At 19.4% G+C, this 72,089-nt stretch overlaps 1 protein-coding gene across 1 annotated transcript; it reads left to right on the top strand.

Annotated features, from left to right (window-relative positions):
* Positions 1–37,926: 37,926 nt before the first annotated feature.
* LOC113219362 lies at positions 37,927–40,631 on the top strand. Its single transcript, XM_026445982.1, has 7 exons — positions 37,927–38,043; positions 38,171–38,288; positions 39,179–39,254; positions 39,620–39,736; positions 39,904–39,994; positions 40,060–40,202; positions 40,280–40,631. Exons 1-7 carry the CDS (start codon positions 37,927–37,929, stop codon positions 40,578–40,580), a joined length of 963 nt encoding a protein of 320 aa, XP_026301767.1. The 3' UTR covers positions 40,581–40,631.
* Positions 40,632–72,089: the final 31,458 nt, after the last annotated feature.

Raw genomic sequence — 72,089 nt, 5'->3', positions numbered from 1 at the left:
CTAATAATTATAAAACAATATTAAAAAAAATTATTTTATTTTTTATTTCAAATATAAATTTTGTTGTTTTGCTATATTTTATTTCACGACAATCTTAAAGAATTTTAGATCTTATAATAATCTATATAATATATCTGTTGTATGATGAGCAATCTTCTTTTAATATGATATTACATAAAATAATTTATATTAGAAATAAAAAATATGAAAAGCTGTTTGATATAACTCATTCTTATCAACTTTTTATTTTTAACATAATTTTATCGTTTTTATTTTTGAAATAAATCAAATTATATAAGAATATAATAAGCGATTAAATTTAATTAAATAATTTTGAAAATATATATATATGAATTATTCTTTACAATGATGAAATTTTGCAAAGAAATAAAAATTTGTCACATTCATACACATTATATAATAGCATAACTATCATATGTGAAAATATATTTAAAATTTTAATTTATAAAAAAATAAAATCTACTGGATTTTTAAAATTCTTTTATTTCTTCTGAATTTATCCATACAAATATTTTTATCATACAAATATATAATAATTTTAATGGTGAAAATTAATTATGACTAAAAAAAACTAATTTAATGATATTCCTATCATATCTTTATAAAATTAAATCTCAAGAAATTTTATATAAAATTTTTCCATATATAGAAATTATATATATATCGAGTTATTCCTGTAATCAGTAATGATTCTTATAATTTTCTTGATAATTTTTCAATATATCGTACTTGTATATAGTATATAGTATTTGTTTGTAATATAGCTAGGCAATGATTAATTCAATATTAAAATATTAGTTAAGTTCAATATTAAAATATTCTTTAGTAAGAACTGAAGAAATATTCTTTAGTATTTGTTAAAGAATAGTTCTTGATTAACTTTTTAGATATACATATAATTCGTACATATAATATATAAACAGATTTTTATATAGATTTATATAGATTTATATGAAAAATAACCAATAATCAATCTTTATGTAAGAATATGATTCAAAAATTCTTTTATAATAATAATACAATAAAGCTTATATTTAAAATAAAAAAAAAATATTCGTTATATTTCATAATTATTGAAACTATTAATTAAAATTTCGCGCGGAATAGTAAATTTAAAAAAAAAGATTATAAATTTTCTGTTTAAATTTCTTTTTTCTAATTTTCTAATTATATAAATAATTGATAAAATTTTTACTAAACAATAGTTTTATTTAGTAAATGAATTAAATTTTGTTTCTGGTATTTCTTACTGATTTGCCATCATGAAAATGAATCGATTCGCTCGAAGTCCTGTTGATTCCTTAAATTCGTCTTCTATTTTGTAATATGCTTAATATATCATGCTAAAGAATAATTATTAAATGCTTTATCAATCACACGAAATATATATCACACGATATTAATATATTTTGACATTATTCTAAACAATTTAATTGAATTGAATATTAAATGTTACATACTACAGAATACTAAAGCTTTCGAAAGATAAACACGGAACGTTGAACACAGCAAAATAAACAAAGTTATAGTAGTAAGAAATAATCTGAACAGTATTTTATAACATTCGAATGATTTGTTTACATTCTTCTGGAATATAAGGTCAATTGAACAACACAATTATTACACAGTTACATTCATTGGTTTAAAGATTAGTACAAGAAATAAAGAATGAATATTTTCCATCATTATAAAAGTAGAGAAAAGATTAATTATATTGATTACGTTTGATATTAATATTTTTATATCATGTTTCGCTAATATTATCGATAATAAGTAAATTAAATCTTTGACTTAAAATTTTAAAGTAAATGAAAAAAATAACTAAATGATTATTATATAATTTTATTCGAAATATAAACATTATGCAAATAAAATAAAAAAAAAACAGTAATAAAATTTTCTTTCTGTTATTTATTTTTTACAAGAATAGATTATTTGTAATTCGTAAATTTAAAACTTTTTATCTTTGTGATCAGTAAAATATAATAATAATAAAAAAATTTGATTTTAAAATTCAAAGTAATAATTTTTATCAATGATGCAAAAGTGCAAAATATTAATGATAATCAAATCTTTCTTTTTATTTTATACATCAATACAAATATTTTTGTAAACTCTTATTACAAGAATAGGCGGAAAAGTAATGAAGTTTTTTTTGTATCTTCGAAATGAAATAAGATATAGTTTTGAATATTTTACTTATAAATGTATTTCTCTTTTATAAACATATTAAATATAAATTTCCTGCATATAATTGTCAATATTATTTCGAATGAAATTCGAAAGTGATATCGTAAATAATATTCGATTAAACACAACTCTTGATGTTCTTATGAATTCGAAATTTGAGATTGTTCCCCACTAGCTTCAGGTTTGATTTTGTCAGATTTTTATATTTTTTAAATCGAAGAAAATATTCAAAAGCATTTATTTTAATCAGATAAAATTTAGATAGCATTTTCAAAAACATTAAGAAGAGGTCAATAAAATTTTTCATTAATAGAAAATTTATCAAACCTTAGAAAAAATATATTATAAGTTAATAATATATTATAATATATTATAATTATAAGTTAAATATATTATAATATAAATCAATAGCAATCTCGTTTCGAATGATAAGAAATAAAAAATATTACGAAAAATAATTAAATGATTAATTATTATAAATAAGTTTTATGTATAGATTAAGTGATGATTATTGAAAAAAATAAAAAAATAGATAACCGTGAAAGACGACAATTATTATCCCGCTTGAGCATTATTAAATATTCTGAATGAAAATATTCAAATTTGGAGAAAAGATAAAAAAAGACAAGAAAAATATAAAAAAAAGTAATAGAAACATAATTTTCAAAATAATTAGTAAAAAAAGATATTCCAATACAAAATCAATTTGATATTTGATGTATAAATACTAACAGATAAAACATGAGTAATAAATATAAATAATCAAGAATTTCTTTTAATCTATTACAAAGATTATTATCTATTACAAAGATGCTTTCCGTTATATTTATTAATGCAGATATTATCATGCATCTCTTAAAGATATTTAATAAAATAATCAATAATTAATTCAAAAATTTAAAAATAATGAAAATCTAAACTAAATCATTCGGAAACGTATAGAAATATAATAAAAAATGGAAATTCAAATTATTACATATTCCAATATAGAAATGTTGGATTATATGATCTACAGAAATTATAAAAATTAGAATTAGAATTAGAATCATTTAATCACAAATATAGTATAATCTAATAAATAAAAATAATCTAATTAATAAAAAATTTTTCAAATCACTATTAACTATTTTTCGTAAAATTCTCACTAGTATCAATATCAAATAATAAGGAAATTTCTCAAACGATAAATGTTCAAACATTAAATAAATGATGTGACGAACAGAGATACACAAAATGATGCGTTTTGAAAGAAGAATTTGAACGACTCTTCACTTTGTATATTTAGAAATAATTCGGTGGCTGGATCAATATGATCCTGAAGCCTGAGATAATACTTCTAACTATATCATGGCATAAATTAGCATCATTCTACCTAAGAAGAATTATTGTAAACAGACGTGCGGAACAGCTTCCTGGAAAATCAACGGAGTGGTATAGTCCCTCAGATTTATTTTAGGAATTTTCTTTAGATTGAAAATATCGCTCAATCAGAGGATTGGTCGACAATTATTGGACACTTGTATATTCCATTGAAGACTCGCGAAATGAGGGATATCTAAGCTTTGGAAGATACTAGCGTTTTGGGAAAACACTCAGAACTTTTAGAACCATCAGAACTTTCAGAACATTAGAACTATTAGAAATTTTAGAATTACCAAAACTTTCAAAACACTAGAATCTGAATTTTTAGAATAATTTTTTAATTTTCAAAAACTTTTCGAACTTTGAACTTGTAACTACGAACTTTAGTGATAACCTTCATCAGCATTGTAATCGATTATAATCGATATATATAATCAATCATTTTATTATCGAATTTATTAGCAAATTTTATAATAAATTAGTTTATTGCTATATACCATAACTTCAGGAATGGATTGGAACTAATAATAAAATTGTATAACCTATATATATATATACACATTATATATATTATAGATACTATTAATAGTATCTATAATTACTAATATAAAATTATATAAAATATTATTTATATAAAATTTATATAAAATATACTATTTATATAAATAAAGTTTTTCAAAATGATGAGCAACAATATTTTACAATAATTTAAATGCTAAAATATATTATATATACAACTATAGTAATAGAGATTATAAATATTTATTAAATGTATTTAATACAATTTAATTATACATAAATTGTATACAAATATATTGAATACAATGTATTCATACGATTTCAAAATTTGTTTTCGCTTGCAGCAACAGAATTCAAAAACTCATTTATATCAAATTGTGTTAAAGCATATCCAATAACAATATGAAGTTATTAGAATAATCAATATGAAGTTTAAACAAATTTCGATATGTCACAGGAATTAAAATATAATTAAAACAAAAATCTATCTAAGTTTTACACATAAAATTGATATATTTTACACAATAAATTGTGTAACACTATAACAAATATGAAAATCTTATGACAGAATTAACATAAATAAAATATTAAAATAAAAAAATTGATATCAAATTATTATGTTGAATTATATTGAAAAATAATGCGATTATATTGAAAAATAAATATGGTATTTTTTAAAAATCATATTTTTATTTTTATTTCATTTCATTTCCATAACTTTTTGTTATACAAATTCATTTTCAATCAGCTCTCCATTTGTATAGATTAAAATTCGTTATTAATTTGTTATTAATTATTTAACTTTGTTAAGTTTTAGTTTAAATAAATTTTATATGTTTATTAATAGTAACAAATTTATTTTAAAAATCTTAAATGTTTCGAGAAATTACTTTCACTAATTTCAAGAATTCATTCAAGACTCCAATCAAGTTTTTTTGAAATGGTAAATTATTAGATTGACTATATATGTTATAAAAACTTGAGTGGATTTACAATATACATATTATTTAGTAAATCTAAATTATTTCTGATTTATAATCTGGATTTTTTAGTTTTTAGAATTAAATCCATTAAAATTTTCGTTGCTGATATATCCTAAATTAAACTATCCTAAGTTAATTTATTAATAGCTATTTTGAAATTGTTGATGTCTTGAGTTTTTCCAAAAAAAATAGAACTCATAGAAAATCCTTCATTCTCCATTTTAAAAACTAAACATTCAAAGCGAATATCAATTATTTCTTCGGATAAGAATTTTTTTTCCATCAATTAAAATTTTGATTAACGAGGAAAACAAAGAAATCAAGAAATATAGAAGAACAAAATTTAAATCAAGTCTCACCAGAGAAACAAATTTTCAATATATCTCAAAATTCATTTTGCTCATATATTAAATAAAATTTAAAAATAAAATTTGAATTTTTTAGCAAATAAGAATTTCATTTTTCTTACATATTTCCTATATATTAGTACATATATTGGATTTGCACTTTTAATACTTAAGGAAAGTAAAAATAGCTCTGTCCTTACAAAAAAAATCTTTTGTATTTCAAATAATTAACCATTTTATAATCATTGAAATATAAAGAAAAAAATTAGATAATTTATTAAAATTATTAAAGATTTATTAAAGTTTCTAGGAAAATAATTTGTATTATTTTATGCAGAGTTATAATACATATATAAGTATACAATTATACAATTCCGTAATATTCAATTTCAATTTTCACAAAAAAAAACAAATAACAAAAATTTTATTCTATATTTTTTGTTTATTTTCATATACAGAATAATCATAATGTATTTGAATCAAGAATTTGTAAAAGCAGGATAAAAAATGTTCAAATTTGAATTACTGCAAAACAAAGTTACAAATAAAAAAATTTATTCCACAGTTTTCATTTATTTTTTTCATATAAAATTATTCCTTTCATGGTTATATTAATATCTATAAGATATTTTGTATATTATATACAAAACGTTAATATATTTATATCCATAATAATTATTTCAAAAATGAATTCTAAAAGCAAAAATAAATACAAAAGTTGTACATAAATGTATAAAAATTTTGATTAAAATTTATTAAATTATAATCAATTGAAGTTTGTGTTAAATGTAATGATACGAAAAGAAAATAAGATCGATTTGTTTCAGGTTACTGTTCCATTTATTATTTTATTTAATTTAAATTGTTTATATTTTAATAAATAAATCTTGATATTTTTATATTAAATATTATATTATTTTTATATTTTTATATATTTTTATATAATTTTTTTATTTATTTTGAATTCTAAAAAAATTCCCTAAAAGTACTCTATAAATATATTAATATTTTCATTATATGTATTATAAACTCTACATATAATGTATAAAAACATTATATACTATATTAAGTATCATATTGAGGATATTTATATAAATATGAAATACTTTTAAAAAATAGATTCGAAACATCAAAACAAATTACAATGCTCGTCGCATTGATAGAGTAAAAATGTTTAGCAATAATGCATATATCATAGTTACTTGTGTAGCGGAAAAAATTATAAATATATTTTTGAATGAAGACTTATATCGAAACTGTAAGCATGAAATTATAGCATAATATAATATATAACATACATATTGTATAATTTCTATATTTATTGTTTAATAAAATTATTGTTTAAAACTTATTTTGAATGACGAATTCCAGTAATTTTAGCATTATTTAGTATTATATAATATTTTATTATTAATATTTAAATCTATAAGTGAACCATTATATGAATCAATTATCTATTTTCTGAAATCTATAGAAGCAGAACAAGATTTCAAATTAAAAGAATTGAATATATTTTTTAATAAATTTGCTTTTTTAATTATTTGCACATGTATTACGAAAATCTAATAATATTTAAATCAGAATATTAATTTTAAAAAAAAGCTTTATTATTTATTTACTTACGATAAATGCTTTCTATTCTGATATAAGATTACTAAACCGAAAATAAATATTTAAAATTCAATATCTACTTCAATATCTACAATATCTACTATCAAATTTTTATTATATCATATTAAAACATATCTTATGTGTATATCCTGTGTTAAAAATTCGTATAAGAATAATACTTTTCGTTTTTATGTTATTATATGTTATTATAATATTACATTATTATAATATTTTTATTTATTAATTTTTTCGAATAAATTATTTTGACGATCAATTATTATTCATTTCTTTTTTTATAAAGATTTCTTTTTTTTTACTCAATTAAAACTTCATTTTAAACGTGTATTCAAAATTATTTTATATATATTTTTATATATATTATTTTATCAGAGTGATCTGAACTAGAGTTCATACAATTCAATGTGTTATTGAAATATATACATAATATATATTATTACTATTGAACCAATTGAATGATAATCGATAAAAAATAAATGTAAATAAAAAGAAAAAATATAATAATACGCAAAATTCAATCTTATATTTATGTTAGATATAACAATGCAAAAAGTTTATTCAATCTTTTTAATTATCAAAACAGCGTTGTTTTATCTTTATCTAAATTTGTTTGGATATGTATCAAAAATAAAAATGCAAAAAAAAAAATTAATAGATTTATAATGTGCATTATTTATAAAAAAAACAATTGTAATGTATGTTTCTAATATCAAAATATTGCTTCATTTTATTAGAATATATAGTATTGACTACTTTTTTCTTCGATTAAATAATATATATATATAATAAAATAATACTGAATGAAATAAAGATTCATCAATTGATTCATTAACTTATTCAATGATTCATAGATTTATATTTATATATATATCAATTCAATGATTTATAGAATTCAAATTGATTAAAATATCTATGATTTTTTTTAGATGTATGAAAATAATTTAAAATAAGCAAATTTATATTAAAAATATTTTTTAAATATAATTCAGCAAAATCATTAATTGCAGTAGAATAACGTTTTATTTATCATAATAATGTTTCAATGTTTTATAAAATTTTAAATAATCTTTAAGAAAAGCATATAATATTGAAAGAAAATTTAAAGAAATTAATTAAATAAATAAATATTTTATAAATTTTAATTTACGTATATAGTTTATTCTTTATATTATTATTACATTTATTTCTTTATTCATATTTTCAATTTATTTCAATTCTATTATAAGTTACGTTGTATATAAAAATATTTAAATAAGTAATAATTTTTATATATTATATTTTATTATCAGAAATATAAAAATCATTCTTACATTTGAAAATATTAATATTAAACCATGAATATAATAATAACAAATATATTTGATTTATTTGTAAATAAGATACAAATTAAATTACTTTATTCACAAATAACTAAGTAAATTAAATTTGATATTATTATTTTATTCATAATAATAACATTGTGTATTAGATGAGTTAAATTGATAATTAAATACATTACATATTTTACATATTTTTAAATATACATTCTTGATACAATAGTTAAAAAAAATATATATATTATTCGTGATTTATAGAAGTTTTTTGAAAAGAAAATACAGATCTGATTTCGATAATATATACATAAAAATAGAAACATATATTAGTTAAAAATGTCACATTTATAAATAAGACTACATAATACCATGTATCATTAAAAAAAAAAAAAGGAGAAAGAGATAAACAAAACTCTTCTTATTTCTATGCCACAAAAAATTACTCATCAATAACAAACGAAAACATTTATTGGACATTTACTGAAGTAAGTAATATTTATTAAATTATTTAAATATACATATAAAAAAAAGATACAAATAAATAAAATAAGAAATATGGTAATATAAGAAAAAGAAATGATTTTTAATACTAAAAAATTAAATAAACAAGAAATAAAAATCAAAAAAAAAAAAAAAATTTCACAGAAGAAATTAGTAAAAATTCTGATATCATTTACTTATCACATAAAAAATGAATTATAATTTCAAAATATAAAAAAAGACTAACTAATCTTATGAGAATAATTGACTCCTAATATTATTATAAAAACTTATAAATTTTTATTTTAAGAGCATTATCATGAAGTATATTTGATTTTTAATATAATCAAATCAATTTAATAATCAGTTATATTACTCCAGTTTATAAAATAAAATTATAAAATAAATTCTAAAAGTCTGAAAGCAATAAGAAATTTTAAATAAAAACAAGAAGAATCACGTGTAAAACTTATTTATTGATTTATTTATAAATAAATTTATTGAACACACTTATTAATGAACAAATATACTGAAACAAAAACAAGAATGAAATCTTAAATATCTACAATATTCAAAATCATCTTTAAAAAAGAAATTTTGGCTATATTACAATATAGCATATTATTATTTATTTAGCTTTATTTATTTAGCTATATTTAGCTTTGATTGAACTACTAAGTTTGCTTTAAACAAATTTTATGTATCATATTTATTAACTTATTCTTACCTAATAATAGTTCTCAATAAGAATTATATCGATAACAATTGTTTTTATAATTACAAAAAATTCTTTAATTAATCTAAAAATAAGATTATTTTCATATTTTTGAATAATAATATATAATAAAAACATATCATATTTAAATATTTTATATAAAATAAGATAATTTCAGAATTCAGATTAATAACACAATAAATTATTAATTTTTGAAATGATAATAAGACAAATAAATTTTTAATTATTTTAAATTTCATGATTAAAATATTAAAAGTTTTTAATTTAAGAATTTTAGAAAAAAATATTTTTTCAAGTGATTATTATATATATTATTATTATTATATATTTCTTGAAATTTATTAAAATTTGGAAAAAATAATAATAATTAAATATAAATAATATAATCATATGGATAAATCAATATTATACATATATGTACATTTCCAAGAATGATAATTTAAATTAAATTGCATGTTTTTATAAAATTTTTTGATAATTTTTGTGATTATAAAAATTAAAAAAATAAATGAAAAGATAAATTAGTATCATTTATTATGGTTCTCATTGCAAACATAAATATAATGGGATATTTATAATTGAATAAGTATCATTGAAAATAAAGTTTTTATCTTTGTAAATAATTACATTATAAAAGCATCTATTATAAAAGCATTTTTAATTAATCCAAAAATTATAATTTTCTTCTATTTTATAATATTATTATAAATGAAATATTGTATATAAAATATATATACTATAAACAGAATATTTTGCAAGAAAAAACTAAACTTTTTGCAAATTTTAATTCTTATATTAAAATATAAAAGTAGTATTATAATTGATCAATAATTTTAAAGTACTTTTATAATTTCTTTTACAATAAAGGATAGAATAATACGATATCATTATTAATTTGAATAATTAAAAAAATTAAGATATTGCATATATACATATTTGTGCGTATAGTAATAATTATAATAATAATATTAGCAAATTAGATAATAACTCGAAATAGATATTTACGTGTATTTTTATGTGTATTAGAAAAAATAAGATTTTAAACAACTTTTTTTTCTTTGGATGTATTGCCAGTCGACTTTGTTTTTAAACATTTGCAAAAGAAAAATTAGTAATATTTTATAGGAATTTTTGTTATATGTTTGGCATAATATGGGATCACTTACCTATATTTTTAAATACATCGTAGCAGATTATGTAAATATAACGAAAATGGATCAAAAAATATTTTTCTTTATGAATTATGATGATTAAATACAGAGAGGCAAAATATTAACAGTTAAAGTTAAGAATTCAGATTAAGATTCATTAATTTATTATTCAAAATATCAAATAATATAATCATTTGTTATGTTCCCTCCCAAATCATTCCGAATAATTATTGTAAATTAAATTAATTAGTACATGATATAAAAAGTTTAAATCAAAAAATAATAATTTTTTGTTTCTTAAAAAAAATTTTTATTTTAATCTCTACTACAAGCAATTATATTATATATAAAAAAAATAAATGAATATTTAATATAAATAATATTTACATACATTATTATTATTGCAATAAATCGATTAACTAATAATCATATCAGTTTATACTTATGTATGTTTGATTTATCATACAATATGTTATTATTAATAACAAACATTTAATAAAATTATAGATTAATAATTTTTAATAATTTTATATTGATATTGATATGATTATATTTTATATTGATCACGCGAAGATTAAAATTAAAATTCATTAACAGATAATATTAAACTATTAAACTAAACTAGATTAAACTTTATTATTATATCTATGGTTAAAAAGCATTTATTTTGCGATATTTTTTAAAAATCTTTTAAACTGTTTGATTTTCAATGAAAATCGTATTGAATTTTTGTTTTTCTGTATGTTTTTCTTTAGATTTGGTTTACAAAATGGGAAATTGAACAATTGATAATTTGAAATAATAACTAGAAATAATGAATATGAAAATATATGAATAAAATAACTAATTATTTATTTGACAATGATAAACATATTTTCTATTTTGCTCATACTCTCTATTTAATAAAAAGTACTACAAAAAACACAAAATTCAGTAAATTTTCTAAAAAGAAAAGATAAGTTTTAGTGATGAATTAGAAAAATAATAAAAGTTATAAAAAAAATATGAAAATTAATGAAAATTAGATAAAAAAAAAATTTATATTAGATGAAGTAAACTTATTAATAATTGATTATTTTTAATAGCTAAAATAATTTTTACATGTTTCCAAAGATTTAGTTTAATATTTAATATATATTAATAATTTCTAAAACTTTATAATAATATATTACTAAATAAAATATTACTATCAATCTGAAATTTCAACAATGTAAATTGAATTAGAGAATTTTATTAAAATTCTCTATTATTGAATTATTTAATTAAAAAAAATAATGAATATATTAAATTATGAATATATATATATACATATTAAAAGATACAATCATCAATAAGAATACAAATATCATTAATAAAATATTTGAAATAAAGTTAAAATAAATCAAAATCAAAATGTAGAGGATTTATTAGAAGTTTTAATAAAAAAAAAAGAGAATCAAAAAAACAGAAAATATTAATTTGTTTTAACAATATTATTGGATCTAAATTCAAAGTAGTTCTTTTTATAAATCTTTTAGTAAGTATATTTGTCAAAAATTATTATACAAAAAAAATTTAAACAAAATATATCAAAAATTTGAAACTCTTTTTGAATTTTTTGAGCCTATAGTAACAAGATTTTAATTTTGAACCTGATTTCTTGAAAAAAATTAATAGATTTATGAAATCATCATAATAATTTTGTTAAAAAATTCGTAAGTAAACAAATATAATTTTCAATTCATTAATTAAGCATAGTAATAAAATAATTATTAAATTATCATAAAATTTAATAAAATATATCAAATTATTTATCAGTAGTTTATTTAAAAGTAGTAGATATATACTTTATGATTGCTTTTTTTTATTAGAAAATATTTTTTTTTTCATATTTTAAATAAAAATCTATTTGAATTGTTGAAGAAATTAAATCATTTTGTATATATTTTGTATGTATATTGTATATTTTATTATATATATATTGTATATTTTATTGTATATATATTGTATATTATATATATTTTGTTTTTTCTGTGGTCATATGAATGCCAGTTGAAAAATTATTTTTAAAAACACGATTAGCAATGAATATTGATTATAATGATACATTATAATGAATTAATAAAAAAATCAGAAATAATTTTAAATACATTAGCTGATGAATATTATAAAAATATAAATAAAGATAAATAATAAATATTAAGTAATTTTTAAAATAAAAATTTATATATAAATATTATTTATTTTTTTTTTGAAAACAATATGATATCAATAATAAACATATTTAACTACTAATATATCAATGAATATTAATATCAATGAATAATAATATACCATTGATAATAATAAATTGATATTAACTATATATAAGTTTATGAAATTTAATATATTAAGTTGTAAGTTGTAAGTTAAGTTTTTGAAACATACCCCTTTTTTGTATTGGTTTTGAGTCTCATATAACAGGATTTCATACAATATTTTCTAAAAATCTATCTATTGTATTATGAAAGAGTTATTTCCACTACTTGAATTATTATCTGTTAATTATCTTTATTGTAATTAAAAAAAATCAACACTAAGTCACAAATGTCAATAAGAATTATAATCACAGAAAAAGTAATAATATGCAATGCAATGCAATGTTCTGATTTTTATAAAACTTTTTTTTTTATAAATTTTAAGAAATCATTTCTTTATAGAGATAATATATTTTTTATAGAGATAATTCTTTTTGATTATAAACATACATAATACAATTTCAAAATGATTTTTCTTCTAATACTAAAAAATTGATTTAAAGAGAAATTTTTTAATATACATGAATTTAGAATTTAAAACTAAACATTATATGATGAAACGAAATTCGATAGATAAGAAATATGAGTTATATATGCATACATATATTATTACATATATATTGATGCACGTATATATTCATTATTTATTTAATATATGTTATTACTTTTAGCCTTTAATTATCTGATTACTTTCATTATAATAATAAAAATTCAAAGATAGTACTTTGGCAAAAACATTATTATTATTGGCAGATATAAAGTTTTTAAATAAAGAAAGAATGGAAAAATAGATAAAAATATTCTTTTACATGGTTATTTTGTTATGAATATAATATTTTTTAAGAAGAAAGAATATAAGAATTAGATAAAAAATAAGAATAGAAGTCAGAAATAGAAGATAATGCAACGGATTATACAACAATAAAATTGTGTAATAACAACAATAAAATTGATAGATTTTTGTATTAAAATTAAAAAAAAATAAAAATGAAAATCATATCAAGAATATTTTTTAATTAAAGTCATATTTGTTAACTTTATAAGCTTATTATTATTGTGTGCTATTTTTAGAAATTATAAAATAGTTAAAGAGAAAGTGGATGAAGAAAGGTCAGTGATTTTTTTTTAAATTTATGATTTTCGAGAATTGAAAATCAGATTATATAAAATGGATTTATTATTAACTTTTTAAATCTATTATATTTTAAAAACGAAGAGATTATTATTATAATTTTAACTATTTAAAAAAAAATAGGATATAACTAGGAACTATTATTTAACTAGGAATTATTATTTTTAAAAAATTATAATTAACTCTAATATAGAAATAGTAAATGATTTTTTTTTAAATTAAATACAATAGAATTTCATTATTTAAATATTCTAATATTTAAATATTTTGCTAATTGAACATTTCATTATTCGAAATACACAATCTCTATAATAATTTAAATAGATAGCTTTTCTTATCAAAAAAAAAAATTTAATTTGAAATTAATATTGGGCATATGATATTTGCATAATATATAATATGTTAACTAAATTTATTTAATTAAAATTAGAAATAATTAAAAATTAGAAAAAAATTAGAATACTATAAAAATTGATAAAAATATATAATATTGAGAAATAATATAAAAAATTAAAAAAATATAAAGATGATATGGAAAATTATTTAATACATAATACATAAAATACACATTCCTTTAATTAAAATTAATATACATATTAAAAAGTTTGTGCAATTTGGCAATTAAAAGACTGAGATCCCTAATTTTATAATAAGTATTTTTTTTAATACTATTATTTCTAATGTATTATTTTTTTAATACTATTATTTTTAAAAAAAAAACATATAATTTTCAAAATATGAAAAAATTCATATAAGAATTTCATTATCCGAAAATTTCTTTATCGGAATGATCTCTCTATTAATTATAGTCTCTATATTAATATATTTAAATAATGAAAGCTCTACTGTATATAACAAATTGAAATTTTTTTTTAGAAATCAGAAAATAATTATAAAATACCAAAAGTTTGCAATAATGTACTTCGATATAATTTTTTTATAAAAACAATCTTATCTTTCCTTTTTCAAGATAAAAGTCCTTCAAATATAATGTTATTCATTTTAGTAATGTAACATAATTTTGGATATTTTTCTATTTTCTAATCATTCAATTATTTCTTTATCACATTCAATAAGTTATCAACTATTACATGTCAACTATTGTTTTTATTTAGATCTATTTATATTCATTATATATAAATTAAGTCTCCATAATAAACTATTTAATGATAAGTATTATTAATTGTTTATAAAGAATTAATTGTTAGGATAGGGCTTGTGAAGCGGTCGAGAAATTTGATCTGTGTTTTCAATAGTTTAAGTACTGTCAATAGCCTAACAATAATTTATGAGCGAGCATGGTTTTCCTAATTTCTCAGATCTTCAATTTAAACAAAGCCATCATAGCACAACCACTTCACAAGCCACAACGTGGGAGCAACGTGATCTCGCAAAGACTCATCTTTCGAGGCCGCCTTCCAGCACGACTATTAATCTCTTCAATTCTCTCTCTATTTGCATTTTTCCCAAAAAGCAAGGATTGGAGGAAAAATCAAGGATTGTGACATTTTGTAATAGAGTTGATACAGAAATAGAAAGAAGGACAGATAGAATTCGACGACGATGTACAATTCAAAATATAGTTAGAATCAGACAGTTAGCTGCAGAGTCAAAACATTATCATTCGTTCACTTAGAGTTCATAATATAAAAAATATATAGTTCTACGATAGTATATGGTCCTTCAAGCAGTAACATTAGTTTAGGTATGCTATTTGTGCAATATTCATCGTTCATCAGTTTTCGACTTTAATATTAATGATTCATTTAATAAAAAAAAATACAAATGAAATAAATAAATAAAGAAATATTAGAATTTAAAGAAATAAATTTTATTTTAAATTGCTATCAATATTATATTAAGGATGGTAACCATATTTAAAATAGAATAATTGTAACTATATTTAATAGTAATAATAGTATTAAAAAATTTAATATTAATTTAATAATTATAGATAATTTATAACTCGCATAAAATTACATGAAAATATTATATAATATATATTATATATATAACTTTTCTTTGAATTTCGTATATTTGTTTATGACTTTTTAATAAAACAATATATATTCATATAACATTTTGTTTTTATTTAATCTATAAAATATATAGATAAATTTAGTACTTTAAACTTAAATCTTGTAGAATATAATTAAAAAAAATTAATTAAAAAATTAAAAAAAAAAAAATCTAAAAAAAATCATTTTAGAAAAAGAATTATTTTTTCATAAAATTTTTTAATTAGATTAATTTCAAAAATCTTAAAAAAAACGATATTTTTATATATTTTATCATTTATAAATTGTAAAAATTTAAATAAACTGTATGATTCAAGTAAATAAATTGATTTTTCTTTTATAATCTTTTATAATCTTTTATCATCTTAAAAAATGAATAAATTACATAATATTAACTTCATACAAATGTTTATCTATGTATGCTTATCTAAAAATTATCTTTATCTTTGACCTTTTAGATAGAACTAACATTTGTGTCAAATTTCATAAAATTGAACTATTTTAATTACCGATGTTTCTTTATTGTATAATATATATATTATAAAAAATAAATATTTATTTTTTAATCCCATGTAAACAACTTAATTTTTATTAAAAATATAAATATATATATAATATAAAATAAAAAAAAAACAAAAAAATATTATTTTCATTTGCGATTTTAATTTAATAAATTTCTTCCTCATCATTGCTCTGTATCAATCAAAGAATGTTTTTTTCGGTTGAAAGATATTATCTTCATTTTCAAAATCTTTTCTTTGTTTAGATTTTTTGCACTTTCTATTCTCTTTAAAAATCTGTAGTTTTGGTTTGTTTCAAAATTTTCAATTAAGTTTAGATTTTCTTGTAATTTTTTTAATATTAAATTATTAACTTCATAATCTTCATCAATGCTATTGTCCTTAGATTTGATTTACAGCTTTAGATTCTATTTCCATCAAATCCGCTTCATCAATTTTTTCTTCCACTAATAAATTCTGAACATTCTCAATAGCCATATCCACAAAACCTTCGCTTCCGATTGATTTAGTAAGTTATGTCAATTTCATTTTCTGACGATTCAAACATGTTTTCTATTTCAATTGAAGATGACTATATCTTCTTTCAACATTTAATGTTGATGTTTTTAGTTCTTTCAGCGATAAAGATGTCCATGTAATGCTTGAAAATTGAAAATTGCTTCCAAGCTTCTATTACATTAATTGATTTCAAATCAATTACGTCTAAAATCTACTGTAATGCTCTTGTGTAATAAGTTTTAAAGATATAAATAATATTTTAATCCAATGGTTGGAACAACGAAGTAATTAAGTAGTAAGAACGAAATTTTGATGTTGAGATGATTCAAGTTTTGTAGATGATGAGTATTATCTAATAGTAATAGCATCTTGAAGCTCAAATTTTTCTGCATTAAATAACTTTCAACATTTGGCACAAAACAATTTAAAAACCAATCTTTAAATAAATTTCTCAGTTACCCAAGCTCTTGGATTTACTTTCCAATATACAAGTAGATATTTTTATTTACATTCTTTAAGTGCTTGAGGATTTAAAGATCTATAAACTAGCAAGAGTTAATTATTTTATCATAAAATCCCCCGATCCATTACAGCATTTAGCGTTATACGTACTTTAGACATCCGGGTGTAGTTTTTCTTTTTTTCGATATAAAGGTTCTATTAGACATTTTTTTCCATCAAAACCCAGTTTTATCAGTATTAAAAACTTGATCTGCTCTTTCATATCTTTGCTTTTCTATAATGTTTTGAATTTTTTCTGAATACGTTTTGGTAGCTTCATGATCAGCCAATTCTTCTTGAATTATGTTATGAATTATTTATGAATATCTCTGTTTTTTTATCTTTATCAGGTATGAGTGAAAATTAATTTTCGAAAAATTAATCTTAAAGACGGAAAAGTCATTCTTTAACACATCGTGGCTTGACGCAGACTGCTGACTAGCTTGAGATTTTTATCTCCAGGCCACAGAAATAAAAAAATACAAAAAAAGACTTTCCATCCGCGGGCTCTCGGCAGCAATTCCATTTTACAACAAATCAATAGGATAAGACACTATTGCATTGCACTTTATTTTTTTACGGTAGCAACACTCTATTTCTGAAACGGCAAACCTCGCCGCGGATGGCATGTAAATTATGCATGATGCTTTCCACTATGACGAAATAAAGTTATAAATGAATAAATTATAATTTATTTATATATTTTTATATAAAGCCACTGTAGTTTATTCCTTTCCCATCATTGTTTTAAGATAATTTAGTTTTTTATTACAAAGCTTTTCACAATTTATTTTCGAATTAGAACGAAATCGTGTTATTGCAGTATTATTTAGGGGTAATTTATTTAATTTAATTAATCCCGTAATTATTCTAGATTTCGCAATTTTTTTATCGTATTAGTACGAAACCATATTATAATATGTTGTGCTATAAAAAGATTATCTATATATGATATTTTCGTCATTTTAATGTTTCATCAATTAAAATATTTATTCATTACACTTGAAATACTAGTTGAAATTTATATTCATTAATGAATTTATTATATTTTAAAATTTATATATATATATATTTATACATTTAAAAATTCATATGTTGATTTTTCTACTTCTTTATTTAAAAAATTTTTTTCAATTATGAAAATCAATTCAATAGTATAAAAATAGTATAAAAATTATTATTATAATAATATTATTATAATATATAAAGTAATATATAATTAATACTATAAAAATCTTGAAACATATAATTACAATGAAGAAACATTTACAAATATTGAATTAAAAAATTATAAAATTATAAAATTAAAAAAGATTGAATTAAATAATTATAAAAATTTATTTAATTCAAATAATTATAAATTTAATTGAGCAATATATATAAACATGTGTGTACATAACAAGAATTAATATTTGGCAACAAAATAAACGAATTCATTTTATCCATTTTTGTTGAAAATGAAAAAAGATTTGAAATAAATTTCTATAATACCATAAAAATATTATACATTGGAAGACTTCTTATCGAAGACTCCTAGTTTATCGAATAATATTGACAATAATAATGTTAAAAACGTAGATTTAAAGTATAAAGAAAAAATCATCTACTGAAAAAAATAGAAAAAAAGAGATTTTCGAAAACTGTTCAGAGAAAGTTTAATAAGTTTAATAAGTTAAATTTTATTTTATTTTAATTGAGAAAAGTAAATAAATAAAGAAACTCGTTTTGATAAGTTCGGATTCGTTCGGACAATTTCAGAAAAAACAATATAAAACATATAAAAATTTATTTAAAATTTAAAAATGTATACATATATACATATATTTAATATTAATTATTAGAAGGAATAAAAGATAATTATTTATAATATATTAAGATACAAAATGGTAAGTCGTAATCGAAGAATAAATTTAAAAAATTTTCATATATTAAACATATTTACAACATATTAGTAAGAAAAATAAAATTTCTTATTCTGCACCATACTAATAACTTAGTTCAAAATTTTGTATCAATATTTATTTATAATAGAAAAAATAATACTAATATTTTATATTAATGATCAAAATGATTTCTAATTGGAAATACATGTTGATAGAATATTATCATGCAAAAATGAAAAAAAAATTAGTATTCCTTACTTTAATTATATAATTTATTTATTATTATTATTTATAAATATCTACAATTATACAATTTAATTCATATTCAATTTCAATAAATCATCCATTATTTTTATTACTTTTTTTTGTTTTTAAAAGAAGCGAATAGTTGAATGTTCAATAAAATATATTTGTATGCACATATAGAAATTACAAAACTTAGAAGAAAAAATTAATGAAAATTATTTAGAACATAGCCATCAACTTTTTTCCAATGTTTCTAATAAGGTAATCTTATTATTATTTAATTAATATAACTAATATAATAATAATAATATACAGTCAAAAGATTATATAAAGACAAACAATTAATATTAATATATTAAAATAAAATAATAATATTATAAAATATTAACAAAATATACAATGCTATTTATTTAATTAATTAATTAATAAATTATACAATGTTCTTGATATATATCTTCATTTGAAAATATTTTGCTCGCCAATTATCAGATCTAATCATTAAATATTATGATTTATACATTAATATTATTTTTAAATATTATAATTAAATATATTGATTTATATTCGAGAAATAATATGATTAAAATGAAATTATTAATATAACCAATTGTTAATAATAATCATTAATAATAATAATGTTTGTTAATTTTTATTAATATTAATAATAATTATTATATAAAATGTGTCATTATATTCATCATTTATGAATAATCAAAAAAAATATAGAATTCTGTTTCATAAATTTGCTATAAATTTAATCCTTTGATATATTCATTGTATTTTTTTTTTCATATATTTTTAAATGTTCTTGATTTAAAAAATAATTATATTTTATAAATTTTTTTTGTAAATTTTCACTAATACAAACATTATATACATTATTATTGATAAAATCTACAATGTTGATAAAACTCAAAAATGTATGTTTTTTTATGAAAATTTTGTATGATGTAGTTTTTATGAAGATATTTTATTAACAAACTTCAAATTCATGTAATGTCCTTCTAAGTAATGCCCTCCATGATAAATTTTGGGGATTTATTGCGTGGCATGTTATAATTAATCAGTCTTCTGATGATAAACGTTTGAAGAAGAGTTCCTCAAATTAGACAGGACAAGTATTGAAGACACAGTGCTTATTCGCATGCATTTATCATAAATTTCGGTAAAGATAGAGTTATGTTAATAATTGTTGAAGTTGACGTGGAATATATCTTCATATTACTCTAAATAGAAATAAAAAATATTTAATTTCAAATATTACCTAAATTCATAAAAACAATATAATATTCTAGACCTTGAATTTTGATTTTGAATATCCTAGACCAACGAAACTAATTTTTCGTTGTATTGAGTTTAATAGAAACTGATAATAGGGAAAGATTTCTATAAAATAGATAAGTCATAAATTTTGCAATCATATCATCAATCATATCATATTGTTCGTAAATACTTTGAATTTTGATTTTGGAAAGTTTTATTTAAAAAATATTAAAATGATTTCAATTTTTTATTCGAATTATCATTGCAATTCGACTAGTTTATTAAAGTTTTTACAAACGAAAATATTACTTGAAAGTATCTTAAGAATCTCTAGTTAATGATTATGATATATATTGATCATATTTGAAATTCTTTCATTTCATGTTTCTTATTTATAAATATATAAAAATCATGAAAAAAATTAATTATAATTGTAATTGTATTTACTTTAATTTTCGAAATAGACATTATTTAATATAATGTTCAAAATATTCCTAAAAAATTATTTTCGATTCCTTTGAAAGTTGGATTGTTCATGGCAAATTAATAATGTTCTGATCTTCTATTACTCGACTATTATTTATGGAAGAAATTTTTTATCACATCAAATTAGTTATTTATTTAAAAAATTATAAGTTTCGATCAATTAAAAAAAAGAATCAATTTAATTGTTTAAAACTTAAGTAAAACAATTAGAAAATCTTCATAAAAATTTAGTTTGTAAATCATAATTGTATATATTTGATAGAATGAATAACATTTTTGTAATAAATTTCTGTATAATAAAACAATAAAATTTATCGTGAATTAATATTCTGTTTTATTTTTAATTAGTATGTAACTAACTATTCTTTTTTATTTTTAACTAGTATAATAGATATAAATGTCAAGAGAGTAGGGTAAAACAAGATACATTATATCAAGACAGTAAAATGCAAATCTTACATATAATAATTTTATTTTATATTTTATTTATAATTTTATTTATATTTTCAATTTATTTTTTTAATTAAAATCACTCTCTTTCCAATATCATTAGTTATCGATCACATTATATTTATATAACATTTTTCATACCTAGAAGAAAATAATTGATTGTAGATTAATGATTTGCATTTTTATACAATATTTATATAATATTATTTTGTATAAATAAATCAATATTATTATTTACATTAATTGTTAAATCTTTTTTGCAAAGTTTATTTGTAGAACTCATAGAAATTTAATGATTATATCAATGATTATGCTTTTTGATTATTTTTAAAAATTCTAACTTTTTTTTTAAATTGCATTCTTTATCAATTTTTCTTCCAAATCATTTCAATCAAAATCGGAAGAAATAAAAAAATTTAAAAATAAAAAATTTAAATTTAAGTTTTAATTTTGTTTTAGAAAGAAATATATTTATACTATACTTAACTAATCATTTCCTTAATAATTTTTTATTTAATTTTCTCAATTTGGATAATGAAATTTTCAAAGTTCCAATGATGAAATTAAGAAAATTTTATTTTAATTCTTGTTTCTTTTAATATATTAAAGAGACAAGAAAGCAATTTGTTTGCTGATCATCTGTTAATGAATTATATTAATGTATTATTATTAATGTTAATTCATAATTATTGCACATATTTCTCGCCATCTTCTACGACAAACATTTATAAATTTTAAAAATATATAATACTCATCAAAAATATCCAATCAATATAGATCATATAATAAATTCTTCCAACATAAAATCGATTTTTATTATTATTAACATTCGATATTGAAATAAATTTTTTTGTATTACATTGAATATAAAAAAAAAGATTGATTTAGAACAATATTAATAATTCAAAATTTTCAATTACCACTAATATTAATAAAGATTATTCGCGATATATGCGAATAAATTAAAAACTTAAATTATTAAAATCATACATAAAATATATATTTATTATTTTCACATTCGATAATAATAATAAACAAATGTAAATTGACAGAAATCCGAGAATATCGCTCTCCATATTTAATATTAAATGAATATTTCATTTGTGTATATAAAGTGATAACAATTTTGCAATAAAAAAATTTTTGACAAATTTCTTGTAGTAAATACAATTAAACTTCTTAATTAACTTCTTAATTAAGAAACATTACTCGGAATTTATATTTTTCTCTAATTTTGTCTGGATGTTTTCACTCCGGTTTCTGCGACAATATATCCCAAGTATCTTATTTCTTTTAAAGAAAATACATTTTTTCAAAATTATGAGTGGATTCTTTGTTTGGCATAAGCAAAAGAATTTTTTTCAATCCTTTTTCATTATTTCTTCTTCAAAGATAATTAATAGATTTTTCAAAGATGAGATTTGCCAACACATTATATATCATTATTTTATTTGCCATAATCCAATTTTTATATAAAAAACAATTTTTCTCTTTATTTTTTTAGATTTGGCAATAATTATTTTAGAGATTAATGATAGAAAACTGGATAAAATCAAATAAGCATCAGGAATTGTTTTTAATTTAGACAAAAGAAGATGAATAAAATTCCTTTTTAATAATTCTATCAATAATCAACGAAATCTTGTACTATATACTTTTTTTTAATAAATTATCGGAGAAGATCAAGAATAATTTGCTTTTTCTATTGCTTCAATATCTTCCTTAAAAGTTCATTATTTTCTTGCGATGATTAAATAACAATTATCATGATACTTTTCAACCATGATTTCATATGTGTTTTTCAATCATGATTTTATATGACTATAACGATATCGTATTTTGCAATTTTTTTTGAGTTTTTTTCGGAACTCAAATTTCAAAATTCAATTTTTTATATTTTATCAATTTTTTTACACATCGATTATAAATTTTAAACATTTAAAAACTTTTTCTTTATTCTAATTTTTTTTCTTTTTTGAAAAATAATGTTTTTTTCATCAAAAAACATTTAAGAAAAATAATATTTTCTTAAAAAAAAATTGATTAAAAAATCAATTAATGAACATTTATATTTCTTAAGAAAATTAATGTTTCAAGAAACATAAAGAAAAAGATAAGATCTTTTACGTATAAAAATAGAGCTGCAATTAGTGAACAATAATTATTAATGATAATCTTATTCATTAAATCCATAACAATATAGAGATAGTACAGATGCGGTCTGTATGATCTAGGTTACAAAAACTAGTTACTTGCGGTGATTAATTACGAATAGAATCATAAGTATAGAAACTACTTTATTGGTCCTCAAAAGTTTTTTATAGTAACAAGTTTTCAACAAGCATCATAACTTAAATAATTTAAGAGAATTTAATTAAATAATTTAATTTATAAGATAATTAAATTCATATTTTCGTTTTTACCGTCTTTATTCTTTATATATAAAGTAAAAAGACACGGCTATTCTTGGAAAAAAATCATGCGAAAGGAATGTGTTTTGATTAGAGTAAAAAGGAAATGCTTATTTTCACACACATTTTTCTTTCTGATGTATTTTTGTTAATAGGCACACATATAATTATATTAATGATATAATCCGATTATATAACAGAGGAGGATAAATGACGAGATGCCTTTTATATGATTTTATATAATGTGCCTTTTATGATCATTGAATATCTAATTAAAATTATATTTCATTTATACAATAGAATCTTTTTACTTATGATTATTTAAAATTATAACATGTGATATCACGAGATTAAACACGTAGAAATAGAAATTAGAAAAAAAAACTTTTCCTAATTTTATTGCCCATGAGATATCTTTTTAATAAACAATACTGTTTTATAGTTTGTAAATATAACATTTATATTTCTTATTGTAATTTTATATATATTATTCGAGAAAGCCATACTTCTTCCTAGACTTAATTTTATAACTATGACTAAGTCTGTTCTAATGACATTGATAATACTAATAATAAATAATTATTATTAATAATATAATTATTGATTATAAATAAATATTATTATAATATTATTATATATATATATATATGTTATTAATTATAATAATATAATTATAATTATTAATAATATTAGAGAATATTTTAAGATTAGTTCCAACTCTTCATATTATCGATATTCTTTGAGACGACAGCATTTTTAAATATTATTACATATTATATGCTAATCGGTATTACATATTATATGCTATTCTTATGGTACCTTAACATATCTTGTATATTTGTCTTAATTATAAAAAGTTTTTTTATCAATCTCGGTTTCTCTATAGTTGGATCAATATTTTTAAATTGTTCAGAGTTATTTTGGATTTTAAAATTCAAAAGTGATTATATCTCTATTATTTTAATTATATTTTATGCCATAATAATCATTTTTCAAATTTTTTATGTAATTTAAGAAAAATATGTCTGATTTTCATACTTCGGACATTCTGAATTTCATTATTCCATATTTTATTTATTATTTGTTTATAAAAGATTAAATAATCATATTCCTTTGGTATTTCTCTATTGAAATAACATCTAGTTATTTTTGATCTATATTTATATTATATTTATTAATTAATAAAAATTATAATTAATAATATAAATTTAATTTATCATTAGTTTGGATAGTTTTTTAATCAAACTTTTGTCTGATAATTATACTAGAAATCATCTTCTTTTTCTTTCTTTTTTGGCATCATTAGTTTTCAATCTTGCCTTTAAATTGATAGAAGCAATTAATGAAAAATTTTGAAAAAAATAAAATATGGAAATTCTAGTTTCGAAATTAAGTAATGTTAACATTATTTTCAATCGCTGGATTTTCAAAATATATATATATATATATATATATATATATATATATATATATATATATATATATATATATATATATAAAATAGATGAGACAATTTGTAAATACAAGATCAGATTTGTCATAAGAGACTATGCATAGATATTGACTACAAAAAAATGTTTTCGGTCGTGAAATATGATAGTTAGATTGATGTTATCGATCGCTACTGTGGATCTGAAATTAATACAATTCGACGTAAGATTGCATTTTTGTATGGTAATAGTATATGATTTAAAATTAAAACAGACTATTTATATAGAACAACTAATTGATTTCGATTGTGTATTATAAAGCAATTTATATGAATTAAAATAAGCATGGATAACCAATGGAATAAAAAAATTAATAAACTTATATATGAGTATGATACAATCTAAAATTGATATATATTATTTGATTATTTGATTTGATAAGAAACTTTAATTATGTATGTTAATATTATATATTGATAATAGTATAATTATATTATATATATATATATATATATATATATATATATATATATATATATATATATATATAGAAAATAGAAAAAAATAAAGAATTGCGAATTCTAAAAGTGTTCAAAAGTGCAAAAAAAAGTATTAAATTTAATTATACAGACTGTTTTCCGATTATAAGGCCTGTAGATTTCAATTAAATTTATTAAAATTATTGATACAAATGAAAAAAATATTGAACCATTTCCTAGGAAAAAGCTATCGATTAAAAGCTATTCATTAATATTTTTAATAATAACATGATTTATTGTAAGTGTGTTAAGTCAATTTTCAGAAAAATCAAATAAAAATTATTGAAATAGAATTAAACAAATATTTAAATATATAAAAGATATGATAGTTTATGGTTTAGTTTATGATTATTGATAAGCGTCAAAAGATTCAATTTTAATTGTATATTAATTGTATATTATATTATATATATAACTCTGCTTGAACAGGCGATATAAATAACAGAAAGAACACTTGATGGATTTGTCATTTAAACAATGATTCTATAGCATGATTGTTATATAAATAATTAATGATTGTAATTTCAGAAATTGAGAAAGAATTTATAGTCTTATGTTCAGTAAAAAATAGTATGGTTGAGACGAATTTTTGCAAAATTTATTATTTTTAAAATTTGTCAATAATTTATTGTGATACTCAGACTATAATTATTTTAATAATCATGAGTCTTGTAAAAGATTTAAATATACATATAGATACATAATATTATTTTCATTACAAAAAATTTAGAATAATAAAAGTAGATATAAACATGTCAAAATTAATAGAATTAAGTTGTAATCTGTTTACAAAAATATTATCGAAGCAAAAATTTCAAAATTTGTTATGTCAGAATAATTAAAGAGATGTAAATATGACTTGTCCGACAGAAATGTAAAATTTTAAAATATTCGTCGAGTGAAAATGAGTTTATATGTATAAGAATGAGATATCTTATGAGATATCATATTTTGCATATTTATTCTTGTATCCTTATTTCTTTTATTAATTTCATTTTTATCGATTTTGTCTTTTTCCCCTTTTTTGAACTGTCGTGAAACGATGCGACATAATGAATTCAGATAATAGAATAAAATAAAAGAATAAAAATATTAGCACGATCTACATTTATATAATGTAATTTATTCTTATTTTTTTTATTAAATATATTCTTTTTAATTATAAATAATTAATATTTATTATTAATGAAACTATTCCACAATCTATTTCCTAATGACCACTTTTCGTCCTAAAAATATTCAAATTATTTAAAAATTTATAATAATTTAAAATAACTGAAATAAGAATTTTTTATAAAAAAATTAAATTAAAATAAAAATTATTAGTTTTGTTACTTTTTTTATTTTAACATATTTTGAATAATTTAAGATATTAAATATTATTTTTTGTTAACAATTTATTATATTTATTATATATTTTTTATATTTTTACTTTACACAAATTTGTTATTTCTTTAAATATATATTATTGTTTTTTATACGATGATTATTTTGCAGAATTTTATTTTATTTATAAAATTATACATATATTTGTTGATTTAGTTTAATATATATAATTTATATATAATAAATATAATAATTTAATATATAATATAATATAATATTAATAAATTTCCAATATATCTGATCAAGAAAAATCATTAAAATTAAGCTTATGTTAATATTCAAATATTTTTACAAATATTGTATATTTATTTTTATAAAATAAAATATTAAAGATTAGTTTTCTTACTTTTTCTAACGTGAAATTTTCGATTATTTCTAAAATATTATAAAATTTATACTTTCATTTTGAACTATCTTCGACGACCAGATTTTTTTTAAATTAAGTATCCATTTATCAAGTCGTAATTTGTTTAGATTTTTTTAAATTTTTGCTTTGTATATCTATTTGTTTCAAATGCAAACAGATTTATTATTTCTTTATCAATTAAAAAAGAAAATATTTTACTATGGACTATCAATTAGTATTTTAATATGTATTCCTATTTTTGTTCATAGAATAAATTCCATTTCCAATATATGAAAATGTTTGTTAACAAAAATTAATATTAACGTTCATTAAACTTCTTTATTCAATATTCAATTGCATTTTATTTATCATTAAGATTTTCGATTTTCCTTTTTAATAATCAAATTTTTAAAAAATCAATATCAATTACTATTGTATGTTGTATTGTATATTGTATATTTATTCACATATGAATTAAATAAAATAATTCTATTTATATCTTTTTTTTTAAATGTAATTTTCATTATTATTATTTTATAAATTGAACAGTACTTTTTTTCTGTTGTCTAATTCATTAAAAATTTTCAATTTTAATTAACAATTTTTTCAATATTATATTTAATATCAATTCATTCATCAATATTGCAAAAATTTTTGTGCACAATCTCTCTTGATCTTAATCGTAAGTTATTTTCTGACGCTCTACTAACAATTATTATATCTAAACTTATATTATATCTAGTTATTATATCTATAATTAGTATCAATTTTACATCTTACAGGCGAATTCTGATATTAGTCTGATTTCAGATGTAAAGTATAAATATAGTAAAGATACTCAAACAAACTTAATGATGAACAAATACCTTATTATAAAGTTTTCTTTATTTTTTCTTTTTAAACATTCATATTTAATTTATTCTATCATATATTATTAATATATTATATTAAACATTCACTTAATTTATATATTTTATTATTAAATTTCTACTGATTTTCCAATAATATTCGTCAATGTATTCTTTCATAGAGGCAATTTCGCTTTCAGATCAAATAACAATTTGAAAGAAATTTCAACATTTGTTATATACAAAATTATTCAATATATATTCGACATAATATCAGATAATAATTTTATCAGTAAGTTTATTATTTTAAAAGATAATTATAAATATAATAATCTTTTATAATTTAATTTGATCATTTATTTGTGATAAATCAGTAACAATTTAATATTTATCCTATATTTAAGAAATTTTTAAAATCTTTTGAATGTAAAATATTTTATTTAAAATAATAAGCTTAAAACAAATATGAAAAAATTCATTTAAATTAATTATTTTTAATAAAAATTGTTTTAATAGTATATAATTTGAGAAATTTAAAACATTATTATAAATAATAGATATTTTATGCAATGTTGATCAATAAACCAATAATAAAAAATATGTAATGTTACAAACGACAATATTGCCTTCAAATATACTATTCAGAAAATTTTCAACTTTATAGACAAAAAAGAAAAATATTTTAAATATTTAATAATTTTGTGTGTCTGTATGTATGTGTGTATTATATCATATAAATTCTAATCAATTTTGTGATATATTAAAGCATTACAAATATTCCAGTTTTTCAAATTATTTTTGTAATTTTTTAATTTTTTGATTCTTTGATAATGATAAATGTATCTCAAAAGAATTATTTTCAATGATGAGAATATTAGTCCTACAATTTAAGGCATCTATATGTTTTATTCGCATATCAGTTCGATGTTTCCATATATAATTTTTATATAATTTTAATTATTATTATAATACACATCTGATAATTCTCAGATTTATGTTTTTTTATCTAATGTCACCTTCAAAATCAGATCAGAATTATAATTAATAATTATTTCAAAAATTATACTTTGTAAGTAAATATGAAATTGTTTTAACTTAATACAATAACTAACATTAGTAATTCAAAATTGTGATATTTATTTTCTATTTCTAATGTATATTTAGAAAAATACTGGATGAAACTTTAATGAAATTTTATTCTTGTATTGAAAAAGAATAGTCACTGAACTAGCATTATAATGTAATTCGAATCCTAAAGATTATAAATGATTAAAACAGATATTAACTTTGATTTTAATGAAAGCATGCAAGTCATTTTGATTAAATTTAAATTTTGAATTTTTTCTAAATAAATCATATATAAAATTTTTGCAATAATAAAACAACAATAACAACAATAACAACAATAACAACAATAACAACAATAACAAAATTTTCAATAAATTTCTGAAGATATTAACAATTTTATGCATATTCTAAGTTAGTGGAAAAATCATAATAAAATCAATCATTCTTGATATAAGCCTAATATCTATAAATATTTTAAATAGTCAATATTATTGTATAATCATTTATTTTTTGATTATAGATCATTTGATGCTCGCACCAGAGTGAACTATTCACCATAAAATTCCTGTATCTGTAAAGAATATTTATATAAATTTATTTTAACAATAAAAAAAATGAACAAAAATCTCATTGCTCAGAATATGACAAATAGATTTGAAATTTATATAAATGATTGAGTTTTGAAAAATGAAATCATAATCACGACATTGCTATTTTTATAATTAATGCAGTAAACATGATAAAACAAAATAAATATTCTTTGTATTTACATATAATTAATAAAAATATTAAGAAAGTATTTAACATAAAAGAAACTGAAAAAATTTGTACTAAAAATAATAATGAATAATAATGAATTATTTTTAACATTGTATTTTGATCACAACTACACTTAAAAAACTATACTTATAATTAATAAGATATTGAATAATAATAATTAATATAAAATTGTTTAATACAAAATAGAAACTTTCTATATGAAAATTTATTTAATATGTTCGTTATTTAAAAAAATAGCTAATTAACAATAAAATGTAAAATGTATAATTAATATTATATTTGTGTTTGCATATAAATTATTAAATGTAATAAACAATTTTTATATGTGAATTGGATTGTAATTATTTCTTATTATAAACTATACGTTATACATATAGTATGCATTAGAATAAAAAAAATGAATTATGTTAAAAAAATGAAGAGATGAAAAAAAAAATTTGAAAATATATAATATTTTTATTTTTAAAACATTTATCTATGCATAAATCTACTAATTTATTATTTTTTAATTTATAAATTACATTTTATTAGATAACTTTTCTCTATTTTTTTGAGCATTAATACAATATTTTAATTTTTTATTTACTTTTTCAAAATGTTGATTTATATTATATTATATATATTATTAGAATACCCTAAAAATATGAGAACATTCATTAATTGGAGATTCCTGAGGTAATTTTAAGCAACATTTTTTATTAGAATTTTAGCCAGAATCTTAAAAAGAATTAATTTCTGGCTATGCAACTATTGATAGTAGTCATTGATAATCAATTGTTATAAGTTTATTTATTTCTTCATAATTTATGAAGAAATCTTATAAAAGATCTTTTTTGTGAATCAATGTCTTTTCTATTTGATTTACAATTATAAGAATCTTATTATAAATATAAATAATATAATATAATATTAAAGAAATATTACAATTAAACTCTACTTCAAGCAATTAAAAGTATTTTTGAGTATTTTATCCAGTGTTATTAAATCCTATTTGAAAATTTGTTTATTATGGCAATTATATCCATAATTTTTCATCTTCCTTGAAATTAAATTTATCCTAGTGAAAAGAATTAATTAATTTTGTTTGTTATTCATTATTTTTATTGTAATTTAATAATTATAAATTTTATAATTTATTAATAGAACTTTATAAACAGAAACTTATACAATACATATAAAACCGAAAACGAAAAATTATTAAAATTTTTTCCAGACTTCAAAATTATTTTCCAGCTTGAAAATATTTTATTTATATCTAAAATATAATAAATAGATTTTATATGTTCATTTTTATTAATTATGAGATTTTTTATTATTTAAGATAATATATTGTATAATATTGTATAGTACATAGTATTAGATTTAGAATTTTTATTCAGCAGTTTTATTCATCTTTTCTAATTATTATAAATATAGTTTGTTTTTAGACATATAATGTAGTAATGTTGAATTAACAGAGTTTACCAGCAAAAATATCTTTTAATTAAATTTTGCAGGAATTGGTCCTATTTTATTAAAAATCATTTCAAAAAATTCTAATATTTCTCTAGTTTTTTCTTGTTTTCCGAACTGAAGATTTAATTTAAATCTGTAGCCAAAAAAATCTTTTTATCATCTCTATGCGATTTTAAAGCACTATATAATTGAATATTGCGATTATTTAGATCACCGGAGAAATTAAAGATTGGGAAATTAGTAGCTTTTATCTTGTTAATGAAAATGAAAAAAATTTCATATGAAAATAATTTTCTATTAATTATCCTATTGATAATATTTGATAAATTTGAACCATTGTTTTTATAGCTCTTCAAAATGAAAGAATCAAAGAATATTAAGTATCAATTAATAATTAATCGATTAATAATGACTACTTAATTACATTTAAATATTTTGCGTCTTGAAAAAGACCAATAACTTCTTCAATTTTTTTTTATAATAGCATTTACTATGTTATATTATTAAATAGAAATTTGTATATAAATTATATTACACAAAAAATCACTGCATAATGATTAAAAATATACTTGTAATCAAGTTATACTATTTCGATATGCACTACATAAATCGCAAAACACAAAGCATATAAATAATTTTAATTTTTGTGCGACTTCGGTGTAATTTTTTTTAATAAATATTGGATCACAAAAATTAATATCGATGAAGAATCAATTTTGTATAATGCATTGATCAGATAGATCATTACATCTTTCGCAGTTTATTGAAATACATATGAATTATTACATATAATTACATATAATTACATATGTAAATAAGTATTTTATGCATTTATGCAATATTGCGAATTATATTTCATTTTTTTAAATCCAAAATTTTTACCATACGACATTAAACATTATGTGCCTTTGAAAATTATTAATGTTATATCTGTCCGACGTTTATTCTTCCATAATAACATTATTTATAGTTTATTTTTGATACATTAATTATGACATTTACAATTAATTAATTTATAATTATTCACACAATAATAATTAATTTATTATATAATATAATACCATACAATATTCCTAAGAAAAGCACAAAAGAATAATATGTCCACTTCATTTCATGACAAGAAAATTTGTTAAATCGATGTTTTTAATTTCAATTAATAATCTATATTCTGTCATCTTGTATCTTCCACATTCATATTATGTTCATGTTTTATACAATTTAGTAATAATCCAGTGATATTTGGAATAATATAAAATGTTTGGAAATTTAATAATTTAGTTCGATAATCTACTTTATACTCGCAATATTCTATTGTTATTATTAAAAGGACACAAGATTTCCTGTCAATTGATCAATTATTTTAGCTCTTGAATTTCATATTTATATTTTTTTCTGTGAATTATATTGTTTGCTCAGCTCTATAAATTTTTGCATTTTTAATAGCCCAAATCGCTTTTCTTTAGTATTATATTTAAAATGCAATATGTAAAGTTGTTATATGCATTAAGCGATTATAAAAGGAGAATCAATCATCTATTCATTTGTAGCAATGCAAATAAATAAATTAATTATCAGTAGGATTTCAGATTTCAGTCAATCGATATCATAAAGAGATTTCGTGATTAATCAATTAAAAAATTATATATATTAGCGATTCAATGGAAAAGATTTTAAATATGTTAAAAGAAATTCAGATTTAATAATAAAATATTATTATTGAATCAAATCAAAAAATAATATATATTGATAGTTAATATAATTTGTCTTAATGCAAATATCATATTATTAAATAATTTAAATAAGTAGGGCTAAATTTAATAATGGGAATGCAACTGATTTTAATAAAACAATATGAGATTTTGATACGATTTATGTATATGGCAATTGTCGTGTTCAGTGTAAATATATGTCTATGCCGTTCGCATTGTAGAAACTGTATAATTGAATGGATATAGATAATTTTATATATAATGTTTACTTGAATATCTCTAAAGTATGTCATAGATGGCGACAATATATGAATCATTCATTTTATGTATTTTCATCGTCACTGATTTATCATTATGTTATTTTCAATTTTTACAATTCTTTTGAGATTGAATTATAAATTTAAATAAATCAAAAGAATCGAAAATCTTGATTCTCGACTATCTGGAATAGAATTATATATTTAAAAATATTTGATATTTTTGATGATATATATCATAAATAAATAAGAAATTCTTCAATACTAATCATAACATAGTTTCATTAGGATGATCCTGTTTCAGAAATACTATAAAGAATCATATTTCAATATGCCATGTCAAACTCTTTAAATATGCTGTTATTTTATTAGATTATGACATGATTTTATTTTATAATTTTATAATTTTTCAAATGCATAAAGCATCGGAAAAGTTAAAAATAAAATATTCGTTCAAATTAATATCATTAGCATGCATCATTGCATGAGATTCAGTAATGATTTCTTTGCATGTTCATTCGATATTCAAAATATATTTTTTATTATATTAAAAAAATATATTTATGAATTTTAATTTATATTATCTGTTTATATGATATTATTCCATATATCATTCCATATAAATATCTCATTCAGATTCAATATTAATTGTCATTATAAAATAATAATTTCAATAATACTCGCCAAAAACAGATTGTATTGACAGTACGCATCACGACACATCCATTTTTATTTGTTACTTACATTGTACAATTACATTGAACTCCTTGCTTTTGAATATTAAATTTTATTGTGTGAAGATTTGAGAATTGTTAAATTTATATATGCAATTCCTAAAACTACTAATAACATTTTTGATAATTGTTGCAGCATAAAATATAGAAGTTAAAGTTAAAATTTTTCATTTGTTAATTAAAATAAAAATATATCTAACAAAATGATAATGAAAAAAAAAATTTCAAGCATTCGAATGAACTCAATAGTACGATTTTTTTACGAAATTATATATATATATATATATTATAACACATAATATAATATTTTGATAAAAATTAGATGGATTGACAGAATATTAAATGTCTTCTATTTTAATCCTTTGCATCTATACTTATAGGAAATGTTTATAATACTATTATCTAATGTTTATAATATTATAATATATATTATAATATTATAATATTAACATAGAAACATTGAAAAATTAAATTATTAAATATGAAAAAATTCATACAGTACAAATTTTTTAATATCTTTGATATTCATTATTTTGATGATTGCATTATCTAAAACAGTATTATTGCAAGTCATTTTTACGTAATTTTCTTTTATGTAAATATTAAATATTTCTAAAAAAATTCTTAATGAAAAAAATATTTATGTTTCAGAAAAAAAATTTTTTAAAAAGATTCCATTTTAATAAAAAAAATATTTATCTCGAAAAAAGAAAAATTTATACTTATATAATACTTTTTTTATCTTAGAAATAATAGAAAAGTTTTTTTTTTTAATTTAATCAAAATTTGGCCATCAATTTCCATATTTTGTATAAATATTAAAATATAATTATTATATTTGAACATAAATTATAGATTTGAATAGCGATTATTACTCCTATATTATTATTAAGAATTATGTTTAGATTACTAATGTTTATACAATGTTTATATATATTTTTATAAGAAATAGATATCCAAAAATCTAATAAATAGTCAAAAATATTAACTTATTTAAAACATGATAATTTTCCTAAAATTAGATATAATATCTATAATAAGTTATTTTGAGAAATTGAAAGAATTATTTTAATAGATATAAAAAAAATTACTTAGAATCGCAAAGAAAATAATAAGATCATTTTTGATAGCTTTTTAACTTTTGATAACTTTTTTTGACACTTTTAATGAAAATTTAAGAAAAAAATATAGTTTATAGATTGATATCAGTTATATTCATACTAAAAGTTTTACTAAAATTTTACTAAAATGATTATCTATGAATTATAATTAATTAAATATGATAAAAATTATTTTTCATCGATTTTCGATATAAAATTTTAACATCTTTCGATGTCTATTTTTTGTTTCAAGGTATTTAAATAAAGATTTCAATTTATATAATATATATTATATAAATAATATATATTATTCAATATATAAATACCACATATTTATAAAAATGTGAGATATCTTTAAATGGTAAATTTTAGATATCAAAATATATAAAAAAAATTCATATACATATATTATATTCTGTTATCGAAATATTACATGATGCATATACAGACATGAATGATCAAACTTCGCGTAATTCACAAACTCACCAAATGTATTCTCACATCAATTAAACGATACGAAAATATAAATGGAATTTATTTCTTCTATTTTTAAAATATATCTGTGGAGAATTGTGTTCCAAACTACAAGCAAATTCTAAATTTTTTGTTTAATTATTCCGAATTTGAAAATAACTAACTTAATGGCGAAGAAAAAATATCAATTAAATACTATTATGCAAAATTCTTATCAGAACAATTTTCATAAAAAGGAAATCAATCTTTTTTCATAATATCATCGAAATCTAAATAATGATTAATTAATAATGATTAAAATGAGTATAAATTATCAAGTAAAAAAAAATGAATATAAACTAAAAATAAATACAAATAATCAAGTAAAAATTTTACTATTTAATCCAGACAAAATTTCTAGGAAATTAAAAATATCTTTAAAAATATATTAGTATATTGTACTGTTTGTATTGTATTGTAAATTTTAAAAAATCCTACCTTATTCTTACTTCTTTATATTACAATTGTAATTATAAAATTAATTACATATATTAACATATATTAACAATTTCAATAAAATAAACTAGAAATGAGTAATAATTCCAAGAACGTTTGCAAAAAATACATAAAATATTATAATATCTTAAAAATAAAAATGTTAAATCACATTTAAAACTTACTATTAATATTATCTAGTCAGAATATTTAACTATAAAACAATTGATACACATAATACGTTTCAATCTAAAGTGCACAAAGCAAATAAAGTATTTCTTACATTTTTCTTTCCATTCTATATTGAGAAACAAATATATATCTACATATATTAATATCCGATAATTATAGAAACATAAGAAAAAAATTCTTATTTTCCTCAGAATTAAAAATTATTGTCTTAGAATTGAAATAAATTCTATAGATTGTACTTAAACCCTTGCAATTTTGATATTACAAATAATAGACCCTACCCTCATAATTAAATTATAGCCGTTGTCTATCACTTGTCACGCGATATATCAACATTATTACTTTTTGATTTTCATAACGGTTGGACATATAGAAAATATTCAAGAATAGAAAAAATTATGGGAATAGCATTCAGTTGTCTGGCTGCAGTTTCATGATTTCATGAAAGAATGGACTTCGAAGGTAGTCAATATTATAATATTAATCGAATTCTTATGATTTGCGTTGGTCTTTGGCCATTCGAAAGAACAATATATTCGAAATTGTTAAACATTTTCATCTTTTTACTTATGAGCATTGCGATATTTGTACAGGTATTTCTTTTAATTATTACAATTATTAATAATTATGTAATTGTAAATTAACTACTTTATTTTATTTAAATTAAAATACTAATTTAACTTTTTCGAAAAAAAAAATTCTATTTTAATTTTAGACAATGTCATTCATGATGTTAAAAGTGGACATGAGTCTAATGTTGACTTCATTATCCTATATCTTGTGTACATGTATTTTCAGTATGAAATATTTCAGTTTTTTATTTCATATTAAAGATGTGAGTATAGGAAAAAGATAAATAAATATTACTTATATTGCTGTTAAAATTTGGAATTGTTTTATTGAAATTTTCATTTGAACTTTTTATTTTAAGAATCTTAAGATTCTATTTTTCATAAATATAGGTAAAAGTTCTTTTAGATGAAATTAAAAAAGATTGGAATTCGTTAAAGAATATTGAAGAACTCCAAATCATTCATGAATACTCTAAAACCACAAAAGGAATAACAATATGTTTCGTTAGTAAGCGAAAATTTTTCATTTTCTCTGTGATCATTTCATAATTTCATATAATGATTATATAATAATATAATAATTTCATATAAAAAAGAAAATTATTGTATTATTCAAATTATCGTATTATTCAAATTCTTATTATATCATAAATATTAAAATATAAAATATTTTTTATTTCGGTTAAATTATACGAATATATTATACGAACGATATTATACGAACATATTATATCCATTAAATCAAACAAGAAATAATATTAATCGTTCAAACAGAAATAACGAAATACTAATTATCTAATACTAATACTAATACTAATTAATAGATTTGTATCGATTGCACAGTAATAATTATGAAGAATTGATCGAATGTTCGCAACATATTAATCGCATTATACATTTATTTATAAAACATATTCTCATAGACATTATTGTTTTCTCATCTAACGTTATATTCTTATCTAATGTATTATGAAAAAGTAATGTACTATTTATTTTTATAATTATTAATAGTTGTTAATAATTGATAGTTTTATTTATATTTTCACCAAATGCATGAAAAGTGACATAATACTTTTTTATTTAATATTTTTATATATAAGATTTTTAATATAAGATATTAACATAAGATTTTTTTTATAACATTATAATATTATGATTTATGACTTTTGTATTTTATTGTAGATATTTTTAAATATAACAACTGGTTAACGCGTAATATTATTATCGTGCCACTACAATTGGTATCCTTTTTGAGTATATTCGGTAACGATATCCTTGATATTTTGATTCCTTTAAATTACACTCGCTCACGGACAATTCCAATTGTAATTTTCGTCGATCAACAAAAATTTTTCTATATTTTTGGTACGTATTTGAACCTTATTACCAGTTTCGGAGGATTAGGAATTATAGCTACTGAAACAACATCTATGGCTGTAATGCAACATCTTTGTGGATTACTAAAGATTATTAGGTAAAAGAATTAAATAACATAAATCTTACTAAATTAAAAAATAAATTATTTATTTTAAACGACACAAACATTATTATTTTTATATTAATTATAATAATATATATATTTATATTATACTAACATAATATATATATTATATTAGTTAGAATAATATATAAGTTAAATAATTTGATTAGTTCAATATTTATGAATTAACATTTTTTACCAAGCATTGAATTGTTTTAAATTCATCTTTTTTTCGATTGAAATACATTTAATTAATCATTAAATACTATTTCATATTTTTGGTTATTATATAATATTTGTTTAATTTCAATTATTTTATTTATCTATTGTATATATAATTTCTCTTAGTTTTTTTACAGCTTCCGTATAAGTCATACATTTGTTGCAAATATACCAAGAGTATCTTTTACAGAAAGAAATATAATAATCCGCAAAAAAGTGATGTCAATCGTGTATTTACATGTAAAAATCAAAAAGTTAGTATCTTATTATCAAATGATAATCACAAGTTTCCTAAAGCATAATAATATTTTTTATAATAATATTAAATTTTTCATTTATTTCCTTTTATAATTATTTTCATTAAAATTTTCAGAGATTAATATTTCATACAATTAATGAAATTGTTTTCTTTTTGTTAAAGTTATATCAACTCGATTCAAGAAAAGATAATAATGTCCTATAACTTTTTATTGTTATTTGGTTTGATTGAATTTAGTATTTCTATGTATGAAGTAAGTATCAATGATACAAGTGATTAGTCACAATAGTTGATAATCTTAATTATTTTCTGTCTTAGCTTACTAAATCAATAATATCCAATAATACAAATGAATTAATTTCATCTCTATTCTTTATAATTTGCATTACTATTTATGGATTTATTCCCAATCATTTTGCGCAAAAGATAATCAATCACAGTTCTAATATTTTTATAGATGCGTGAGTATTTTTAATTCATATGAAGATTTTAATAATAATATAATAATAATAATTCATTAGTTTTGAACTAATTCTAGATACAACACAGAATGGTACAAACTCCCAATAATAGAACAAAAATTATTATTGTTCATCATGCAAAATAATTTGAAAAGTTTAAATTTCGTATTATTGGGTTCGATGGTTGCATCTTATGATGTATATACAACGGTAAAGAAAATGATTAAAATAATAATAATTAATAATAACAATAATCTCATTGTATGTAGCCGTTTATTAAAACAAAATCATTTCAGATATTACGTACGGCATTTTCATATTTTATGGTCATTTATTCTATTGATTCTACTAACTGAATTTGACAAAACTGATGAATAATCGTATAATTGATTATAAATGAATATTTGAAAAAATTTCTCTTATTCAAGTTTCAAGATATTGATCATATTTTAGCAAAAAAGAAAACGTTAATAAAATATTAAAACATAGTAAAATAAAATTTTTATGTGATATATATTTATAATCAATATTTTTTTCCAGCGAATAATTGTGATTTTTTTTAATTTAATAATTGTGATTTTATTTTTTTTTTATTTTAAAGAAAAATTTCTAATTATGTATTTTATGGAAGAAGTAAGTTTAATCACTTTAACTTTGATATATCATCAATCATAACATTATTTTGAATAACTTTTCCTTATAATTTAATTAATTAACTAGTATTTTATATTTTTTGCAAAAAATAATTGTTATTAAATTAAATTTCCATGATATGATACATTATAATTTATTTAATTCAATATCAATTTCATTTTCTAAATTATACATATATAACTTATATAAATATTATATTTATATTTTTACGAGTATAACTAAAAAAATTATGAATTAATATATTGATTTCTTTTTCTAAATGCTTATTAGTTTTTTTAAAAAAATCCTCTAGACATCGTAATGTCTCTGATTTGTTTTTGATAAAATATAAGCTTCTTCAGTGATTGTCATCTTTCATTATTAAGAAATATTGAGCTCCTCTAAGCGAATTTTCTTGCTTTGAAAAAAATCTGCATAAGTTTTCCAATGCGATTTTGTATCACTTTTTGGGACTAACACAGTCTGTGCATTTTTGGACTTAGGATTCAATCTTCGCAACGAAACTTCTGATTCTTAAAAATGATGTTCTCAAATCTTAAAATTTTCTTCATCTGATCTACATTCTAATGATTCATTCGTTTGTGCGAATGCCAAAAGAAAAAAGAATTGTGCACTACCATATTTGCCTTATATTCGTCTGTAATGACTTTAAATTTCATTATAACTTTTCTTTTTCCCATTGCAACGATATTTCCATTCTTTATGAATGTGCATATGTTATTGTTGGAAATTTGCCGTCGAGAAAAGATTATAAATCTGAATAATGTGTGATTCATCCAATCGCGAGATCCATATTATGCAATATTTATTCACGTTTTCTTAACGAGCATGAATACCGTAGAAGAAACAATCGCAATTAGAGAATAAATAAATACTTTTTTATGATCAGCCGATCTATAGTTGCGAAAATAAGCATTTAACAAATCGTCGATTGTTAAAAGTCTTGCAGATGGATCCATAATCATAATATTTTAAATTGATAAAAATTCTTGGACAATCAATTTGCGTTGGAAATCGGCTGTAGATCAGCTGAATATAAATAATCCATTTACTTTGCGAATTATAAAATCATTGTTTCAGAAGAAACAGATTTTCTCTCAGTTCAATAAATTCCATTGTGAAATCATCAATTGAAACATTTTGGCAATTGATGCTTTCGTGAAACAAATCAGTATCTCAGAATATTTATATTGAGTTTAAGAAACATTAATTGGATTTAGAATCTTTACAATATATTACCGATGAAAGTATGATGAAATGGATTTTACAATGCTTTTGAATGAGCTTCTGACACATGTATAAATATATACATATATTAACTTAAAAGACATAATAATTTGCCTATTATATATAAAATCGTGTATCGTATTACCTAAGATGATTAACTTGGACATTTGAAGTTACAATATTATGTTGGCAAAATATAATCAGCATATTACTTTCGTCATCAAGGCCTTTTGGATAAATAGTTATGCTAACATGGATAATCGATGAAAAATGTTCATGCTAATCATTCATTGAAAATACAAAAGACTTTATGAATAAATATCTGCTCCGAAGAAAAACCTACTAATCTCCTGTCATAAGGAGTGCAACTATTTGCTTTACAAGATTCACGTCTTTGATGAAATAGTTATTGGGATTATATATTATCGCAATGAATAGCCTACTATCAATCCAATGCCATTAAGGCTTGCCGAGGAACGAACTTCAATTTACATTAACAAGATAGAATTTGTCGCTTTCAACAAATATTCAAATTATATATACTAACTAATATGGATAATCGTGAATTGCTTAAAATCTTATTACCTGAATTAAGTCAATAAAAATCGCAAAACTTTACTTATTATCAATTTGATCAAATCTCAATTCAATATACTTGACTTTGATTTTGTAAGGAATTATTTTATGATAATTAAAATCGTCTATATTCGCGCAGACGATTGCAAATATAGGAATGCAAAAAGAAATTACACGTTTAAGTATGTTATGATGTTTAAATATCATAGACAAGCAAGAACTTCTCAGACGAGCTTAATAGAAGAAATATGATGTATAATTAGCTGCAACTTATTATATTGCAGAAAAAAATTTTATTACTAAATTATATTATTTATTTAAATTTTATTATTTATTATATATTGCATGAACAATTGTTGCACATCAATTGCAAAATGATATTATCATCAATATTGATTACTTATTATTAGGAGCATTATACAAGATAAATATATATAACTAGACAGACTTCAAAAATACAATTAACTTAAAAACGAGCTAGAATCTGAGTTTAAATAGTTTTTTTTTATAGCACATTTCTTTTAGCATTGAATATGCCATATTCTTTCTCATCAAGACGTGAGTAAGTACATAATAAAATAAAAGTCTATTTTGTATTTGTTTACTTAATTACCAAGGAAATTCAATTTAAGTTAATAATGGATCTCATAACGAAATTTTTTTTTTTACTTGAATAGATTTCTTTCGCATCGTAGTCAGTACTGCGAAATTTATTCGAATTATGGAACAAATTTCATAAATATGAAATGAATTGCACAGAATCTGCAAATTTTTTTAGAAAAATAAATAATCAATTTATGATTTTGCAATCACTGAAGATATTGATTGCAATTCATATTTTTATAGATACACCATATTTTTATAGATCACGAGAAACCGCCACATCTATTATAGACAATAAAAGAAACTCATCTTTGTGCAACTATTCACAATATTGAAGGAAAAGATTTATATGAATTCTCAACCATTATATCCTATCTCATCTGATCTTAAAAATCTCAATCTATTGATTCCCAAATATTTTTTATTTGCAGATTAAATAACCAACATATCCTGATGTCAATAGTGTCAAAATGAATTATTTAAATCATTCAAAATGAATCATTTCAATTAATTCAGACAACATTTCTGGAAATAATGGCAATACAGCTATCTGCATCAAATCTAATAACGAAACAAATGAAGATATTGTACTTAAGTAAATACTAAAGTATTTGGATATAATAATCATAAATAATGAAAACTACTACGATTAATTATGCACTGTGAAAATTCATGTGGGAAAGAATAGCGTGATATGAATAATGTCAATCAAAATATCTACTTTCATCAGTTAATGTCAATCAAAATATCTACTTTCATTAGAACCATGTTAAAAAAAATCTGCATTTTACCGATAGAAAATTCGAGTTTATCTTATAGAAATCAAAATTAAAAATTAGAAAACAATAATGTGATTCAAAAATTGCAATCATTAGTATTATTAAAATATTAAATAAATAGTATAATTATATTTAAATTATTAAATTAATTATATATATTTAAATTGTATAATTATTAATTATAAACGTTCGTTTTTAAAAATCCAATATGAAGCCAAACGGTGATATTTTGAAGCTATTCCAGATAGAATTAATTCAACAGCATCCAATATCATCTTGTAATCCAGAAAATTTATACAAACATATACTGATTAGTTCCTGATTATCATCAAATCTTTGTGTGATAGTTTATTGAAGAATTATTGAAGAATATCAGTTATTTGAAGAATTTTCTCAAATTTGGGACTATCAAGTTGATCATAATATGAATAATCTTAATATTGTATCCCATTAGGAATTCGCGATTCTTACCATTAAACTATGAAGAGGATTTCCATTGAATACAATTTTTCATTAAAAATTAAGAAAATTAATTAATACTAATTAATACTTCGTTGTGAAAACATCGTTAACAAATAGATTTTCTTTGTAATTATAAAATGTACTCTGATTAACAGACATTTCACTTACTGACATTGTTAGAGATTTAATTGCCATATAAATATACATACCATATATATAATACATATAATACAACTCGTGTCGGCCGTGCATCGCCGGAGCGATACCGTCGCTTCCGACAATATATCGGTTTAGCCCGCTTGATGTTGTACAACGTACATTTCCATTTGCACTCCTGCGAGGGGAAGCAGACATAGGTATCTTGTCCATGGGCTCAGAAAAACCCTGCCCCCGGTCGTTAGACAACACGGAGTAAGTTGGACTACGTAATAGAGACCACGAAGAGGTAGAGCTGTTGGCGTTCGCGTGATCCCATGCAGGTTGGTTTTCACTGTTGAATTCAATCAATACTTGTGTACCACCTGCTAGCACAAATAATAATCTATTTATTGTTAAAAAAATATACCACTTGCTATATCTGAAAGATAATTGATTTATTGAATTTCCACTTATCGCCAATACTAAAAAAGTTAATAATGTCAAAATTACATCATATTGTATTCAAATAATTACTAGAGATAGCGAAAGAATAAATATCTACTTTCAACTACTTGTATGTAGTGTACAAATAAAATTTTTGAAATATTACGCATAAATATCTGATTCATAGAAATTCTTAGAATGATTAGATAATATTAGATAATATTACATAATTGAAAAATAACTAAAGAATCATCTTAAAGCTTTTTTTTATTTATATTCTTATTTTCTAAATATATATTAATAATTATTGCATTAATTATTAATCTAATAATATCTAATATAATCTTATCTAATATAATCTAAATTACATTAATAAGTATTGCAAAAAAAAAAAGACAATATAATGTCCATTAAATGATTCATAAAGATTCTTATAATAAAACTTAAACTTAAGAGAATTAAAATATTATTTTTAATATAAATATAAATTAAAAAAAAATAATAAATTATAATTAAAATAATAAATAATTAGCATAATATTAAATATAAAGTTATAAATATGAAATATTTTTTGAACAAAAATTTATTTTAAGAAAATTTTATTATTAGAAAATAAAAAAAAAATATTCAATCTTATAACACAATAATAAATCTTATAGACACAAATTATTCAAAGAAATTATTATAATATATTATTATAAAAAATTATTATAATATATTATTATATAATATTCTTATTTTATGAACATTATAACTTAAATATTGTTAATATTTATTTATTTATTTTATTGAATTCTTAGAATAGTTATATAAGTTTGAATATATAATAATAAATGTATGTAATTATTATTCAAGAAAATATAACTTTTGTTTTTGGAAAATTTTTTAAAATATTTAATTGCTACTATTTTATCTAATAAAAAAATTTCACATATCATAAATTAAAATAACAATTTTTTGATAGATAGAAATTATATTTTTACATAAAAAAAATTATATTAGTTAAAAACATTATAACTGAAAATTATATTTGATAAAAATATAATCATAACTAAAATTATATTCAATAAGAAAATATAACTGAAAATAATTGTAATAATATATTTCAGAAAATCATTAAAAATATCACAATTCTGAAGAATGATTTTTTAGTGTTAAAAAATGAAAGAAAAAATGTGTTTCATAAATATTATTTTTTTTGTATATATATTGTATACATAAGCTTAATTAACAAAATACTAACTAACTGTCCAGTAATTTTTCTTCTAAAAGATACTTTTTTTAAATTGTCAATAGCAAAGAATATACGATATATATTTCATAAACTTTTTAAAAAAGTTATTAAAGATAAGAATTAAATTCCATTAGAATAGATATTTTGTTAGATAAAAATATATAAATTCATTTGTCATTTTATAAAACATAATTTATAAAACTTTTTAATTAATTAATTAATTAAATTAATAATTTGCTTAAATAACTACTTAATTAAAAAAATATCTTTATATTTAAATAATTGATTAAACATATACATCTATGTATATATATATATATATATATCATATTTTTTTCAGAACATGATTTTTAATCACTAAGAATTTCTAAGCTCTTTAATAATTAAGCTCTTTAATAATTTTTTTTTATTTTAATAATAATCCTTTGGTTCATTAATTTTGTAAATTGTTTATAATGTCAATCATTAAAACAGTAAGTAATAATTATAAAATTAATTAATAAAAATTTATTTATCAAATATTATGTATATATATCTCACATAATATTCAATATCTGATGTCCATACGAGTGATCAAACATTATCTAGAATTTATCTATGTAAAAAACAACTTTATGAAAGTTCTATTCAACTTCTATCATAAATTAATTAAAAGTAAAATTTTTATGTATGTCAGCTAGTCACTTTCGATGTTTTTTAAAAATACTCTATCATTTATATATTAATAAAATTGCAAAAACAATTGATACCAAATTTTTTCAACTTCTGTTCCAGAGTAATTTCTTTTAAGTAATTAATATAACAACATCGAATGATTTCAAAACGAATTTATATTATATGTAATAATTTAATTTATAATTTATAATATTTTATCTCTATTTTTAATATTTATAATTTATTATTTGATATTATTTAGAATTAATCATTTATAATTTTAATGTTATTTACTACTGTTATTTACTATTATTTAGAATATTTTATATTAAAATTTATTAATGTTAATATTAAGAATGAATGTATATAATTTATATATAAGTAGAATTAGTAATATATATATATATATATATATATAATTTTAGTATATTAATGATTTTAATATTAAATTGAATAATGTTATAAACTCCACATAATATTGTGACAAGATCTATATTCTTCTATCTATTTTATCTATTATTTTATCTATATTCTTTCTTGAGTTTTCATTATCGTCAGTTTTACTGTCGCTATTTATTATTCTAATTTTCCATCTTTTTGAAATAATTATTTCATTTATCTTTGCTACTGATATTCTTATTATTATATTACTATACTAATGTTTTATTTTGAATATTATCAGGTTACTCTGTAAATATTGAAAAATCAAATTAATCTTTAAATTCACTCATTATATGGTTTTATTGTTATAAATATACATATTATAAATATATTATATTATGTTTCTAAAATAATTCTTAGCATTGTTTTTATTCTAAAATATATATTCATCTTGATTTTTGTTTGTTATCTAATAAAATCTAATATAAAGTGCACGATCCGACTATGTTCCATATGCAAAGAAACCGATAAATAAAATCACTCAAATTATTATGTGGAAACGAATGGTAATTTTTAAATGAGAATTCTTAATGAGAATTTTCAAATGCAAAAAATTAAATATTTTAAAATCATATTTATATTAATTTTTCTTATTTAATATGTTGCTTAAAGTTAATATGATTTCGAAATAATATTATTGATTTTTTAAAATATCATATTTGCAAATATTTCATTAACTATATCAATATATTGAATTTATATATACAACAATGTGGAATATATTGTATATTTGCATAAATTAAATGTCACTGGACGCAATCCTTATTTCAAGTCAGTTTCGTTTTGAATTTTTGAATGTTATATAATGTGACATAGTGAACTTTGTATATAGAATAATAATATAGAACAGTAATTTATAAGAATAAAGGTATCGATACGATATATATATATATATATATATATATATATATATATATATGATATAATATTATATATATATATATATGATATAATTTATTCCTATTTCATTAAATATATTTTTTTCTACTATATATTCTTTATTATTAATCAATTCTATTTCCTAATAAGTTATGGACCTAATATTTTCTATTATCATATTGTGAATAATTTGATACTGAAAGAATAGTAAGAAATGAATTGCTGTGAAATTTTATTATTCAGTGTTAAAAAATAGAAATAACTCTTAAATAGAAACAAAACTGTATTATCTTCATTATTTTAATGGATAAAACTATAATGGAAACGATAAATAGATATTTACATAATTGAGAATAAACTAAAAATGTATATGATAATTCGATTTTCAGACCTGAAACAGATGTTATCATGGATTCAAAAGAATCCAAAAAGCTCAAACTATTTTTAATGAGAGGTCCTGAATTAGATCAATTAAGACATTTATCAGACTATTCTACATCACACTGTTGCACAAATGCGGGCAATATTGCGTATCATATACGTTAAGAAAAGTGATCAATCGGTACAAATACTTTTGAATCAATTTATAAATATAAAAATGAATAAGAAAGAATCCATCGCAAATCACATTTCAAAAATAGTTTTACTGGCACAACAACTAAAAACTAAAACTATGAATAAGGAACAAGAAAATTATTGTAAAAATTTTATCAAGTTTAATAATGTTCGCAGAGTCTGATATATTTTATCATATAGAACAAACTATTAAGCAGATAACAATTAACAGATTATTTAATAAATAAAGAAATGATGTTAAAGATGCGAGACATGTAAATATCTTATGAAGGAATAAAAAATAGCGTATCATGCAAAAGAATTTCGAAAAAATTATATTCTTATTTTTTCTTATTTATTATGTTTTTCTTAATTCTTATTATTCTCGTGATCCTGATATAAATAGATAAGAAGAAATAATATATCATTTTTATAGAAAATCCAGAAATTGAATTCATTATGCATTAAAAAAGAAATATGGAAAAGGAAAATCATTAATAGCTCAAAAAAACGAAAAAAAAATAAAAATATTAAACATTCTGATTTTGCTGACTCAGATGCTATGAAAGAATTATTCTTCTTTCAGGAAAGAATTATTCAAAAATATGAAAATATACGTAGAAAACACATATACGGTTTATATGATAATATACTGTGTTAAAGATAAAAGTGATATCAATATTGAAGTGGTAAATACTGAAACATATATGTATTATACAATTGGTAATAAAATATACTGCAATTAAAGAAAAATTTGTTATCTACTAATTGTACTTGCTATTTTTACTAACAGAAAATTTTTTATCAATCCGTTTACTTTTCAACATTTTTAATACTATTTTCAATATATTATCTTCTAAATATATTCATTTTTATTAAGTAAAATTATTTTTGTTGCTATTTATACTTTATTATTTTTTTTTATTAATATATTATATATTATTTCTTTTTTATTTTCAAGTTTATCTTAAAAAATATTGAACAATTTTGATTTTGTTTTTCCTATAAAATAAAATATTTAAATAAATGCATTTTAAAATTTCTAAAATTATTTTTTCATATTTTCAAAAAAATACTATCATAACCATTTTGCTAATATATATTCACTATTATTAATATTATCCAGACATTGAAGAAGTTTTTTCCCATCAGAATTGCATATAATAACGCTATAGTAGAATGGATTAACATGACTTTACTATTACAGGATTACATGCAATGACTACGGATAGATTTCTACATTGGCGAACTTTCAAAAAAAAAATAATATAGCTATAAGTTTCCGATAATTGAAGATAAAAAGATAAAACTTTTTCAAAATTTTCATTTTATAGTCGACGCTTATATGTATATAGCTTACTTTAACGCATATTATTTCCAATTTATTGAAACATACAAAATAGATTAAGAAAAATCCATTCATGAATGATTCGATACATTTATTAGTCATTAATTCTATACATATGAATTCATGTATGTAAAACACTGATCGAGATAGTAATCACAATAAATCCATTTTAAAACAAAAATTCAGAACTTAAAAAATAATTTTAAAATTCTGAAAAACAATGCATTGCATTAAATCCATTTTTATATACTTTTGAACTTTTTAAAATAAAAACAATAAACAATATCCCAATTAATTTTGAACAAAAATATCCGATTATTATTTATCCAAAATATAAATTAATTAGATTATTTATTGTCCACGAATATTTGTGATTGCTATATGCGGATTATTAAATTAGATTTTTCATTGCATAAAAAATTTTGGATACTATAATAAGATTTATATACTATCTAGTAAAGAACATCATTCGGAAATGCTGAAGATGTTTTCATTTTCTAACGCAACAAATAAAACGCACAATGGATAATGGATAATAACAAATAATGGATAATTTATCTACCACTCAATCTATCATTGTTGTAGATTTATATCTAATTAAAGACAGGATGCGTACTAAAGTCAATACTATATATCTGTTACATAAAATATATCTATTTATTCGTATGTTTTGCAACAAAGATAATCCATAATGAATTAGTCATTGATCTTTTTACAAATGCATTTAAACTATTTAAAAAGATATATTACACCGAAGATTATGCTCTATTTATTAGATAATGGAATTAATGTTGAGACATAAAATGAGTTAATTGAATTTAAAAAAATTCATCTCCGATAAAAAAAATTCAAGAATAACAAAATTTCTTATAAATAAGTAGATATGCCATATAATCCTTTCTCTCATTTCCATTTCATCTCGAAGGTTTCAGAGTGCTACAAAATTGACGAAATTGCATTTGAAACAGGTAATCGGAAATACATATTAATTCATGAAAAACTATATACTGTTTTAGTAAGATAAAGGTAATCATCTTTTCATCATTTAACTTTCTTAACTCCTGATCATTCCTTGATCTATGATTCAACTCTTGCACTCGTGTCCCTCTTGAACCTAACTTGTAAAATCTAATGAATAAACTAAACAGATTCTAAATGATCAAGCAGAACGTACAACATTTTTGAAGGATCGCAAAATGAATACTTGCACCAATTAAGACATAATTTTTTGTTTTATGTAAGAATGAATGCGTGTATATATAGAAACTGAACGTGTCCTATCGTTGGATAGATAAGCGTGTGGAAATTTTTTTTTATTCCGTGAATTAAAATTAAAATACAAGAGAAATAATAATAAATTAAATATTATATTGTAATAATTACAATAATGGCGGACAAATTTGGGCGAGGTACAATAATAGTTATTAGGAATGATAATCTTTTTCTATTACAATGATTAAAACAAATTTCAGAATTCTGGAAGAAATAAAATTGCCAAAATAACAACAATTAAAACGGCCTATGAGATAATTAAAACATCTATAAACATCTATAATATACATCTATAATATCTATATATACCAAATTCTATTCTACAGCTAGATGTGAATGTCGCAATGCGTCCAGAATACACAAATTGCAAAGATCGAAAGCTTTGTCCAAAACTACACTCATAACATTTTTTAAATTAATAATTTTTAAATTAATAATTAATATAGAATTATTCATTTACTATCTATTTACATTTTATCAATTTTACTATATTGGACTATAATTTTCTGTAATTCTATCATAGTGATTATTCATGTAGTGATTATTTTATGTAGATTAATAAATAAATAATATTTATAATATAATATAATATTTATAATAATAATAATTAATAAATAAATTTTAATGTAGTTGTAAATTAGTTAATTTTAGAATTATATATTTACTGTAATTTATATTATATGTATTATATTTATATAAATATAATTTGTATTATATAATATAAATTGATTTTATGTATCTTTTGGCAAAAATTGTTTGGATATTATTATACACAATATTTCTCCTCTTGAATAAATAATCAAGTAAATCATGAATAAATTATATTTCTATTAATGATCTACTAAAAATTTCATGATCAAAATTATGATAAAATAATTGAATAATAGTTGTTATTTATCTAAAATAATAGGAAATTATATATGGGATATATCTTGTAATTCACACAGAATTTTTTTTAATGTGAATGCGAGAATGTAAATACAGAATTCAAAAAACTATGAAAAATTTTGCAAATTCAAATTTATTTCTTATAAATATATATATTTATATAATGAATTAAAAAATCTAACTAAAAAAATCTTTCTGCATTCGAATTTGAATTAATCGATTTTGTTTCGAAGGAATTTGACAAATTTTAAGAGAGAATTAGATCATGGATGAAATATTTATCATTAAATATCAAAAACAAAAATATAATCAAGTACTAGATTGAATACGATAAATCAGTTCTAAAAAAAAAAATAATTTAGAAAAGAAAACAATAATTCGACATTATAAAAAGATAACCCAAACCCAAGAGTCGATTCTGTATACAATAGAAAAAATAAAAAGATTGAATATTGCAGTTCAATAGAAACCACATTGCAAGTTCAATAGAAAAATGTTTAGGAATACATGAAAATGAATTTTGAAGAAAATGAGAGAAAAATTAAATTATTTAGATAAATACGAATATTGAAAATCTTTATTTCAAAAATGTGCAATTATGTTAATCGAAAATGTATAATCATTGTAATTTTGAAATTTTAATGATTGATCTATTAAAATGAAAGTTACATTATATTAAAATTATAATAAAGTAAAAATAAAAATAATAAAATATAATATAATATATATAATAAAAGATAATATAATAAAAAAAATGTAAAACAATTTTTATTACGAATATTTATTAAATTATAATGATCATTCTTGTTAGTACATTATACATTGTTATATGCATTGTATAAACTGCATCATCGAATTCATGAAAAAAAAAAATATATTTAAATTTATTATAAATATATCTTTTTTTAAAATCAACATTATTGTATTTTTTTAATCAAATTTAATGTATATTAATATTAATATATCTTAATCTAATCTATTATCATATATACTCAAAATAAAAAGCATAGAAAGAAAAATAAATCATATTTTTTTATTTTTATAAATTAGTTGGGAAATTAAACTTGTTGAATCATTGTCTATTTAAAATAATTGTTTTAAAATTATTAAATTTTCTATATTTTTAACTTTGACATATTAACATAAAACATTTTTATAAAATATTAAAGTATTAAACAATTTAAAAAAACACAAAAATCAATAAAAATTTTAATTTTTAATCCTTTTCTTATATTTTTTTAAATATATTTCATGTTTATATATTTTTAATATATTGATTTATATGTCATATTTCTTTGTTTGATTTCTCATTTTTTTAGAATCAATTTTTCAAAAATGTCTTATGAATGTAATATTATTATTTATAATATATCATATTGCATTAAATCATATTGTTTATAAAAGATTTAATGAATCATTTACGAATTGTTTTTTATATTGATTTCTGTAACATTTTTGAGATTTTTACTAAATACGGAATATATTAAATAATTATCTATTTAAATAATATAATATATTAAATAATTATCTACTTAATATACTAAATAACTATTTTAATAATATATTATTATAGATTTTTAAAAAACTTTTAAAAAAAATATTTTGTAAAAAAAAATATGAATAAATATAATATTTGAATGTCTTTTCAAAAGTACAAAATAAAATATTATCTTATTGATAGTATAGATATATGGTATAGATATATTTTTTTATAAAATTCACAAAAATTGTTTCGTTTTTTGAAAATATATTTTCCAGAATACAAATATAAATCTTTAATTAAATTATCATTATTATATTTATTATTAATGTAATATTTATTATTAATTATTAATATAAATAATGTATATAGAAAAATTAAAAAAAAAAAAGAAAAAATTTTTTCTAATAGATTTATATTGCAAATTTATAGTCAAAAAGACAAAATTAAATGTCATATCTTTTAACTTTATTACATATGACTTTTAAAATTGTAGCTGTAAAAAATTATATTAAAAAAATATTATTTTTATACTTTGAAGTATGAAAAAACATCATATTTTGCAAAAACATAAAAAAACATATCTTAATTTTAATAAGAGAAAGAATTATACTTTGTCATTTGATCATAGAAATATTGACATATATTTCTTTTTTATATAATGAATAAATTATAAATATATTAACATAATAATATGATATTAATATTAATAGTACAATATTACTAATATTAATAAACATAATAAATTTTATCGCTATTTGAATAATATTAAAAAAAAATTTTCTCAAATTAAGAAATAATATTGTAGCCAATATTGTATGAATATTGTATAAATATTATATGAATATTTAATTACTTTCTTAACTATTATATTTTTTTATTTAATTTCAAATAAATATCTTGGGATTTTTCAATTTAAATTTTTTTTTATTTTCTATTTCTTATTATACAATTTGATATTATCTTATTTTACAACTATTTTTCAATATACTGATTCCATAATCACGATAAACTATAAAATTAAAATTATTTATTATGAAATTTTCATAAAGCTAACAAATATCTATCTTATAGTATTAATGAATACTGCATATAACATATTATAGATTGATATTAAGGATCATTATATATCACAGATTTATCTTTACTAAATTGCAAATCAATTGAATTTAATTATGATCATTTATAGTAACATATTTAAGCTGATTTACTTGTTTAAATTGTATTTTAGCTTTTCATTATATACAATTTAATAATAACTTTTAAAACTTTTATACTTTCATCTTGAATTATATTAGATAAACCAAATTAATAATTATAGAATTTTTGATTACAAAATAAAATTCATTAGGAGTCTTAATGATCTTAACATTATTATTGAAAAGTTTTCAATTGAGTATTATTCGACTAATGATATTATAACAAATGGATGGCATTCATATATCAAAAACTCGGCGATATAGCGATTCTTTTATCAATTTTTTATTTTTTCTTATTTTTTTTTATTTTTTCAATAATCTATTAATCTTTTTCAATAATCTATAATCATACTATCAATAATTTAGTTTATTCTCAAGATTGAAAATTAATTATTATGATTATATCATAAATTATTCATTATTTATCTATTCAACATTTCATTATTACAAAATCGACAATAATGCGGATTACAATATTTTCATTTTTTCGTAATTTCATTATATCAGATCAAAATAACTTTATATAGTACATTAATTTTTTTTTATTTAAGTTCATTTAAACCTTCATTATTTATTATATTTTTAAATTTATTAATAAAAAATATATAAAGGTGTATCTGAAGAAAATCTTTAATATCTAAAATAATGAAACAAAAAATAAATTATTCGATTCTTCTGTGACAGTTTTTATTATTCTATACGCAATAAATATAAAATTACTAATATTTAATTAAATAATACTATTTTATACAAAATGAAATAGTCATTGCGAAAATAAATGTATAATAATTATTTTAGTATTTAGTCAAATACATCAAAATATCTGTATATGATAAACTATTAAGATTTTTTAAACAATAATCCATATTTATCATTTCTAATTTGTTCATATAGATTCATATCCTAAGTAATCAATTATTGTTTTTCTATTAATTTCTTATCATTTATAAGATCAAGTTAAATCTCATTATATAAGAATTTATTACGTTTATTACATCCCAACAATAACAATATATCGATTATGTTTTGTCTTCTATATGTACAAATTTATATTATGATGGACGCCATCTTAAGTATAAAATTGCTTCACAACAATAAATATATTATTAAATAATTATTAATAATTAAACATTATTCTCATTAAATTAATCATATTTGTAATAATTTTATTTTGGAGTCTGATAGGAAAGATCAGAAAATTTGACATAATGATAAGATTTTATCTTTTTGAAAGAAGATAAATAATCCAATATTGATGAAGTTTTAGCGTATTTCTAAAAACGATGCGTGTTTTTTTTATTAGATTATAAAGTAGCCAAAGTAAACTAAATATTAATTCTGATATTTGATTCATTTGATCCATATTTTACTTCCTATTTAGTAATATTATTTTACTTTCTTGCAAATAATAATTATATTTAAATTATTTTAAATAATAATTACATTCTTAGTTTTTAATAGTTTTTCAAATCCATATCTATTTATAAATGTAGCTATAGATTCCTTACATTTAACATAATTAATTATATAATGAAATTTAATTTTATGCTTCTCACAATATGTTACGTCATCAAATTTGTTGTCTATTAAAATTTTACAACTATAAATGATAATAATATACTTATTTTATAATTCACATGTATTAAATTTATTGATATTATATTTAATCATTATTTTTAAAAATAACATTAAATATATTTATTTCATTATTTGTGCTTATTGTGATTATTTTAAATAATTAAAATTTATTTTATTTTTAATAATAATTAAAAATTTTATGAATAAGCATCAATTTTTAATATAGATATATGAATCGACGATACACATTTCATCTTCATATGAAATACCACATAAAGGTATAAATATATTTTGTCGAAAGTTCAGGATTGAATATTATAATAATATAATATTTACTCATATTATTTATTTTGATATTTTTATGAATATATTTCTTATGAATATATTAATTTATTACTTAGTGATATAATTTAAAAATTTGATCTTGTATTATTAATATATAGAAATAATTTTTTTTTTCTTTATTTTTATATATATATAGATATTTTTCATTTTGAAATTTTTTGATATATTTATATTTTGATATATTTTTATAAGAATTCGAAACATTTAAATTTATTGAAATCTTGATTTTTGCATTATTTTTTATTTTTATAGTAAATGAGCGATATGTTCAGAAATTTTTCCTCCAATTCTTTGAATTCTCAATAAAGCAAATGATATACTAAAAATAATAATTACATGAATGTCAATGATTTGATATAAATTATATTTATATTTATATTTATATTTATATTTATATTTATATTTATATTTATATTTATATTTATTGCAAGGACATAAATCAACATGAAAAAGTAAATATTCAGATATAAACATAAATAAGATCATATGAAAACATATACAAATTTCAATAATTCACAAAAATATACAAATCTTCAACACTGATTTATTCGTTATTTATTAAACTAAATCATATCTTTTTTTTATATTGTAAAACGACACTCATCGTTTTTCATCGCTGTTAGACCGCCACATGCAAATTTTGTTGCGGATATGTATTTTTTCGAATCCGAACTTATAAAAAGTATTTCCGCAAAAGAATCCGACTTTCTCATTGAAGATATTTCTTTTATAATCGAAAGGAAATCATCATCGATAATGAGAAATATATTTTAATATATATCCTAATCTTCTGTGAAGAAGCAATTTTCTTCTTGAATGAGAACTATTTCTGAATTCAAATTGTTTTCTTTTTATTTTTGATTTTCATATTTTATTAATCGATTTTATTAATATGAATAACTTTACATTTTGTCGAATATCTAATGCGATGAATTATATCGTTTATTTTATCTATAATTATATAAGATTCTTTCAAGTCCAATTGTAACTTCGGACATTTTCCTTTCATTCGAAGTTAATGCAGCAATATTTTCTCTTCCGAACTAAATTTGTAACGTAAACATAGCAGTTATATTATATTTTTATTTTTACTAAAGAAATTTTTAATTTCTTCCTTATAAATTAATAAATCTATTTTTTATTTTCCATTTTTTTTTTGTTTCTTCCATATATTATGGCCTTTTTTTTATATAAGAATAAATTTCTCTGTATAAATATATGAACAAACATAATTCTTGATTATACAAAATTACAATTGGTGATATTTAAAATGCGGTTAAGAGAAATAATGGATCATTCGTCTCAATCACGTTAATTTTTTTTCAACAAAGACATATTCGAATAAAATTTTGACGATTTTTATTATGATGCTTCTTGATTCGGTATTGATATTTTATTTTTTATAAAATAGTCGATTATAATTAGTGCATATCGATTTCCAATTCAGAATTTCAAGAGTAAATCCAATACAAATACTACTTTCTCAAATGGTATCCTAACATTATAAATCTTTAGAATTTCCTTTTGAAAGATTTTTCTTCTTGGTAAGCATTACAATGTGAACATCAATCTTTTATATTTTATCAACAAGAAATCCAATTGTTATCGTATCTGTACTAATTTATTTAAAATGTTTAACTACTAGAGAATTATGATATTAAAAATTTTGAGATCTTTTTATGAAATACCAACAATTAAGTTAACTTTTTATCATTTTTTGATTCCCATTTTCGAAATAATTTCCAAATTTTCTTTGTAATTTTAGGAATTCCCATATTTTCTAATAATATTTCGCAATAAGCGAAAACTACATTATATTTTACCAGGTTTTTATTTTGTTTTTTCTTTTAAAAAATCAATTTTATTTCTTCATCTTTCAATTTTCAATTTTTTAAATTTTGAACTTATAAAATAGCTCTAAACACAGGAAAAAAATTCTTTTTTTCTATAAATTTGTCTTTTGTTTCCTAGCATAAACATTTCTTGCGGTTTTTTTCGGATCAAAGTTCTTTTGATAATGCATCAGCATTGTTATGAGCTTTTTCTATTCAATATTGAATTTCGAAATCTTATTCTTATAAATGTTTTATTCAATGAGTTACTTGTTTCGCAGGATTCTTGAAAGATATTAATTATCGTAAAGTTATGTAGTCTGTATCTTCTTTACAAAAATTCCAAGTATTCTATTTGTTTCGTAAAAGTGCATTTCTTTAAATTCATAAATAAATATATTTGATAAGAAAAGTATTTTTTTTTAATTATTATCTCTTTATCTCTTTTTCAAATATTTTTCCTATAGATAATTACATTATACAAACAGATTTTCCAAGTCAGATTTGTTAACATAGTATCTATTAAATGTTTAAGTGTAATAAGAATGGTATAAAATGGCATCATTTAAATTGCCATAATCCAGTTTTTTCTATGCAAAAAGTAGTTTTCTTTTTATCTTTTTTATCCATTTGCTAATAACCATTTTGAAAATCAATAAAACAAACAGAATCAAATAAAATATTTTTGATAATGGATAGAAATTTTTTTTATTGATTTCATTTAATCGTCTATAATCGATAATATAAAATCTTATGCTTTCTTTTTAACACATGAGGAAGATCAAGAATTCAATTTTTCTATTATTCTTTTTTTTTAATATTTTCTTTAACAATTCATTCATTTACTCGAGATGACTATAGGACAACCATCGCAGTGTTTGTAATAAAAATAAGACGATGTTCTTCATTATAGATTTTATACAAAAACATTGTATTTTTCAACTTCTTCTGAATTCTTTGCAAATATATTATGGAACTCAATAAATAATTTTAAAAATTCAACTTTTTATTGTTTTATCAATTCTTCTGCAGATCGATTATAAAATTTCTGTATGCTCAAAAATTTTTTTTTTATTTTCGTTTTTTTCTTCTTCTTTTCATTTTTTAAATTTTTCTTTCTTTTTTCTTTTCGAAAAATAATTTCTTTTCAATCAATCAACATATTCCAATTAAAATATCTAATCGATATTTATATTTTCTGAAAAAATTAATGTTTAAAAGACTTTTTCAGATCGACTAGTAGGAATTCTTTTTTATTATTAAAATTTTCTATTTTTAATGAAAATAATAATCATAATAAAATAAAAAATAATGTCTTCCATAATTTCTTATTTTTTCTTTAATTCCACTATGCTAAAATCTCTTTAAAACATGATCTGTATATATATTTTTCAAGATATAAACTTGAGCCCGTATTACTAATTATTTTGATTTTCTTATTGTGAATGGTTCAATTGATTCCATTACATCTTCAACAATTTAAAAATTTCCAATATAATGGGCAACAGAAATCGAAAATTTTTCTTTTTTTTCTTCATTTTACAAAATTTTTTTTTAGAATATTTTTTTCATAATATTTCTATAAATATTTTTATTTGCATATCTATATAGCTTTATTGCTTCTTTTTTTATTTCTTCTTGTTTTCAAAAAAAAAAATATTTTGATTCTGGTTTGTTTCTCTCAAGACATAGTCCATTTTCAAAGCTCTATAAACGAGCTCTATATTCTCTCTAAAAGATATGAAACCATCAAAACAAAAACATCTTTTAATTAATATTATTTTTAATTATTTATTTTTAATTAATAATATTATTTTTATTATTTAATTAATATACTAAATATATAATTTTAATACCAAAAAAAAAAAGATATATAAATTTTTTTTACAAGAAATCATACATTATTTAATGCTCAATTAAATAAGCAATATTGACCTCAAAAGCTTTATTTCAATGAAATGTTTGTAAAAAAAAAATAATCTTTAAGAATTTTAATAGATTTACAAAAATATAGATTATAAAAAATTATAACAATTAGAAAATTGAAAAATAACGCAATGAAATACAATATGAATGTGCATCCAATACTATTTTTTTCTACAGGGTTGTTTTAAAAAATAATGTATAAATTATTTAATAATTTAATGTATAAATTATTAAATAAAGTATTAAAATTTTTTTTATGTCATTATAATTTTATTTTTAATAAAATAATAAAAAATTATAAAAATATATACTTAGTTTTATTAAAAATTGTTATGATTTTTATATGAATATTTGAATATATACTTGAAATACTTATATACTTGAAATTGAAATTTTATATATGTGAAGCGAAGAAAAGTAACAAAAAACATGTGCCGATTCTTAAATTTACGAATTTCAAGTTTCAAATTGAATCGGAAAATGAACGAGAGCTTTCGAAAATATAACTATAAAGAAAATTGAGATTTCGAAATTATCCAACTGTACATGAATGAAACAAGATCCCGAAAATACTACATGATGATGATTATATCAATTCATATATATAATCGCATAATATAATAAAAATATTCTAAAATTTTATATTCTATTATTATCAATATATATATAAATATATATATATATATGAATTGAAGAAATTACAAATCATATAATATATGCACATATATTATAATAGATATTATATATATTTTAAATTTATAATTTAAATTATAATATAAAAAAAAATGTAATTTTTGAATATGTTACAATATAGCAAAATAAACATATACTTGAAATTTGTTTGCTGAAATAGAAAATTTCTCAATATATATTTTAATTATATAATAAAAGAGAAAACATAGCTTAACCAATTTTCACTAATTTATAATATTAATTTTTCCTAGTTCTTTCGTTTCGTTTGACATACAATCGTTTGTATTTTTAGATATATTATTTTCGTGATATCATTCATTTTCTGTAGTTTTTAATTTTATTTTAAAATATTGTCTCAATTTTAATTATAAATCATCTAGAAAAAAGCAATATATAACAACAATAGTAAGAACAATAGTTAATAGTTATTTATTATATAATAATAATATTTATTATTTTGTAATTTATTACTTATTTTTATTATTATTTAATGAACATGATATAGATAAATTATTTTTATTTTGATTTATTTGATTTTATTAAATTTTTCAATTTTTCTAACACTACAATCCATTTTCTATTAAAAAACAATTTTTAATTCTGAAATTTAATCATCGAAATAAATCGTTTTTTTATAAAAAATATAAAATATTATATATATATAAATAATATAAATGTTTACTATAAATAAATATGTTTATTCTTTTGTCTCTGTGTAAAATTAAAATTAAAATAAGAAATTGAAATTATTTTTAAAAAAATTGAAATTACTCTGTCAAAGATCTTTGAAAATATTATTAATCATTTCATTTTATTTAATACATGTCACTTAATAAATATATAATAAGTATATAATTAATTAATTTAATAAGTATATAAAATTAAATAAATCTTTACATTCATTATATTTGTTTAATTGGATCTAATAAATTAATTATTTTTTCTATAAGATTCGATTCATTTTTGTTTAAATTTTGCGTATTATTATTTTGTAAAATTATATTTAAAGATAATATATACATAATAAATAATAAATAATCTTTCAAGCATATATAGAATTCCATTATGTCAGTATAAATTGATGATGCGTTTTAACATAAAGATTATAGAGGATGTTTATGAAAATATGGAACATCTTTGAAGAAATTATAAATAAAAATATTTCCTTAGATTCTAGATATCAAAACAATAAAGAAAATTCAGATATCCATATATTAACGTTATGCTTTATTAACATTATAAATATTACAAATGAAATATTTCAAGTTTGCTAAAGTGAAAAGATGTGAGAATGAGAACATTCCGTTATGTACACAATATCTAGCATATTGTAATGTCGCTTGCATAGCGGAATCTTTCAATTATATCATTTTTATAATCAATATAATCATCTTTATATCTTTCAATGAAAGTAAAAACAGTGATATTTTTTAATCATAAATAATTATTTTTAAATTTCAATATAATAATATACAATGTAATATCATATAATATAACTATACAACATATCGTTTATGAAATAAATGTTATTTTAATTATGGAAATTGAAATTTACATAATTTATTATTTAATAAAAATTATCTCAAATAATTTATAACAAAATTTTACAATATTAGATTATATAATGATTATACAATATTTAATTTAATAATTTAATAATTTAAAATCATAGATAAATTTATTACAATCTATCTATTCGTTGAAATCAAAACACACTTTTATAAGATATCGAAAAAAAAGATTGAATATGTTTTTATATGCAATTGTTTTTTAAATTATATTAATTATATATTAATTATATTAATATATATTAATATATATTAATATATATTAATATATTATATATATATATATATTAATATATTATATATATATATATATTAATATATTATATATATTAATATTATATTAATATATATTAATTATATATTAATTTTTTAAATTATAATCACATTTACAACAAAGTCTATAAAAATTATAGTAATACTAAAATATTTTTTCAGTGATGTTATACATAGTATATTATATATTTATATATTATATAAATTATAATATATATATTATATATTATAATTATATATTAATTATATATTATACATTATATATTACTTGTCTTGTAATACAAAATTTTTTTGATATTTGCTGCATATTTATGGAATTATTTAGTTATTTTCTCTTATGATATTAAGTAATAATTAATTAAATATAAATAATTTTGTTACAAATTGAAAACATGCTATTAATGTTTTGTATAATGTGTTCTACTTTAACCAAATGACAATTTCTTTTATGTATAAAAAAAGAATGTATATTATTTATCAAAAATAATCAATTTTCTAACACTCCTATAGAAAATATACGACGAGTTTCGCAATTGCATATTTTTCAATCTACTGTTTAGAAAACATTAAAAGCTAATAGTAAATAGCTATACTATTATATATCTATATAGGAATTTTTGCCAGTTGACTTCCTAGAAACTATTATAATTTTGTGAACATTCAAACAAGATGTTTTCTTCGCATCAAAAATAATATAGACAAAAATATCTTTATGAAAGTTTTTAATTTTCACAATAGCCATATTTAGATATGAAAAAATCCATATATTTTGTGATAAACTTTTCAATATCAGTTTCAATATAATATGTGCGCGAGAATTTATGTGATATATGATATGTTATTTAAATCTTATATTTTATCAGAAAGACTAACTGCATCTTCGTTTTTAAATTTAAATTTTAAATTTTTTAAATAACATTTTAAAAAAAGTTCTGTTCTCTTATCGTTAATGTATGTGATTCCAATTAAATGGCTGCTCGACGCAAAATCTTTGAGAGAATGATTAAATGAACATTTTTAATGAAAAATGAAAAATTAATCGAGAGAGACATATTGCTCTCAAGATCGCCAGATTTTACAACGCTAGATTTTTATTTATGGGGAAAAGTGAAAATAATTGTATACCGTTTAAACGTCAATTTGCAGCAAAAACTAATAAAAAGAATAATAATAGTGCATTTACTGAACTAAAGCAAGATAAAAATGAAATTCGGAAAATGATAAATTCAAATTTTTCTAAGATGTCAAACTTGCATTCGTAATGGGGAATGGTATTTTGAAATGGAAATATAAACTTCTTTTCACTGTATATATACTGTATAATATAGTGATAATAAAATGTTTGCAAACTTATGTTTAATAACATTATTTTCTTATTTTTACTAAAACATATTGTGCAATTTGATCGTTTAATCAAGGGAGACTATATCAAATCAAAAATCGAGGACGATTTTCTATATATTTTAGATTATGCTTTTACTAATACGTAATTACGATGACATCGAAAAAAATGTAATTTCTTGTGTGTCCATAAAAAATTAAAATTCTATTTTTTCTTTCTTTATAATATAAATAATCATAATATAATATAAAAAATTCAAAAATATACAAAGTATCAATTGTAGTATTCGGATTATCAGCTCGGATTGCCATCTGTTGTTTTAATCAATTAGTTCAAGAAAAACATCGATTTTTACATGTCATTAAAATAATTAAATTCAATTTCTAATAGATAATATTTTCACAGGAACCATAACAATGTGAAAACATTATGGAATAATTTGATATAAATTCTCAAACTAGCCGATTTGAACATTAAACAATGGACTTCAAATGAAACAAATATTATATGAATTAACTATAAGAAACAAAGTAACAATAACTCAATGAATCATTTTTAATAAAAACTTGATATAATTTAAAATTTTGCAACTGCAAAATATCAATTAAAATGTTATAAATGAATAGAAATTGACTATAAATTTTATATAAAATATATATATTGCTAATTCAAATAAAATAATATTTAATTCTTAAAGTCTATTGCTTTCCTTATCGTTAAACTTCTTCCCTTACTTCTAATCATTTTTTAATTAGTAACCTGATTATCAATTTAACTGATATCCAAACTAATCAGTTCAATGACATTAATCCAGCAAATGTTCTAGCTAGTAACAATGGCAAAAAGAATATATGCATTTTTTGTAACAAAAATACAACTGTCAGTGTTCTGAGAAAATAGCAAAAGATGCGTTGATCATTATTAAAAAATAACTTTCTCTTCCTTCTCCTTTCCTAATGGAATATAAGCATGATTGTGATATTATATTTCGAAGCAAATAATATCAAAATAACAATTGTAAGAATATTTATCAATATTATCAAATGTTCAAATGTCACAAAATTTTATTATCTATGGATCATAATACAGATTCCACATAAAATACTCCTTTAAGTTTATCAATACAATGCATTAGTTTATTTTAGAATAGAATTTTAGAATAGAATAGAATTTTAAGATTGTCAGGAACATTTGTAGATCAATTAATTTATAGAATCGTCATAATTTTGTTTTTTAACATTTATTTAATTGTTTTCTCATCAAACTCATATTTATTAAACAAAAGGCATTAACACAAAGTATAAAATTTTGGATAATTTATGATACTATATTAAAATATTATCTAAGTTTTTATTATTATAAATATAATGAAAGCTAATAAAAATGAAAGTTAATAAGATGTAATAAGTTAATAAGATGAAATCATAAAAACTTAGATTTCGATATGATATTGTTGTAAATTTATTAGAACAAAATTTATTTGAAAGACACAGAAGAACAGAAAGCATAATATATTCTTCAACAATTATTTTAATATATATATCATTGCTTTAATTCAAAATTTATATTTTAAATGTTACGAAAAAATTACAAATTTAACGAAAACTATAAGAAAAACACATATAATGATTTAAAAAAAATTAATGCTAATGAAAATATTTTTGAAACGAAAAAATATTTTTATACGAAGACGTGAAAAAAAAACAACAACAAATCTTGTATATTCTATTAATTTCAAACGCTAAATAAAAATACAATTATTTTATTTTTATTAATAAATAAAAAACATAAGTCAAATTATGTATTATTAATTTTATATTTTATAGGGAGAGCTGGTGAATATAATAAAATGTATAATTTAATAATTGATTTTGATATATTTGATATATTAGTTATATTTACAAAAATTATATAATATAATTTCTCACATAGAATTTAATTTGTTATAGAATTCAAAGTTCACTGAAATTTTATTTATGGTTTTATTATTCAATATTGTTAGCAATACTACTTCATAGTTAGTACTTATTTGTTTTTCTTCGATACATATACTTCAAATGTTTTGTAAATAGATACGCCGAATTACGTATAATCAAATATATTCATTCAACTAAACTCGTACGTTTTATTTATTGTTTTCACTGCGCAGTCAACAAGTTATATACCTATATTACGAAAGAATTAGATAAATAATTAGATATAACATAGTTAAATTGAAAAAGCATGTGGGTTAATTATCCACTCTTGAGCAAAGTGAAATATAACGTAATCATGATGAAATATAAAACTGTTCGTATTAAAACATCGATTTTATCGATAAGCTGAAAGGATTGGAAAATTGGATCTCATGGAAATTTCAAGTGCACATTACTTTGAAATCCTGCGGTGCATGGGAAATAGTTACAGGTGAATCAATTCTTCCTGTACCATGAGATGATGCGGCAAATCGAGCTGCCTAGATAAAACTCGATAGTACAGCTTAATGCATAATCACTACATTAGTGAATGAACAATCATTTTTGCATATTATCATTAATTGAATCGATTAAGAATATGTGAAGAAAACTAAAATCTGTTTCAAACAAAAAAACTGTCTCAACAAACAAAAATCTGATCTTAATATATACATGTTATTGCAGCAATGATACAGAAGAAACCGGGCGATAATGTTGCTATTCATATCATATCATCATATCAAAGCTTAAAAATCTTGCACATCAGCTGCAAATTCTGGATGAGAAAATTCCAAATCAAATGATTATTATTAAAATACTCATGATATTACCTTCGTCATTCAAATATTTTGTGGTTTTATTATTAGTGCGTGGAAATCAACTCAACCCAACGAAAGAACTTTCACAAATTTTATTTCAAGGCTCACTATTGAAGAAATAAGAATAGGAACTAAAGAAAGGATAAAGAATATTACTTTTATTTAATAAGCATCAATGTAAGAAAAATTTTAAAAAAGACAGCGTTAGATCAGGCGTGTATGATTATTGCCACAAATCAGGATATTATATCAAGGAATGCAGAAAAGCAGCAACACCAAACGAAAAATGTACAGGAAGGAAAGGAAAGGCACTCATTGAAGCCATGTCTGCAGAATATAATTTAGAAACATCCAGTGATGCATGGCATATGGATTCGGGTGCGACTGAACACATGTTAAATCGTCGTGAGTGGTTCTGTCATATAAAAAATTCGATACAATAGAAAATATTAAGATAGCAGATGGAAAATATAATTATCATTAAATAATATATATCATAAAAATATATAATATTATCATAAAAATATAATATTATCATAAAAATCATTATATAATTCAAGCAATTGGATCAGGAGATATTGACATTCTTACTTTCAAAAAGTGGGTGCGAGTATCTCAGTAATGTTTATCATGTACCAGAACTAAGTTTCAATCTTTTTTTAACAGGGAACAGCTCTTGACAAGAGGCTACAACAATATTCCAACGACAAAAAATGCACATTCATAAAGAATGGAAATATTGTTGCAATAGGAAAAAGAAAAGGTAAGTTATTCGTAATAAAATTTAAAGTTATTATAGACGACCATCAGGCAAATATAACAGTGTGCAATTTTTTTTTCTCTTGACACAAATGAATGGTTCTGATGAATCAAGGATCAAGAGAAGAAAATTCTAAAATCCAAAAACATCTTTTTTAAAGATCAAAAGTTTTGTTGCGATTGCATCATAAGGAAAATGTACAGACGACCATTCTCAAAAAGCGATATAAAAGCTGAGCGCATTGGAAAACTCATCCATGCAGATCTTTCAGATGCAAGAAAATTCGCTTGGAGGAGCTCGATATTTCTTAATGATGAAAGATGATTACAGTCATTGGAGAAAGTTATATTTTATCAAAAATAAATCAGAGACATGATGTCTAAAGGATTTCTTTAAGAAGATTGATAAGCATTTAGAAAAAGGAATCAATATCTTCAGATTGGATAACGGCCTTGAATTTGCCAATAAAGAAATTGAGAAACTAATACCTCGATATGGCATTACGTATCAGAAAATGGTTCATTGAACTATGGCTCAAGAAGAGACCGAACATTTCGAGCCTTAAAACTTCGAAAAGAAGTATACTTCTATATTTTTAAAGAGAAAAGACAAAAATGGGACATCAAAGCCGAAAAAGGCGTTTTCATCGGATATGATGAAAACACAAGAGAATTCCGATTAAATTATAAATTTATTATATTGTAAAAAGTAAAAATGGATATTATAAAATAAAATTATATAAATTTTTAAATTTTTAAATATATATGATTACTATAAATTAATAAATTGATTTAAATGAAATTAATAAATTGAATATAATTAGTAAAATGATTCGAAATATGGAAATGAAATAAAATTTGATTGTAGTTTTTTAAAATTCACTATTTAGAAATTTTATATTATATAGAATAGAAACATAAACATATTAAATAAAATTTTAATTCTAATATTAATACATATTTTAATATTTGATTAAAAATATTTACTATCTTCTTTGCACTATTCATCCATACATAATATACTACATTATTTTAACAATCAAGTCGGCACATTTTTGCATACTAAAATAGAATAAATTATATATATATAGAATATAATTTATAGAATAAATTTTTATTGCTTATTCTTATTCTTTTGGTAATATTTGTTTCTTTCATTATTTGTTTATCTTATCAATTTACTTTTACTATTTAATTTATCACAGACAATGAATATTAATAAGTAATAAATTAATTTTGTTTAGTTGAAATTGAATTGAATTATGAAATTATTTTTAGATACAATTCTATTTATAATTTTCGAAATATATAAATAAAATATTCTAGTCGCATTTAACTGACGTATCATATGGATATTTAGTAATAATAATGGTTTTCGTATATTTTAACATAAATAGAGTTTCTATCGGTACTAATATTAATGTCATATTTATAATATAAATCATCAGAATGAATTCACAGATAAACCAATACCAAACAGCTGAGATCTCTGAATACAAGAATATCTCGATTTCAACCTAATGGAAAGAAATTCAACTAATAACAATAATTATTAACAAATCATAATCATACTACAAAACATGAAATAGTTCTTACTAAAAAATAAATCATAATAATAATCAAATAATTGACAATATGAATATCAAAGAATATTGCAATAGAAAAAATTGCGGATATAAAATAAAAAAAATATCTAGACAGAAAACAATAAAATCCATTTCAAGAATATTAAACAATAGAATATACATATGTTTGAACAATAAACCACAAAATAATAATTATTAATAAAAAATAAAAATAAGATCCATGTATAATCTTATGCATACTCCTATCGAATGTTTTCTCAATTATATTTTTTCAAATACAGAAATCGAAAATATATTCGCAAACATTATGCTTAAAAATACCTCCATTAAAGAAAGAAATGACGGACCCAGAATACATCCACATCCTAAGTTTTAGAAGTTTAGACATGTATGAAACTGAGAATGGCAAAAAGAATCAGATTCATTCTTATTTAGAATAGAAGGCATATCTTACTTCATCATCAATTAAATCGTTTCATATGTAAACAAAAGAAACATAGATTGTTCTCAAAACAAATTTAATCACAGAAACAATAAAAATTCAGTCAAAGTTCTACTTCAAGTTCTTCCAAATATTCAAATCGAAAAGCTATCATTAAATAAGAAATTCATTGAAATAGATACAACAAAGATCTCGAGTTATGGGTATAATTACTAAAAGAACATTATCTCAAGCATCAAATAATTTCAATAATAATTTCAAATCAAATTATATAAGAAAAAACTAAAAAATATCAAATTCTATTCCCATATCAGCAAACTTAAAAAAATCTAAAAAAGCTGCTATCTAGAAAGAAAAAAAAATAATACAAGCGATATCTCCAGTGAAATAAAATAAAATAAATCATAAAAAACTCGAAGAAATATTAATTATCCAAAAAAAGCTTAAAATACAAAATCCAAATTCAAATTATATACTAAATTATACACAATTAAGAAACTTTTTGAAAAATTGAATCTACATTTAACTAAAATAGATAAAAACTATAATTATGTACCTGCTCTTAATGCTTAAGAAAATTTATTCCCTGAAAGAAAGATGAAATATAAAAAACAAAATGCACAAATTTTGTAAAATGTTAATCCACCTACTATTTTAATGAAAAGAAGTGTTGTAGGATGACATAAAGCAAAAAAAAATCTTCGCAAGAAAGAACCGTTTCTTCCCATTTTAAGCGCTTTGTTAACACCACACACTACATAGTTCTATAATTTGAATATTCAAAATTGTAAAAATAATTATCATTTATGAAGTTATATTAGGCTAATCATCTAAAACTGGAAGCTGAAATATTTTCGAAATTACTAATTATTTTGATATATGTCTAGCTTATTCGTATACATATAATAATTAATTTAATTTGAATACAAAATTATATTTATAAATTAAATTATTGTTACAAATCATAATTACACATATTATAAAAAATAAAAAAATTTTTATATTAAATTGATAAAAAATATTTTGGATTCTATGCTTACGCTAATAGAATGAGGTTTAAATACAAATAATTGTTTTGATAAACTTTATTGCCTTTCTCTGTCACAATCAGATTAATATATATAACAAATACCGTGGTAAAAACAAAAATGCATGTGAAAATAAGTGTTTCCTTCCACATTAACCAATCAGATCTACATTTCTTCCACAAAATATTTTTCCAGCAGTGAACATATAACTCTCCAAAAAACTGGATACTAAATATAAATATTACATAATTAGTGCATCAAACTTGTATCAAATATCATATAAATTATAATATATATATATATTATATATACCCATTATGAAAATAATATTAATAATTCAATGAAACATAAATTACGCACATCATGAACAGTTATAAATTATCTAAAAATTATATAATCCAAACATTCTATGTTTACAAGAAATAAACTTCAAATAGATATCTTAACTAACGATAGTAGAAATATATATATGAATATTCAATTATAGTAGAGTTGGACTACGATATGATTTGGAACCTTAAAATTATTGAAATATTTTTCGAATCAAATGTTAATGGATATATATATATATATATATATATGTATATGTATATATATGCTAGCTTTCATAATAAACTTCTTAACAGTTAAGTCCGCCTAAGTTAAAATAAACGAAACATTCTTAATCCTCATAAAATTATAAGGTATTATACTATGTTGGAGTTATCCAAGAATCAGTCATAAGTCACTTTATTCCTAATTAGAATCACAAATGACTATGATATTACAAATAATACAAAAGCCCTAATTAAAATCGACTATTTGCAGATAACAATCTACAACCTGGAAACAACTTAAATTCCTTAAAAAATCATTTATAATCATTTATAAATTATTTCCAAAAATAAAATTAAGAAGTCAAATCTAAAA

This window comes from Apis mellifera, unplaced genomic scaffold (assembly GCF_003254395.2).
Source record: "Apis mellifera strain DH4 unplaced genomic scaffold, Amel_HAv3.1 GroupUN_243, whole genome shotgun sequence".
Lineage (NCBI taxonomy): Eukaryota > Metazoa > Arthropoda > Insecta > Hymenoptera > Apidae > Apis > Apis mellifera.
Note: the sequence above shows the minus strand (reverse complement) of the source record. Positions and strands in the feature narration are given on the sequence as shown.

Bases quoted from the DNA above. Each gene is read 5' to 3' on its own strand.
- LOC113219362 (XM_026445982.1), top strand. From the start codon at position 37,927: ATGTCATTCATGATGTTAAAAGTGGACATGAGTCTAATGTTGACTTCA. The intron at 39,255-39,619 runs GTAAAAGAATTA...GTTTTTTTACAG, and splicing joins GGATTACTAAAGATTATTAG to CTTCCGTATAAGTCATACAT. The intron at 40,203-40,279 runs GTGAGTATTTTT...AACTAATTCTAG, and splicing joins TCTAATATTTTTATAGATGC to ATACAACACAGAATGGTACA.